Consider the following 69,703-nt stretch of genomic DNA (forward strand, 5'->3'; position numbering starts at 1 on the left):
TCCCACGCCAATGTCAATAGGAGAAATTCAAGTCTGTGGAACATTCCTGTTTAAATGAGGGTGATGTAGCAGAGCTTTTGCCAGGGGATGGTGCCTCGGGCCAGAACAGGGCTCAGCGAAGGCATCCTGAATGTTCCTCTTTAGATGCAGCTATTCACCTGTTTTACATAGCCTGTCCTACACCTCACAGCTAGCATGCTGCCCTTAATCCAGTTCCCACTGGTGAAATGAATTTAGCTGCTAGTCCAGTTTGTTTCTGTACACAGGATAGCAGGGGCAGGGAATACTCCTTGTCTGAGGCAGTAAAATGCCTTGAGCCAACCCTGGCATTGCCATAGGAGAAAACACAGGAAATAAGGACTGTGCAGAACTATACAAGATCAGACTTTTTACTGTGATTATGATGTTCATAACGTGGGAATGATTCTGTGAAGTCACAACCTGATCAAAATCACTCAGTTCTGCAAAACTGATTCCAACCCAGGACTTACTTAACATCAGGCAAAGGAATTATGGCAAGTGTGGAGGGTGAGAAATGTGTGTGTGCCATTTCCCTTTGCAATTAAACAACCCAGAATTAATCCAACAATCACCCAGGTTAATTCTGGGGTATTCAACTAACAAAATGGGTATTCCTGGAAACAGAAAGGGTTTGTGTGCTCTCCTTTCCAGTAATTACTGAGCGATACAACCTAGGAGGTGCCCACCATTAAATCCAAACCAGGTCACTCCAAGGTTATCTTATAATTGATCTGGATACCTTTTTTGCTGAGGGTGAGTAAACAGCAGCATGAACAGGAGCTCCTCTCAGAAATGTTGCCTGTAAAATATCATGCATATTCCTTTTTGTAAAGTATGTTTCCATGGTAACAGAACTATGTTCATTGAACTCCATAAAATATGGCGTTTTCAGCTATTTTCCCATGGAGGGTGTATGTGTAAGTGAAAAAGAGGTGAGGATTTTATTTAGTTCTTTCCTGACTATCTAAAATCTCTAGGAAAATAACATTTTTAGGGAAGACATGAAATGGCAAGGTGATTCTCTCTTCTGTGTTAACACTTGTACAAATCATATCCTGCTTATAACTTTGAATAATTAGGTCTGTACTTGTTTGGATACATAGCTGGCCAAAAGGGGAAAATCCATCCATAAAACACAGAGGGTCACAAAATATTTGTGTTGAAAAAGCTTCAGGGTTTGCTTTGATTTTTTGCCAGTGTGGTGTCATTCCACCCCGAAAGAAGTCATTTTCCAGTAACATAAAGTCTCTGAAAAACAGCTTTGGGGTGACTGAGTATCCCTATGTGCATTAGATCAAGCAGTGATGACTCCATAGAGGCACAGGCAGAGATACAGACATAGGCTCATACCTTGGAAAAATGGAGAGTTTAACTTGTTAAAATAACACATACACATCTCTTCAAGTCATTCTAGCTATGTTTGATCCAACTTTCTAGATACAACTGATAGCCCCCCCCCCCATTAAATTCCATGCTACCCTTCCAAAATGAAGGAATAATTTATTTATTATCTTCTTTTCTTTATTGGATTTTTAGCCCGCCCCATTAGCCACATGGCTTCCTGGGCAGGTTACAGACAATAAAGCCACATTAAAAATATACAAAACATTAAAAACACCATATTAAACACTTAATCATATAACAATAAAAACACACCCATGTCACATAATGTAACAGAACCAGCAATTACATAAAAGGCACAACCACGCTCTATATTAAAATATACCACCATTAAAACCAGACTAATAATTAAAATACTAGCAAAATGAAAAGGTCCTTTCCTGGCACCAAAAGGAATATAAAGAGGGTGCCAGGTGAACCTCTCTGGGGAACTCACTCCAAAGTCAGGGTACCACTCCTGAAAAGGCTCTTCTTCTTGTAGCCATTGTCCTCATTTCCTGAGGAGGCGAGTCCTTCAGAAGTTTCTCAGATGCTAATCTAAGGGGCTGGGTAGAGGTGGAAAGAGGTGTTCTTTTAGATACCCTGGCCCTAAGCCATTTAAGACTTTAAACACTAATGTTAACACCTTGAATTGGGCCTGGACGTCAACTGGTGGAGATGGTAGAGGACTGGCTTTATATGGTCCTATATGCCAGTTATCAGCAGCAGCCTAGCTGTCCTATTTTGGACCAACTGAAGTTTCCAAACCATCTTCAAGGGAAGCCCCACATAGAGTGTATTAAATATTCCAGGCAAGAGGTTACCAGTGCTTGAATAACTGTTGCCAAGCTGATAAGTACACACACTTATATAGTTATAATCAATTTAAGTGCATTATATGTATTTGCATACAAGCATAAACAAAATTCTAAAGAAACAAAGAGTATCCGATTCAATCTGCTCAGTGAAGGATTTCTTTTATTCATGGAAAGGGCTTGGAACCAGTGAAAATTTCAGCAAAGGCTAGCCAGCAGCTGCTACAATTGTCCCCCTATACTCTGTGGAAAGCCATAAAGGGACAAGCCGCTGAGCCAGAGCCAAGCAGCCCTTTGCCACTCGATGATTCCATGCCAGGTGCGCACTGCTGGAGCTGGGTTCAGGAAATGCAGTCTCTGATCCACTTGGTGGTCGCCACTCAGGTTCTAGGATCAGGACTCTCTGTTTCTGCAGTGGTTCTCAGGGGATTGACCTCCTAGAGTGGTACTGATTCCCCAGCTTCTGTGTCTACATTCAGGTCTCTGCTGGATTCTGGGGCCAAAATGCCTGCTGAACTTGTAGGAAAGTCCAGCACTGCAAATGATCAATAACTGAGCATTTATGGAGCGACAAAATAATCAACAAAAAGGACCCATGGCTAATGAGTCTATTTTGAAGCTGGTTGAATGTATTGCACTCATGTTGTACTTTTATTATACCATTTTAATACATTGTTAATAAAAGAACAACAGCATTCTGGCAAGAGCATATGTATAAATAAAGGAATAGCCATTAATCAAATTGCGAATGTATATCTGTCTTTATGTAGCCAAAACAGGTGCTATTGGCAGGCCTGAAGGAATCCTGAAATTTACAGAAATACACAAAAATCTTAACTGGGGTGTGGGGGGAGGCAACTCCAAAAGCAGCTTGGTGATGACTGAGCATGCCCAGTGGGCCCAATTGGCTGATTGTTAAAATCAGGAGAAATGCAGTATCCTGGCAGCAGCACTTCACACTGCAACATCTTCTTGCAGGTCCCACTTGCCTTCCTACTATTTTAATTTGCTCAGTTGTAGATTTTTATCTGTTTCAAAGTGCACTTCAACTTTATTCACTTTTAAACCAGTAACCATGCTGCCATTTCTAGCAATGACAACCAGGTAATGCCATTTGATAGAACAGACACCTTCATTAACTCCAATTTCCTGGTTTAAAGCAGACTGCAGTGTCTGAAGGTCTGGAGCTTTGCATCCTAAAGCAAACATTTCTACACTTAAGAAAATCCTTTGAAAACTATTGATGAAGGGCTATTTTCAGGACAAAAACAGACACGATCTCCTGTGTCCTGAATTATGCAGGGAAGGTTAAGATAACAGCAACAAGTGAAAACCAGCATATTATCATCTTATTGGATGGAAGGGGAGTGATGCATCTAGGAATTTTAAACTCTGAATAATCTTATAGCAATACTATCACTTCACTTACTTCAAAGTGTGTTATGCTTGGGGGATGTTCTTGTTTATTCTGGTGTATGGAGCCCTGGACTTCTGGTATCACAGTGTGGAGAAAAGATAACATGTTAATTCACACAGGAAATTATTCTAAATACCATTCTCAATTTGCTTGTACAATGATGCTTACAGTCAGATCACTTGAAACTTACTTTGGATTTCAATTCCTACCCTGTTCTACTAGAATATACACCATATTCCATGGGAAGGGGGAGATGTTTCAACTTTTTTTCACCCAGTCCTGTTTCTGTACATTTAGCAGCATCATGAGATACAGAAATTAAGCACCCCAAGTTTAGGTCTGCATGTCAGGCTGCTGTGGTAACTGTTCAGCCTAGGCGGTCCTGCTGCTCTGAACATTCTGTATTTTAAAAGTCATCACCGCAAATGCCACTAGCATACGCTCCTGCTTGACTTAAGTTTGCATACCAATAGGTCTTTGGACCTCACTACCTCATTCTCCTCCACCTGAAAAGTCTTCCGTCCCTGTACATTTGAAATGGTGGTTACACATAAAAGATGAAGAAGCAAAAGAGAACTTTCTCTGAAAATATCCAAGCCATGAGTAATCTGGACCATGAAAACATAGGTAGATTATATGTAGTCAAAGTCTTGTATCACTAGTGAGGCCTGCTCACAATCAGGAATGTTCAAATGCTACATTTCCCTTTCATATGTGCAAGTGTCTACATTTGTGATACAAACTATGCCAAAAGAAGTCAATGCCAACAGTGGCATATTGGAATACCCCTAAATTAGATGCACTAAAAAGCATGAAAAACATTACTGAAAGGAAAATAATGACCAAGAGAGAAATTAAAGGTGCTTTCATGGCAGGAGCATGCTGAGAGTTGTAGGACTTTTTTCTGCATGGGGCTGTACTCCAGGAGCACTATTATTCCCAGAATTCACTGGACTTTGCAGGGTAGCTTTGTGGAAAGACTCATACTCTAATCAACAGTCAGCTCCTGGCTCTTTTTCTTCCTACTTTGCAGCAAACAGTAATATATGAATACTTTATTTAACAGAGCAATTTAGGAACTGCATCATAGGGAGCACTTATCTGCCAAGTAATATTAAAAAACCCTACACACATTAAGGGCTTCTACAGTAGGCAAGTAACTACGTTTCTGAAGCCCTCTTGTGGCACAGTATCCTGCTATTCAGCTAACTGTAATTTTCTCCTCAATAGGAGCATCCCCAAAGAGCTGAAGGGGGCATTATGTTCTGCAGTGAAGTGGGTTTTCTTCTCCTGGGAAGCTTTTAAATTGCCACTTGAACGTCACCCTTTCTAAAAAAAACAACAACCCACCAATCCCAGTTTGATATGCAGGCACAGTGCCAGCTCACCAAAGATCAGTTCTGCATTGAACAGTTTTTTTCTGGACAACCCAGATATCAACTTGGAAGGCAATGAATCAGAGGAATATATACCAAACTACAGAAATCTGAAGATAGCAAGTAGAATTCTCACCAAGAATGAACTACTTACAAAAATATTTAGTTGCCAAAGAAAAGCCACCAAATCCAATGCTATCTACCAAAACACACACACACACACACACACACACCCAGCATATTTTTGTATACTTCAAGGAGAGTCAAGTGGGTTAAATACCCTCAAAATGCTTGGAGGCTACCCAAAATCACAGTAAGAAGCTCAAACAGAGTCCTTCAATCAAAGCTTCATGAGCAAATTTAGCAGTCATGGAAATAATGGGAAGGTCCTCTCATAGATCAGTAACTGGTTAAAGAACAGAAATCAGAGTGAAGAAGTAAATGGTAAATCCTTTCAGTAAAGGGATATACACAGTGGGGTCCCACAGGGACCTCCATTGGAAGCAAGGCTTTTCAACTTATTCAAAAATGATCTGGAAGTGGAAGTGAGGAGTGAACTGGACAAGTTTACTGATGACACTGAATGATGTAGATTGGTTGAAACAAAAAGATGGTGAGTTAGTTCCAAAAGGATCCCTCAAATGGGCATCGAAATGTCAAATGCGGCTCAGTGTAAGCAAGTGCACAGTGATACTTTCTAAAGCTCAAATGGAGCTAAAAAATCCAACATTGAGCATATGCTGATGGGGATGTGAGCTACTGGTGAGGGTCAAGGAAGAGATCTTAGAGATAGCATTATCTAGCTATGATGGACAGCTAGATAAAAATGTTGGTGTGTGACTGCTGAGAATTATGTTAGGCATAATTAGAAAAGGAATAAAAATAAAACTGCCAACATCATCATGCCTTCATACAAATCTGTCTTATAACCTACTCAGAATACTATGTGCAGTTCTAGTCACTGTACCTAAAAAGGATACCGTAGAGTCAGAAAAGGACAAGAAAAATGATCAGGGAGCTGGAGCAACTCCCCTATGAGGAAAGGTTACAAGATCTGGGATTATTTTGCTTTGAAAAAAGTCAGTAAGCAGAGAGATAATAGAGATATACAAAATTATGCATGGTGTGGAGAAAATGGAGAAGGATAATTTTTCTCAGTATACCAGAACCTGGGATCATTCCATGAAGCTCTTTGGTGGCAGATTCAGGATAGACAAAAGGAAGAACCTCTTCACACAGCCCATAGAGAAACTATGGAATTCACTTTCACAAGATGTAGTGAAGGCCACCAATTTGGCTGGTTTTAAAAGGGGACAATAGGAGGCCATCAGTGGCTTTTACTCCTGATGGCCATATGCTACCTCCGGTATAAGAGGCAGCAGGCCTGCGTATACCAGTTGCTGGGCAACAGGATGCTGCTGTACTCATGTCCTGCTGGTGGGTTTGCCATGGACAGCTGGTGGACCTAGATGGATCCAGCATGGCTCTTCTTGTATTCTTATGTTCTTAACCAGAGGGAGAAAGATTCACTGAAGATGAGACTGCTCCATAAAGCCTATGCAAGTGAGACAAATTACATGCTTCCACGCCACATGCTTCTGCTGATTTGTCTGCTTGTCTGTTTTTCAAAATGTTGGTTTCATTATTTAAATTTTGTTTTCATTACTAGCACCTTTGGGCATTTCTTTAGAAGTAGAAAGGCAAAAATCGTATTAATAAATGAATAGGACTTTTATGTACAGAAGTCTTTCATGTCAAAGTTACAGACTTGACTGTGTGGGTGGCATTTATAAAAAGTTCAGATTCACACTGAATCAACTGTGCTGATGAAAGTGGACTTCCCTGCCCCCTAATTTCCATGGCAGTCCCTCAAAAATGTTACAGAGCCAAGAGTACCTGCTGGATGGGGTGAATTGCGAGAGAAGCCAGTGTCTCTTGTGTCAATGGGACTCCCCACCCATGGCCACTTTTCTTTTCAGCTTTAAAGGAGGTATTTGCGGTGTTCCATAGTGCCTAACCTACTTTGGGGTGGAGTTCAGCATCATGGATAGTCCCTACAAAACACTTATAAAGTTGGAAAAAAAACTCTAATGGTTAAAAAGGTCCGGTGACAGAGGAATCACCAGCCTCCATTGGCAAACTGTACTGTGGGTGAGCAAAGGGAAAACCTCAAAATTGGGCAGCAGGGCCCTCCACTAGTTGACCTTTTCACAAAGGGTCCCTGATCTTGCTGACGGCAGTTCCTAGATCCAGCCTGTAGACAGAAAGTAATCAGGACAGAGCTGAAATGGACACAAACCAACTCAGGGCAAAGTTAAGACCATTGTTCCCTCTGCTCTACAGATCAACCTGTAGAAAGCAAGGGGGTCCACCAAAAGCTGCCTTCTAGTGAGCTGGACACTGGTGTACCAATAGTGTCTATACTGGGGGATGGTGGCTTGCAGAAGGGTTTCAAAGGGAAGTCTTTCCCAGCCCCAGTAAGAGATACCAGAAACTGAGCCTGGGACTGTTGGAACTGTAGGCCTGTTTGTCCCGCAAGAGAGTCTTCTAAGGACTTGGGAGCAATTTCTGACTCAATGGAAGAGGAGGGGTTCAACTGGGATGCCAAGGCCTGTGAACCCAGAGGTAAGTAGAATGGTAACTGAGAATCACAGAATCATAGAAATCATAGAATTTGGAAGGACCAAGATGGTCATTGGGACCAAACCCCTGCTCAGTACCAGACTCCAACTTAAACCATTGCACTCAGATGGCCGTCCTGTTGGATCTTGAAGTCATTCAGCTTCAGACACTTAGGGAAGGTCAAGTGAGCTTGATAATGAGGAGGAACCATCACTGATTCCAGGGTCTGGGATCAGCTAAGAGGGCAGACCAGCTGAAAAGTGCCAGCCCCTCCAAGGGATTGGCCCTGAGGCAAGAGGATCTACCTTAGAGGCATGTGTAGATAATTTGCGTTTGGAAGAAAGAAGAGGCATTTGGTGTAGCATCCATGTCTTTCCAATAAACCAAACTTCCGTAATAGCTTGTATTCCTATCCTTGTTTCTTTTGTTACTGATTTCTGCAATATTCTTAATCTGTACTTTTAAGCCAGTTTGATTGGCTGGCATTAACTAAAGTTTTTAGTTAGGAGGCCATTGTCTCCATCTGCTTGGAAGGAGGGGGAGATTTACTTGCTTGGAAAGTTTGAGCTACAGTTATTCCATTAACCCTTACTGGGGTAACTTAAGGCACGGGCATTGAACCTCTTTCAACCTGAAGGTCGAATTCCATTGTGGAGAAGCTCTTGAGGCTGCATTCCAGTGGCAAGACAGCAGAAAGGAAAGGAGACGACGACAACAATGAGGATGATGGCATACTAGCATATACCACCAGATACTTGTAATTGGGTGAAAGTGGATGGGCTGAAGGAAGGAGGTAAAGCAACCTGGGGAACCCTGGAGAGCTGGACCGAGAGCCCAAGCAAGCTGGATTTAGCTGACTTTGATCCCCAAGGAAGACTGCTTCTGTGCTCATGAGCTCCCAGCTGTCACCTACCCAGATGTCTATGTACAAAATATGAACTGAATTGAAAAGGAGACAATTAGTTGTGCAAGGCTCCATGCATACTAAGAGGTAAAAGCCAGGAAAAGAGTAAGGCTGCTAAAAGTAAGTAGAAACAGAATGAACAAACACTTTCATCTGGCAATTGCCTGGAGCTAGAACCGGGTCTTTGAACTACTTAATCTTGTGTTGGTCAGACACTACTAGTAAATGGGAACTAATTCTTTGGCTTAAAATTTGGCTCAGGAGAGCTGCACATTTCAGCATACTGTCTGGAATAGCATTCAGCTTCCTACTGAGGACAGTGTCTAGGCCAAGGCAGGGGAAACATGATCATAGAACAGTAGAATTGGAAGGGAACATCAGGTCCAACCTCAGTGCAGGACTTCAAATTAAACCATCCCTCTCAGAATGCTGACCAGTTGCATCTGGAATGCCTCTAGTGTGGGACAACAGCCCACAACCTCCCTAGGTCATTGGCTGCATGGTCATACCGCCCTAACAGTTAAGAAATTTTTCCTGGTAGCTAGCTGGAACCTGACTTCCTTAACTTGAGCCTGTTACTCCATGTCCTGCACTCTGTGACGATCAAGAAGAGATCCTGGCCTTCCTCTTTGTGACAGACTTTCAAGTTCATATCTCCCCTCCATCTTCTCTTCTCAAAGCTAAACATGCCCAGTTTTTTCAGTCTCTCATAGGGCTTTGTTTTCAATCTCCTGATCATCTTTGTTGCCCACCTATGAACCCTTTCCAGCTTTTCTGCAGCTTTCTTCAACTGTGGTGCCTAGAAAGCACTCCAGATAAGGCCCAACCAGTGATGAGTAATGGGGAACTAGTACTTCACGCAGTTTGGAAGTGATACTTCTATAAATGCAGCCTAAAATAGCATTCACCCTTTTTACAGCCATATCACATTGTTGACTCATCTTCAACAATTCTACAACAATTCCAAGATCCTTGTCACTTGTACTATTGTTGAGTCAAGTATTCCCCATTTTGTAATGATGCACTTGGCTTCTTTTTCCTAGGCACAGAACATGGGATTTGTCTTTATTGAATTTCATTTTGTTGTTTTTAGCCATGAGCTCCATCCTATCAAGATCACCTTCAATCTTCTTGTCTTCCTAGGTATTAGCTATCCCACCCAGTTTTGTGCCATCTGTAAATCTGATAATTGTTTGCTGTACTTCCTCATCCAAATCACTAATAACGATGCTGAAGAGCTCAAGACTGCATACAGGCATGGGGATTGAAAAGATGCTTCGTTACTGATGTACAAGAATTTAGTTTATGTTGGCAAATTATACAAACATGCCCCATTTGCACTCCCCAATCCAAGCAAGGGTGTGTGTTCTCCAAAAATATCCACAAATTCTTGAACTTGTTTTCATGTTAAAAGTGCATATCCTCCCCAATGCATGTTTCACATATGTGCACGTTGGTGTACTCTTTTAAAAACGTGCACTTCCTTTATTCAAAACACAGACTTTATTAGTTCAAATGCAATGAAAAAAGTGCATAATCAACCAGGGAAGACAAACTATGAAGAGTTTTGAGTGGCATTTGGGAATACCGGAGATCATAAAAAATGCTTTCCCAAGACCAAAGACATAAGGAGTGGGACCAAAATATACTAAATGTTCAGTATATTATAACTTAAGATCTACTAGAGTCTTACTTATTATTATTTCTATTTTGACTATTAGCCAAACTAGACTGCCAGTAACTAAAGCTTAAGAAAGGCAGTTCAATCTTTCAAGAAGGAACAAACCTCCACAAGAGGCCAGAAACCACCTAATGATCAATGAGATATAGCCATCTGTGGCAACTTGGAGAATAGAATCGGGGCCCTTGGAAGGCTAGATTCGGTTCCTGGGCCTGAGTTTCCCCAGGAAACTCCACATGGCTCAGACTACAACTCATCACCACTGGCCATCAGCCCTCCTGGCTAGAGCTGATGGGAATCATAGCCAAAAACACCTGGAGCACATCAGGCTGGAAAAGGCTGTTGAGGCAGCATACATAACTACTCCTCCCATATGTTACCTCCAAACCAACTCAGAGGGCACAGAGCAGGCCCAAGATTATGTAGCTATCCTTACGGCTGAGTCAGGCTCAGCATCTGGGTATTCTTGGTCCCAGTCTGCCACTTTAATTCAGGGTTGGGCGCCTTGTAGTCATCCAGATGTCTTGGTTTATAACTCATATCAGCCCCAGCCAGCACAGCCACTGTGAGGAATGATGGGAACCCTAGGCCCCAATACCTGGAGGGTCAAGTCCTCCCTGTTGCTGGCTCTGTCTGCTTGCGACTATATTGTACTCTTACAAAAGATGGTTCATGTGCAATAAAAGCCTTAAGTGGGACAGTGTGAATTGGTGTCCTACTACAGCAGGGGATTGGACTGGATGGCCTTCTTGGCCCTTTCCAACCCTACTATTTTATGATTCCATGAACCTTGTGCAAGTTTAGACAAAAAAAAAGTCTATAATTCCAAGCATGTCTCAGTATACTTGAGGCTGTAGGTCTTTTTTCTTTTTGAACTTGCACATGATTGCTCTCTTAATCACTTAGTTTTATTTTGTGTAGACAGCTCTCAGCATTTAATTCAACATTAAATGAACTGACATAAGTCTATGCATATTTTCCTGGATTTCCGTAACACCAGTTCTATGCCTGTTTTTAGTTAGTTGGCAAGTATTTTAACATTCTGAGGCAGGCCAAGTCACAGTAAAACAAAGATCTTTTCAAGGTGCATATATCTGGGATTTCAACACCTTTTGAAGGTGCATATATCTGGGATTTCTTGTGCAGTCCAGAGATAGCAGAAAAACACATTTCATAATCATTTTAAAACAAACAGTTTAACTACTCAAGTGTCTTTTAGAAAAACAGAAATCTAGACTACAGAGAGAGCTGGGTGTGATAAACCCAGCAAATATGAGAGCAGAACAATCACATTTAGGCACAATTCCTTAACCCTTGGCAAGTTTCACAGAAAAAAGTGGCACAAAATTTGAGCAAAGTCCAGGCTTGTTCATAAAATGTTCTGAATAGATTGCCAAATGTCCAAGAACATGCTCATCCAGTGAACTGGGATTTCTGCACATGGTACAGTGGCTCTATAGTCGGTGTTTATACAAATAGATGCATACTTTTAATCATAAAATTTATAAACTGGGTAAACCCAGTAGCTATTTAAAAAAAACAGCAGAAACAACTTATCTGTGATATAAAATATGAATTAAATTTTAAACCATATTTTTAAAAGTTACAATCCACCAGACTCATTAGGAAGTGATATAGCCTACCACGAGAGCCCTCAAAGCAGGAAGAACTGTATTTTTAATTACATTTATATGCTGCCTTATATGCCTTCCAATTAAGCCAGAACTTTCCCTGGAAGCAAAAGTGACAAAACTGAAGCTGTCATCCTTTGGGAACATCATGAGAAGGCAAGACTCACTGAGGATCATAAAACATACTAGGGAAAGTTGAAGGCAGAAGAGGAAGACCAAATATGGGATGCAATGAGTCAAATATGGAATGGAATAAGCAAAGACATAGCCTCGAGTTTACAAAAGGACATTCTGGAAGACAGTCATTCACAGCTCGCCCTAAGTCAGAGACAACTTAGCAGCACATAACGGGAACATATGCCCTAATTTTATCCTCATAACAATCCTGCGAGATAGGATAGTCTGAGAAAGAGAGGCTTGCTCAAGGCTACCTCATGACTTTTATAGAGGAGATCTGACATTGTAGGTACTTTTAACCATCATTTTAGACCAGGGAATGGGGGATATTCAGCCATTTACAGCCAGCATGCCAAGCACTTGTAACAGGCCTGAATCCCAAAAAGCAAGGCCTGGGTCCCTTGCTCTTTAAGCTGCTCGCCTTGCTTGGCATTGAAGTCTAGTTGCTTAGCGCAGTACAACAGACCTTCAGTTAGCATTGCTCTGACCATGACAGTCTGCTTTCATGAAAGCAGGTACCTCTCTTTCCTGATGGTGAGATGGCACGAGGACTGTACACACGTTCCTTATCACGTGTTACTTTTGTGAGTGAGAGGCAGTAATGAGTCTGTGCTCTGATGTATGAACAGAGAGGAACCATCAGCCATCCAGGCAAGATGGCCAATGTTAGCTCACTATATTTCATTATCTCTTAGCACCAGTAAAACAGTATTACTCTTATAACCATATATTTCAATTATGTAGAATGCTGCACACATGTGCTACAATGCCATAAATTTCTAATCTAAAAAAACTAGCCACTTTCTTTGTTCTCTGGTTCAGACGGTTTTCGAGGGGGATTCTGCTGTTTTTTTCTGAACCCAGCTGGTTGTAGTCCTACCTTGCAGGAGCCCTCGCTGTGCGGTGGAAGAGGCTTGCTACTAAAAGTTTTGGAAATCTAGCTAGCATGTTTGGGTATTAGTGAAATAATAAATAATCTCCTTCTTAGTAAACCTGGAATTGGCGTATCACTCTCTGGAAATCATTTAAAAAAACAAACCAAAAACCTTTTGCCTCTGGCCAGGGCAATAGTACTGTAACAGCAGATTCCTGCTATGGGTATCCTGATCCTACTGGATCAGAAACTGGCTCTCGGAGGACTTGCAGAAGATCCCACCCCTTCCCAGACCACCAACTGTTTGATGCTTTCCAATTCTTTTGTGGTTTTCCTCATTTTAAAAGGTTCAAAGCCTTCCCCTAAGCCTTATTCACTGGGAAGAAGGACTTTAAAACAAAATATGTGGGCATTTTTTGTATTTGGGTCCTAGCCCTTTGCCTGCAGTCCCACCCACTGCTGGACTATGACCTCTGACAGCTGACAGAGGTCCTCCATCTCGGAATGTCACTCATTTTCGAGGCTCCCAGTGCACGTATAAAATAGTAAACCTCCTAAATCAAAATGCTGATGTATTAAATAACTGGTGGAGACAGTCTCATTTAATATTTCTAACCTAATAATGCACATTCACACCACCACCTCAAGGCATGATTCTGCAGACACAGAAGTATCTTTAATCTGGCAGAATCTGACATTCCAATCAGATAGACCCTCACAAAACATACCCAATAGCAAAAATCACTACATGAAATCCTGTTTGTCACAACCTCTGGATATTATCCATTTGTCTACCCAATAATTACCTACTAACAAGAATATCTCCCCAAACGAATTACGGTAAGTTAAATGTGGATTTTTTAAAAATACCTAAAAATGCAGCATTCTATCAGATGGTAACTTTACTTTTCTTTACTTTTACTTTTCTTGGTGTGCTAAACCTGAGTCTGTCACAGAGGCCTTCTCATATCCTCTTTTTTAGCAGATGCCGCATAATCTTTGTAGCTTCTTGCCATTGGCACTGCATTCAAAATTTCACACTGCTCTACTCCAAATCAATTAATCCGGAATAACTCCTCTTATATTTACATAATTTACATAATAATTCAGATGGGGCAGGCTGAGGTGAAGAAGTAAAGCTGCCCCCAGGCTTATGCGAATGGGGCAGCATACAAGTTTCCCAAATAAATAAATAGTACCCACTCCATCATAGTAACTCGCTGGCCTTGTATACAGCACAAGGTCCAAAAGTTATTTCAGCATCCAGGACAGAAAATTCCATAAACACCTCTTTCTGTGAGTAAAAATACAAGGCTAATAGATGATGATGATGTGGCATTCATATCCTGCCTTTTTTCCTCTTGTGAGGATCCCAAGGCTGTTTGCATTGCTCTATAAATAGCAATTTGCTTTCCTTCCATAGGTGTAAAACCAGCTCCCGGAGGCAACTGCCTTACCCCGCCTGATGATAGGGAGGGGTGCCAAATTAATGCAGAATGCTGAGGCTGAGAGGCAAAGGGGCCTATAGTTGCTCTTGGGAGTTAAACTGCTGCAGCAAACATGGCCTCTTTCATGTAGAGATAACAGTAATGTCACAAAGGCATCTGGTGCTTCTTTTTGCCTCCTGTAGTGAGCACACATATTGAGGTTAAAGGACTCTTAAAAGATCAATCGCTCTCTATGTCTTAATTTGGAGCACTCAAGCTGCAACACCAGTGAAAAGTGACTGCGATGACCAAAGAGACAACCTCCAGTTTACATCAACAGTTTTGCTGGGCCTATGCCAGCAAGCAAGATTTAGTAGGGGAAGTGAAGCACCTGTTAATGACCCAGAGTTAGTTTGTCTTGTTATTTTCTTGGTATGAAAACAATGGGAACAGGACAATACAGACAGTATGACTGACTTGCTTTTCTTCATGGAGTACATTTGAAAACCACAACCTTATTGTAAAATAAGCAACCAACTCATTCCCTTGCTTAAAACAAAAAGGCTGTAATCTCAGCCATACTAAGGCATAAGCCCCATTGACACAAGGCAATTTATTTTTAAGGACTGTATATAAGGACTGAAATATAAGTATAATATAAGGACTGAAATATAAGTGTAATAAGTATAGTATTTCCCACTTGGGAAATACAAGTATTTTCCCAAGTGGTAGAAGACAAACACATAGATTGGTCTACTAGGGGAAAACATCATAATTCAGAGGGGTAAAAGGTGGTAAAAGAAAAAAAAGGGTTTTGCAGAGAACCAAAAAGTCATTAGGTTGGATCCAGCCTGTGTGTCAGTCAGGGGAACCAGTTATCCTGCATTCCTATTATATCCATACCAGGGAATCCATTTTACTTCTTGGGCAGTTACTCCTGAGTAGACCTGGCTAGGATTATATTGTTATTCATGATTAACTTCAAGTTTATTTTAATGGGATGAAAAGTATGACTAATTTACAGAGCAAACCTATACATATCGACACAGATTTAAGTGCCATTGGGTTTAACAGGGCTTACCCTAAAGAAAATGAGTACAGGATTGCAGCCTTGGTCTGGTTCCAACCCATTAAACTGGGTACTCAGCAAGAGAATTCCATGAATAGTGCAAAAGTGCGGTTACAGCACCTTTCCCCCTCACCACCTGCCCCACTTCATATGGTGGGGGTATCCAGTGATCCAAAGTCCCATGCTGGTGGCACCACTAGCTGTATGCAGAGTAGGGTTTCTGAATACAAACGAAACTACAAAATCAGCAGGCTAGAAGGGCCTTTTTGGTGCTGGCACCATAACTATCATGGAATCAGCTCCCCAAAGAGGCTCACTTAGCGCCCTCTTTACTCCTTTCAGTTCCAGTTGAAGACTTAATTTGCCCAATGTTTTAACAGAGTAATTTTTAGAAACCATTTTATTACTACTGTGCCTTTGACTTAATTTGAATTGTGGCTGCTGTGGGGTTTCATCATGAGATTTATTGTGTTTTACTGTTGCCATTTTATTGTTATAGCATTCATGCTAGTTTTAAGTATTGTTTTATTGTGTGAGCTGTTGTTGTATATTTTTGTAAGCTGATCAGAGAACCATTCTGGCTAGTGTGTGTGTGTGTGTGTGTGTGTGTGTGTGTGTGTGTAAACTTAATAAATAAATAAATGAACTGATTTGGAAGCACTTTTTTCACTTGCCTACATTGCAAGCCACCTAAACCACTAAAGGTAAGAACCTGCACTTTTAACAGTGGTCAGAAAAGGACCAGTGTAATTCTTAAACTGCGGGAGAGATCTGTGCCCAGTCTCCAATTAAAAGCTTAGCATTCTGTACAAACTGCAGTTTGCAATGACAGTTCCACACATGATCAAGTCGTGCATGTACTGAGATCAGCTAAAAGTCACAAAGCAGTGAGACAGTTTCCTGAGTCACCATCTTAAGATCTTCGTGCGTTCCAAACAGGGCTGCAGAACTTCAGGTTTGGGGGCCAAATTCAGTCTTCTGTGGGTTCTTCCAGCTGGTTATCCCCTCATCCCCTTTCCCCATCCATGGATCCTTTGGTGATTTCCAAGCTCTCCCCCTATTCTAAAAGTCTTACAAACTTCTCCTAAGACTTAGCCCCTGGCAGAAAGAGCCTCAAGCTGAATATGCTGACATGTTTTGACTTCACCCCTTTCCATGTGTTCTGCTTACTACTGGAATGTGGGTCAGGGAGCCCAAAACCTTCTCCACAATTAAACTCAGTCCTCAGGCTGAAAGAGGATCAATACCCTGCCTTATACCAACATCTTCACACTCAAGAGACCAAACACGTTGAACTGCAGGCGGATGAGTGGTATTCTTTGGAAACTTGGAAGATCACTGCTTCTTTAATTTTAATTAGTCCCAATATCACTATTATGACATACTCTGGTTTAGATTTGTCCTTCTGTGGGTTTGACCTTATGTAACTCTTGGTTTCCTTATAAAGAGTGCAGCATTGCATACTAGTGGTAAAGTTGAAGAGGTGTTGAAGTTCCTACAGCGTTCCTTTCCCTCAGAAGCCTGTCTGGAGGTGAGATATTTGTGTGACAGCTAATGTCCAAATGTGCATTCTGAGTCGTATGAGGATGTCTACTTTGAACATAGTATTTCAATAAGTCTTTGATCAAGCATGTAGTGAGCCACCTTGAAACAGCTGGCTTATTGCTTGATTCCCACACACAATTAACATAAATCTATTTATTTATTTATTAAAAATTTCTATGCCGACCCATTCGCCGAAACCTCGGGGCGGCTTACAAAACAACAGTTAACATTATAAAATAAGTTGCCCTGGCCGAAAAATTAAGCAAATAATATTAGCAATTAAAATGACGCTTGAATAAAAAGGTCTTCGCCTGGTGCCGAAAAACAAATAACGACAGCGCCAGGCGGACCTCTCTGGGGAGCGCATTCCATAGATTGGGCGCCAACGCTGAGAAAGCAATCCTCCGAGTACCTACCCTCCTAATTTCCTTCATGGGGGGTTCCCGGAGAAGGGCCTCTCCCGCAGATCTCAGGGGGCGGGCGGGCGTATATGGACGTAAGCGCTCCTTCAGTTAGCCAGGACCCAAGCCGTTTAGGGCTTTATAGGTCATCACCAACACCTTGAATTGGGCCCGGACTTCAATGGGAAGCCAGTGAAGCTGACGGAGGACTGGAGTCATGTGAACATAACGCCCAGTCCCCATCAGCAACCTGGCAGCTCTATTTTGAACCAATTGAAGTTTCCGGACCGTCTTCAAGGGTAGCCCCACGTAGAGCGCGTTACAGAAGTCAAGGTGGGAAGTCACCAACGCGTGTGTCACTGTCGCCAGGCAATTCTGCTGCACTTAACATAACAGGCAATTTTGTCAGATGCAACTTGTTTCTTTTTTCCTTCATGGAAAACTGCACTTAGTAAATTCCGTCTTAAAGGAGTCCTTTCCCCCTCTCTCTGGTGGCCCTTTCACAAAACATGCACTTGTTAGAATCTGTGGATTCTACCTTCCAGGATATGGGAATGATATTGTAGCTTTCAGAAGGGTAAGTCTGTGTATGTGTGTCAGATTAGAAATAGGGAACATCAGGCTCAAAACAGCATTCAACTTTAAAGCCAGCCTCTCAGCCTAACATACCTCATAGGATCGTTGCGATGACAAAATATGACACCATTTAAACCATCCTGAATTAATCATCATATTGTATTTATATTCCACTTTTTTCCTCTTTTACAAATAAATTAATATTGACATTCAGTTGAGTGGCAGTGTTGATAAAACAGTGCAGGGACTGTATGGTTAAACTTCTTTAAAATCTGTTTATTTAGGGAAAAGGGGACAAGTGCACAAATTTATTCATTTATTTAAAACATTTCTATGCCGCTCCCATCGCAACAAAGCCTCCGGGCGGCTCACAAAAAACAAACAAACAAACAAAAAAACATAAACAACAACAATATAACAATTTAAAAGAAAAAAAATTAAAACCCCCGGTGCATTCTAGACGAATTTAAAATCCTAATAAATACAAAGATTTAGCAATTAAAATAAATTGTAAATAAAAAGGTCTTAGCCTGGTGCCGAAAAACAAATAATGACGGCGCCAGGCAGACCTCTCTGGGGAGCGCATTCCATAGATGGGGCGCCACCGCAGAGAAAGCCCTCCTCCAGGTACTCACCCTCCTAATATCATTCACAGAGGATGCATCATACACTTACATAGTATTATTCCACATAGTTCAATTTTAACAATATACTGCAGTAATCATGGGTTTTGTCTTCAAGGTTGCAACAAGAGGAAGATGCAGCCCATCACAGCTCCCTGAAAAAAGAATACATGCATGGCACACATGTGCACACTCTTGTTCACACTTTATATTTAGATGCACACTTTGGTATTTTCCTTAAAAATGTATGATGTGGAGTGGTGGAAGACAGGGGAACCTCCACCATTTCTCCTACTCTACCTAGGATCTCTTAGCTTCTAAGTTTGGGGGTTTAGAGACAGTGTGACAAAATTGCACCCAAATCTAGATATATAAAAACAAGTTTGGAAACGTATTTCTTTCTCTCACCCATTTTAAAAAATTCCTGTGAACTAAGTCACTAGTCATTCCATTTTCTGTTATTCCTGTTTTACAAACAGATTTTAAGAAATGAAGTTGAGCAATCATGGCTTTTGCAAGCCAGTCCTGTTAAGTCTTCAGCTGAGCTGGGATTTAAACTCATACCTCTCCTGGGCAACACATACTCCACTGGACCAAACCATAAAAACGTGTGCTTCTATATCAAGAATAAGTTCAATATTATCACCTGGTGTCATGTGTGTTTTGGAGGAGAAACACTGTCTTGACATGCTTTTTAGCATGAGATGGTAGAAATAGATACGATAATTCTGTAGACAATGGATGAAAGTATGGACCACTGTACTTTTGCTTCTGACCTCTTTCAGGCCATTGCTCTCTCGTCTGCACTGCCCACATGGACAGGCAGCGGTTCCCCAGAGCTGCAGTCTTCCCAAGCCCTACTCGGGGATTCGGAAGATCGAACCAGAGACCTTTTGCATGCAAAGCATGTTCTCTACCGCTGAGTGACAGCCCTCCCCTGCTGTGCTGCCTCATCACTGTGACAAGGCATCAGTCTCTGGGGAGGAATTCATGGTTACATAAGCTGGCAAAACATGTGCTGACAAGCTGTTCACAAACCAGTTACATTCCATGTCCATATATAGGACTTCAGCAAGCTTCCAAAATCAAAAGAAAGTCAAGCAGGAAATGCTGATTTTGGAAGTTTAACAACAGGAACAAGCAGGAAGGTTACACATGGTTTATTTATTTATTTAGGAGGCTTCCATTTTGTAATGCAACTTATGGTTGACCTGCAATGGCCCACTTATCCAAACTATACTAATTCCATCTTGCCCAGGCACAAGAGAAAGAAAGCTCCCTTTTGCAAGCAGTTACAGGACAGGTTGTCTGGATGCTGGCATTGCCCTGGCTGAGACTATCTCAGATGCAAAGACAGAGGCTCCCAAGCAGGTTGCCTTGCTACTGGTCAAGTACTAATTCATAAACCAGGTTGCATGTAACATGCTGAACAAAACCTGTCTTCTAAGGTATGCTTCCCTAGAAACACAAGAGGACTGCAAAGAAGCCCAGTGCAAGAGACCCTGGCAGTTGTTCCCAAAGGAACCGGAGTGCTTATGGACTGAGTTTCACTCTCAGTGGTGGCAGCTGCTACCAGCTGAATCTGTTGCATCAGGCCTTACATCCCTTGCCAGAGTGCTCCTGTGAGCACGATGACAGCAAAGGAATCTGTGCTTTTCAGCTGGTTAGCAAATAACAGGGACAAGCATTGCCTTTTGCTATAATTTGCAGCACTGCACTGAAGATATGGAAAGAGTTCTAAGTGCTACTCTTCTATGAAATGAAAGCCTCTAACTCCCCTACTCCTTTCTAGAAATAAAATTCTTTCTTAATAGATTTTATTCCCCCTCCTCACAATCTCACACACTTCCTTCTTGGAAAAAGGAAGGAAAATATCATACTGGTCAACTGATCATTCTAAATCTCAATCACTGTGATGGAAGGATATTCCCACTCTTTTCTAAATATCCTAGTCATTCTGATTTTTTTAATCTTAAGATGCTTTTATCTGATCAATCTGATTTTATTTCTCTGACCACAGTAAAGTACTGTTCAATAGTATTTACAGTCTACTGTAGAATCAACTCTAAATGTTGTTAACCTTTTATTAGAATAATTGCATGTTTCCTTATCGTAATTAACTGTAATTTTAGAATTACTGTATTTTCCTTATTTTAACAAATTGTAATTTTGTATTTTATTTGCTGATCAATGACTGAATTAAGAAGTGATTGATTGCAGGATATTGTGAAGACATTGGACTAAATTAGAACACAATCTGTTTTATTCTAAGTTTTTCAGAGGTTAAGCAAGGCATGGCTTGTCTAGGGTCATTTATATTGGTAACCAAGTATTTGAATAGGGCTGCAGGCAGTCATATGCACCAGCCTTCCCCAAGCTGATGTCCACCAGATAATCAAACTGCCATCAGTATGAATACTTAGTGATGATGTAGTCGTACTCTGGAACATCTAGAAGGCAACAAGTTGAGTAAGGCTGCTATACATATTGAACACATTTATACAAAACAATATGCCAGAATTCCAGAGAATTCTGACTTAATCACAAGAAAGCATGACAGTGGTTACTGTCCCAGCTGCTCCCATCCGGCTCCTTCCTGGGAGTAGCTTTAGTAACTAAGATCTTGCCAACACACAAAAGTTGAGCACTGCATCCAAAGCCAATCTTGGAGTTGTTGCTTCCAGGAGTTGTAAGCCAACTTAAAATCCTGGCTTGTTAGTGAAACAATAAATTAGCTGCCTTTTGGATATAATTAGGATGTATGAACAATTTGTTTCTGCCAACATTGCCTCAGGTTGTAGTTCCCAGACCTGAATACAATCTGTAGTTGAAGTCGATACATTTCCAAGCTTGTGATAAGCATAACTCCAAAAAATGTGTATGAAAAATGCATTCTATACATCTGAAAAATGCAGATGAAAGACCGTGTAGTTTTGAAAGATGCACACAAACATATTGTAAACAATATGAGAAAATATTTACAATTTCAAAAACCTGTACATCTGGAAAAATACATGCCAAAACATGCATGAATTTTCATATGAGAAAACAAAAACAAGACTTGCAGTCTGATACAGCCAGGAGTCGGATTGAACTCCATGGTGGAATTTAGAGTACCTGAAAAAGCCCATGTTTGCGGATTCACACATCCCTAGACATGATGTCATGCTTTTTCCTTCTCATGGATCCTCAGTTACTAAAACCACCGAAACCAGTGGGAGGACCTAAGCAGGTGTGACTGAGTCATGTGTACCAGCACTTTTGCTCATGAAAGATGAGCCAATTTTCCAGAATTCTGCCTTATTTTTCTGAACATAGCCATTAATAGGGAGTAAGCGCCATTTAACACAGTGGGACTAACTTTGCAGTTGACATGCCTTAAATTCTGCTGCAAATGATTTGTTCAGCTGCAGAAAATAACTCAAACTGAAATTGTTGGGATTTGCCTCCATGTAAATATATTCAAAAGTAGGCTGTCCATCATCCATCAATACAGCTGTTGATCCTCCATGCAAGTCATCCAAATTCACCATTAAGCTCGTATTTTGTGTATAACTATGCAAATAAATACAACCTTGAGCATTTATGTGAACAACTGCTTCAGCTGTCTGTTTTTCTCGAAATGTGATCTTGCATTTTTTTGCTTGCTTTAGCAGTAGATAGTGTTGCCTAGTGGCCAGGCAGAGAATACTGCTAATCTTGCTCTTTAAGCAGCAGCTTGAGTGAGAATTCTGATATGCAGATTAAGATTTTATTTATTTATTTATTTATTTATTTATTTATTTATTTATTTATTTATTTAGGAGACTTCTATGCTGCCCCATTCGCCCAAGCCTCGGGGCGGCTCACATCCATAAATAAACTCCATTAAGTAATATAAATTAACGGTATAAATTAAGTCGCCCTGGCCAAAGAATAAAATGAATAAATACTATTAACAATTAAAATGATATTTGAATAAAAAGGTCTTCGCCTGGTGCCGAAAAACAAATAACGATGGCACCAAGGAGATCAACATACCTGCTATTGCAGGGGCAGCCCTGCTAAGCAGCAGTAGCATGAAAAAACCTGTACTAGGCCAACCTTGTCATGAGGCAGAGTGAGGCAGCTGCTTCAGGCAACTGGATTAGGTTGTTTGAAAGGACAGCAAGGAATAATGCACTCTTAATGTCAGGGAAGAGGAGATACTTGTGAGATTGCTTTTCTCAGGTGTCAACATAACTTGGCAGGTATTAGGCACCTTGTCCAGAGAGGGTGGGGGATGCACCACTTGTAACCAAAATTGTTCCAACTTGTGACAGGCAACACCTGCATGGGTGGGAAAGTAGCCAGGCTTCAGGCAACAAAATGTCTTTTGGCAGCATTGATATCCTGGGATCAGCTGAACAAATGAAGACAGGACTACTTAATATGACGCTGCATAACATTAAGAAGGATGTAATCCTGCGCATGTGTGGGCAGAAAAAAAAGTTCTATAACTCTGAGTGCAGGGGGTTTTTTTCTGTCTAAGCTTGCATAGGATTGCCTCTTACAAGACTTATCCCTGTTTGTCTTTAGGCTAGGTTCTCTTGCATTCCTGAGATGGAAACACTTTTATTCAACTAAGGCTGCAGTTTTATACCCACTTACTTGGGAGTAAGCCCTACTGAACTAAATGGGATTTATTTCCAAGTAGACACACATAAGACACACATGGTAAATTAAACTGGCTGGATGAAAGCATTACTCCTCAGTATTACATTCTTCGGTACTTCTGAGCCTAATTTTAATGAACTTGCTGTGTTTCACTTGCTCCCTTGAGAGACTATTACGCAGTCAAATAACTCTTACCATTTGGCAATTATTCCTGCATGTAAAAAGCTATTCTTTGTTCAACACTGCTAAGCGACATGTAACTACAGTAGCCTCCAACCTCTCAGGTCATTATAAGAATGTTCTGTGTTCTACTGCTTTATTAGTTTAATTGTAGCTTCCCTCTGTTCATTAAAATGTAAGATGAATTTATCAACTGTACTCTTCAAACACAGTGGACTACATTAAGCAATATTAGGTACTTCCCTGTGGACCACGAAGAAAAGTTAAAGTTATATGACCTTCTAGTTTCTCCAGAACTGAACAAGATTTCATTTTTTCTTATCCTTTCTGATTTCTTATTCTTTGAAAAAAAGTCACACTACCTCATCCCCTTAAAACCAATATAATACCCATCCTAGAAGTTACCTTGACTATGCCACTGGTCTGCTTTGTGTCCTCGATCAAATCATTTAACAGTCCTCTGGGTAGGCTCTCCTGATTGATTAAATGCAGAGAGTCTCATTCCCTTGGAGGATATGCATACTATGAGAGACTGCCAAGATTAACATACTGAAATGAACTACCTTTCCACTTGATGCTCCATACAAAGAGCTAGTATCCAATGCCTTGATCTGTTGCAAATTATTAACACACTGGAGAAAGGTAGAAGTTTTGTAAGTGAGCTTGCCCAGATCAAGCACACACATTTCTTTTGATCCAGTTTAAATGTGTGCACATCATGGGCAAACTTTAAGAACCACTGGCATGAGTTGGATGGATAGTTCAGCATGGATGCTAGCTATTGCATCCTGGAATCACCAGTCATGTCTAAATAACTTTTTAAAGCATCAGTTGAGCTAAACTGGGGAGCAATGAGGTGGGATAGAGCCTCCGCGGGACAAAGCCTCCTTTTGTTCCAATCGGCGTGAGCGATGTCCAAGAGACAAGTGAGTCAAATCTATCCCACCTCTTGCATCTCCTGCATCTTGTTCAGGAGACTCAGTGTCAGGAGGAAGGGGGGGCACCCTGCCCATGCTCTTCAGGGGCAGAACATGTAGTATCTTTTCCCTCGGGGCCCTCATGGTCGGGCTGAGGTGTGGCTGTTTGCCCAAGGGGTAAAGGGTCAGGATGAGGGACGGCTACTTGTTCAGCTACTCCCAAGCCAGGTTGTGGAAGGGTCGCTTAGTCACAGGGCCTCAAGTATAAGTCCTCCTGTTCTGATGGCCGATTCTCTCTTTGGGCATTTGACTCGACTCTTTCTTTCAAGTTAGGAAAATTCACACATACATTTTTATCGCAGGGTAGTTACTATCCACCAGAGTCTCATTTCTTATCAGACACTATCTTACACACAATGCTTTTCCCAGGGAGGCTACTCTGGAGCAGCTGTGGGCCACTCATGATGCCCTATCCAATCATTTTCACACATGTGTGATTCACTGTTACGTGTGATGGCAAAGCAGTAGGAAGAACTTAGCCATATCTCCAGGGAGCACCAAGTTCCTTCCCAAAGAGAGCTCTCACACTGTTTCGAAAAGTCTGCTTCTGATGTCACAGAAGACCACGACAGGAAGCCTGAGATGCTTGAACTTCTTGTTCTTTCAGACCTGAGAAGCAGAGAAGTTTCCTTCCCTGCTCCACTATACCCAAAGTTGCACATGCTTTCTCTCTCCAATTACTCACTCATTAGCTATGTAAAACAGGCCAGACTGCAGGATGACTCAATTTCTCTTCAGGATAAGTTGTGGCACACATGTCAATTGTTCATTCAATTTGTAATTATACAAATACTTTCCTGGTCCTTAGAATCCAATAAACTTTGGACTCTTTTGCTTGCAGAAAGGTATACAGTGGTCTGATCACAGGCTGTATGCTTCCAAGATTTTTAAAAGACACACTCCAGTGGTGGAGCCTGCCATCAAAGCTGTTTGAACTACGTGACCACGGATGTCTATTCCTAGCCCCAAATTCCCCATTGCCACATTCCCATTAATCATGTACTCTCTCACAGAATCTATTACAATTGATGACTGTGCATTTTTCCTTTAGGTTAAAGTTGTATTATGACTTTCCTGTAGCAACAGTGGTGGGGTCAAAAGGGAATAGGGTGAGGAGAATAAGCTGCAGCTGCTGTGCCCTGTGCAGAAGAGGAGCTGCTGAAAAGTTAAACAAGACCAGAGAGAGAAAGAAAAAGTTAAGATGAGGGCAGCACAAACAATGGGAAAGACAAGGAAGGCAGAAAAAGAAAGAACTTTATGGCAGCTGCACTGAGAAATACTCATGAATTATCTATATGTGCATTACACGCCACAGCAGTCCATTCCTGTGCTTTTTAAAACAATCTGCAAAAATCATTAGGTAAAGCTCTTCAGGGTATTGAGAACAGCAGCAGCCTGGCAAGCCCAAGGACAGTTTTAAAAGTTGGGAAGTCTAGGAAAAGCTGCGCATAACCCCAAACTCAAATTGCTTTTGTTCTAACATTCACCTCTTCATCTTCCTTCCATCAGTGGAAGTAAGTCTTGTCTTCCCACAGACTTATCTTTCATATTAGGGTCTTCAGGGTTGTACTCACAGGTCAAGATGAGCCAAGATTCAGCCCTAGAAGCTTATTTTCCAAGATGAGAATCTGGATACAGAATTTTAACTTCATTTCACATCTCACCTTGCAAAATGCTGGTGGCAAGGTGCAAACTTCATTATTCACAGCTTTATTTTGAAAATGCAAAATTCATAGAGTACAAAATAAATCTAGCAAAAATATAATGTAAATATATATTTAAAATATGAGAAAAAGGTCTTTAAGAATGGACATCTGCTCCTTATTCCTGAAGGAATTTTATCATATTACACTAGTAATATACACGTGCCCCACATGCCAGTACATGAAGCAGGGCAACCTGAACAATTCTGGTACACCCATTGTGTGTGTGCCTGCGTGCAGAAATGGCCCCAAAATAAGATAAGGCAGCTGTCTCAATCAGTAAGTTTTGGACTTTAGTATTAGTGTAAATGTAGGCAGTGCAAACCAGAAGTTCTGTTGCATAACACCCACTCAAGTGAATGGGTTTGTGCAGATGAATTTTCCATGTTTGATGAACAGGGGGTTGCATTCAAACTGAAATTTTCACTTCAGATGCTAAAATATCCACTCAAGCCAGTTTTGAGTGTACATCACAACTCTGCCCCTCAGGTTTTGGGATATAAGAAGAGGGAAAATAAGGCATGAAATTGCAAGACAGACAGGGTTTCTGGCCTCCCCTTTGTGGTTGTTGTTTTAACACTTTAATCCACATGTTTGGAAATAAGTCCCACTAATGCGATGTACTTCCAAGTAACTGTGCATGCACAGGATTGCAGCTGTCCAAAAACAATAAACCAACCACTGCCTGAAAATTGCAGTCCAGTCACAAAACTGCTTCACAGAAGTTTAGGGGCCCTCATACTTACTTATGAAGTCAACACTTTTGTGAGCCGCAGCAGAATTATCCACAAAATTATCCATTCATATCCAGGCTCATCAATGGGAAAAGTTTATTTCCCAGTTTATCCTTGTTATCCAGTTTTCAAAAACTCATTCACCAGGCTATTCAACCCTTTCTGATCTTCCCTGAAGAGTCAAGAAATTCCCGTCTGCTTGGCATGCGTTTTGCACTGGGCGATCCACAGCTTTTCCCATGCCTCTGCCTTTTCCAGACTGACGCGCCGTTGATTTTATTATAGGAGGGCTCTCCATGGAAGAATGAGCCAATCTGTGGCTGCCTGAATCGCGCAAGAGCCGCAACTTCCCCACCTCGCCGAAGATGGGGCAAGAGGAGTAACTCGGCCGCTTTTTCCCGGGGCGTGCGCTGAGGAAAAGGAGGAGCCTTACCTGCAGATCGGTAGCAGCGAAAGGAGGAGCCGGGGCAGCTTCCCTCCTGATCCCAGGCCGAGCAGGAAGAAGAGCTCTCTGCAGAGGCACGGCCCGCCAAGCCTGAGCCGCGAAGGATCGCCTTGCGCCCGGAGCTGGGGCGCCCGAGCTGCTGCCGGCGGCGCCGCTGAGGGGCGAAGACGCCCAGATGGCTGCGGGCCGGTGGGTTGCGCTACTGCTGCTGGCGGCGGGTGCTTTGGCTCTACCTGCGGCAGGTAAGACTCTCCACGACTTTCGGCAGAGCCGATCACTGGCTGGGACAGACGGCTGGCTTGCCTGCCGAAGTGGTCTAGAAGTGGAGCACGCTCTGAATTCGGGTGGATTGAACGTGGGCTGGAAAAGTTTTCTGCCCAAGCGCGCTGCGACCCGCGCTTTGCAAACTCCTAGGGAGCGCCTGTCATTTTTCTTTCCCCACCCCCGGGTCTGCAAACGGCCCAGAACCGCCTCCATTTAATCAATTCGTTAATTAAATTAATTAGTTTTATTTAATTAATTTCTGTACCGCCCAACAGCCGAAGCTCTTTGGGCGTTCACGGAAAAGTGCATCGCAGGTACGCTTCGCTTAGTGATCGTGCTCAAGAGTGTTTAAGCCAGGTTGAAAGCGGAATACTTGAATCCAGACTTGAGTGAAGCTTGGCGAGTAGACCCATTGCAATCGGCAAGTTAGTAACGACGAATAGAGGCCCTGTTGATTTCAGTGGGCTGATTCTCTCAGCGTGACTTAGCCTGGATCCAGTTTATTGCATATTATGGGGCGGACGAGGGAAAATAAGGAAGTGAATGGCACGTCGGTTGAGATAGTCTATTTATCTAAAGTAAGTCGTACAATAAATGACTTCCATGTCTCCTTGCATGTCCTGGGCCTGAAGCGAAAGGTTACTAGAATTCGTTCATAAAACTAATATTTTTCTTGGTGTTGGCATGCCTTTGCCGTTGTTTGTGATGGTTTATTACTCCTACCTGTGCTACTGCTTTGTATGTGCTCCTTGGATTTCCCTTTTTGTTTTGTTCTGTATAGGGCAGCCTTTCAGATGTTTTGGACTGCAGCTCTGGTCCTGCTTAATTATTGGCCTGTTGGCTGAACTGATGGGATTTATTGTGCAAAACATCTGAAGGGTGCCTTGTAGGGAAGGCTGGTTTGGGGTGCTTGCCTTTCAATTGCTAAGACTGCCAGGCTTTCCAAAGAGGTAAGTCCCACTAACTTGGGACCATAATCCAGAGAGTAGAATGCACGCATGTATGAAGAAGATTCTCCATTCCGTCTTTGGAATCCTCAAGTTATCCATCACCTGGGATTCTTGTTTTCATTCATACGAATAGGAAAAAGTTGTCTTGTAAAGGCTGGGTGTGACTTGGTAGAAAGTACTTCAGAGAAGGGATTAACTTCCCAGGAAGTATACTGAGGGTTGCAGTTCTGTCTGGGAAACCACTCTTCTATATACTGCAGTGTTTTCACTTTCATATTAATTAAGGGTGTAGGTTTAAATAGGAAAAGCCCTCAGGCTAGCTGGATGTAGGACTTATTTTTGTCTAAACAGTGAGAGACAGTGTTGGACTGGGACTTGGGAAGAGTCACATTCTGGTCCCCACTTAGCTATGAAGGCCACTGGATGGTTTTGGGTGAGTTACTGACTTTCAGCCTAATCTACCCTACAGGGTTTTATCAGGATAAAATGGAGAGGAGCAAAATGTAGAGCAGGCCCACATAGCTGTGCACTGAGCTTGCTTGTTGACTCACCTTAACTAAGCTGGAAAGGTGCAGGCCTGCAGCTGGATGGGTGACCATTTGTAGAAACTTATGGAGCAGGGGTTGGACTCAATGGCCTTATAGACCCCTTCCAACTCTACTACTATTTTAAGAGAAGTATATAAGCTGCCTTCAGATCCTTGACAAGAAAAAAGGCAGTGTGTGAATATAGTAAAATAAGCACGTGTAGCATTGTACCCTAAAACATCTTTGCAATGCTGCATTGGCATCTTTAACGGGTCAAGATGCTCTCCTCACCCTGCTCCCCTGCACCATCCTCTTGTGCGTTGAATTCAGATAACCACAGTAGGTTTTCTTTGCTTTTTTTGAAGCAGCCCTTGCAACCAGTGAACAGTTCTTCCCACCTCTTTTGTGTAAATAGTTACTTAAACATAGCTCAGTCATTATGATTTTTCTTTTCTAATAGCAGCAGAACAGCCACTGTTAATGGCCTGGATAATTGCTTTTGAAAAGATTTCTACTTCTGCCAAATGGAATGGATGCTGATGCTGCAACCCTAGACTTGGTTAGGGGTAAACCACACCGAACTGGATGACCCTGCTTCTGAATAAGACTGGGAGGTTGCAGTTAGTCACGCACAGACTCTAGTGTAAAATACCATGATAAACATACCCTTGGTCTGCCGTAAACATACTCCATTTCATGTGAGAGATGATGAGGCTGAGCCCCACACAACCCATTTCATGTCATTTATTTTTGAACTAGATGTGTATACTGCTGCCCTGGAGGGCAAGTCTTGATCTAGAGGGCTTAAGTTACAGGAGGCTAGATTTTGGTTGAACATCAGGAGAAGCCTCAAGGCAATGAGAGCAGTTCAGCAATGGGCGTGATTATCTAAAAGGATGGAGGGCTCCAAGAAAAGGCTGAACACTCATTTGTTGGGACATGGTTTTATTCATTCATTTAATTTGTATTCTTGCCTTTCTACCATGAAAGATGGCACTCCAGGTGAGCATGAAGTTGAACTAGATGGCCACAATCTGTGGACTTGCATTACCTGTCATTGGCCCAGAGCGGTTACCTGATGAGTTGGTATCTCAGAGCACCATGTCAGGGCGAGTCAGGAGATGATAGAAAACTACCCAAATTAGTGCCACATGTTCATTGTGAACTTACCTGTTCCCTTAGATCAGTCTTCCCCAACCTCGGAGCCACCAGATATTTCACAGTACAACACAGAAAGCTATCCCAAATTGAATCAGACCTTGGGTCCACCTGGCCCAGTACTGTTGACAGAGACTGGCAGCTGCTTCCATGTTTTTTCTAGCTTTATCTGGAGAAGCCAGGGATTGATCCTTGGACCTTCAAGATGGAAAGCAGGTGCTCTACCACTGAGCTCTGGTCCTTTGCCTTCTCATCAGTGCCATCCATTGGTCCCCATCCATTTGATAGATATCAGATTGGGGAATGTTGAGAAGTCATCAAAGGATTTGTTTGGTATCCCTTCTCTGTCTGAAGTGTGGTGGGTTGTTACAAGAGAAATACATGGAAGCATCCCATGGCTCTCCAGGAATGTGTGCATACGTCTGGTTCTTTCCACTTAATCAGCTTCATGCTTTAAATTTACATTTGGTTTGTATAATATGGCCATTCTTCTTTGTTATGGGCAATCTGCTAGTGTTTTAGATTTTTCTGTTAACTGCAGTTGCAAAATTGATTTCCTCTTATGTGTTAAGGGAACATTTACAATGTACTGAGTTACATGGCTGAATTACAAGGCTTTATCCCAAACACCTTTGTGATATTGTAGTGGTAGCATATAGCTTTGCTAAGTTTTTTTCTTTTACCACTTTTGCTTACTACCTGTGTGCCTTAACAAAACAGCCTATGAACAACCCACAGTTCTGGTTCACATCTAACAACTCATGGTTGTTACAGTGCCTCAGTTTGCACATCATAACCATGAGTGAATTACCATGGGTTAGCATTATGTGTGAATCAGACCACTTTTGTTAGGTGCCTTATTAAGCAATTGGGAGTTTGTATAAAGTTTAAAATCCACAAAGCTTGAACCATTAGCTGTTAGTGAAGGAACCCAGGTATCAAGGGAAGAGCATATTCACTTCTGTGCAGTTGTACTTCAACATCACCAGGGCTGGCCTAAGACATTTTGCTGCTGGAGGCAGTGTAGCACATACCCCAAGTAACCAAAGCCAGACAAGTTATTTTGTCACTAAGACAAAACAATCATATGTGCTGGGCAATAAAAATACTGCACAAATAACTAACCATTTGTTGCCACTTAAATGATCCGGTATCACTTAAAGAATATGAATTCTTTTTCTAGGATACTCTGAACAGAAAAGAGTGAATTTCCCTGCTAAGCTCTGTACATGCCTTAATTTTTCAGTTTCCAAAAAAAGCTGTTATCTTACAACATGCAACTGAAGTTACTCAGAGACATCCTCTGAAGTCATCACATGGAGTCAGAAGCGCAGGAAATGGCCAACATTAACTGAGGCCCTCTTAATGCTCTGTTTGCATGGCTGGCTGTTTTGCCTTGACCCATGTTTATCAAGCTATATGTTTCTGTAAGGATTTTTGAAATTGTTATCAGCTTGCTGAGGACATCTAGGTCCTGGAACTTTGAGAGAAGCTAAATCCCCAAAGCCTTTCTTACTGATTAGAAGGACCCTCAATTAGGTTTTTTTTTTTTTTTTTGAAGTTGCAGCACATCCTGTTCCTATAAACATCTTTGTCGAACTAGAAATGGGAAAATGGTATGGAGGCTGTTCTCTGAATGAAAAAGGTGTGGCCTATTGTGGTGATTTTTCTTTTAGAGTAGGGATGGGCTTTATTGTTTGCTGCTGTCTGTGGCTGATGCTGCAGCAAAAGCATAGCTAAACATTGACTAAATACCCAGACAGCATTATGATTAAGCACTTGGACTGCTCTGCCTAAAATTCCCTAAGGATGTGACTTATATCGCTGGAAGGTTTTGGCTCTTTTCCGTCAATGCTCTAAGAATGATAAGTGAAACATAAGAGCTTTAATAACTCAGCCCAAAGTTCCTATGTTCTCTTTCCTGTACTGCAATATTGAAATTTGCCTCACACCAGTGTAGATGGCAAGGGGGGAAAGCCAATGTAAGGATGCAATTCTGGGGCCTCTTACCCTTGTCTGGGTACCACAGGATAGGTTGGAATCCCAGCTCTAAGCTTGGAAAAACATTCGAAGTCTGGACCTTGGAAGGCAGTCCTTCCACCATTGTAGCCAGTGTTGTTCTGGGCTCCAAAGAAGGAAGAGCTTCTTTGGTGGAGCTGGGGGTGGCATTCCAGGGAGAAGTGAGGTTTGGACTGAGGATGGTAGGATGGTGGAATCTTGCTCCTCCCAAGAACCCCAGCAGTACTTCAGCCTCTCCACCAGGAAGGGAAAAGCATTTAGATGGCTGAATTTGGCAGGTTTGGAGGACAAGGAGAGTGCGGCACAATACTTGCCTCCTTGCTTTTCCTGAGTTCCATTGAATGCTAGTAATTATCTGAGATTGAAGCATTACAGGCAGTCACGTTAGATGGCACCCTAAGCCATATTAATTGAAACTAAAGAGTATTAGTAATAGAGTATTATTTACATTGCTTTGTTCTTGCAAGCAGGCTTTGCGTCTCTGTCTCACAGTGTACATTGCGCAACTTTCAGAATATCTTTAACATATTCCCATGTAGGGACTTGTGACCAGCACCCTTGACAGTTTGAGATTAATAGCACAATTCTAAGAATGTCTCCTTAGGAAAAAGCTCTATTGAGCTCAGTGTGGCTTACTCCCAGGTAACTAGGAGTTAGGGAAGCCTTAGTGTGGGAATATAGGAAGACAGAGGAAAGTTCTTTCCAGCTAGGAATCCCAGAGCTGGGGATTCAAACTATCCTATAACAATACTTTAGATCGATTCATTCATTTCATTTCCATACCTTCTGAAGGTATGGCAAAACCTTTTTTTTTTACCATAGTGATTATAATTTTGTTAGTCTGGCTTCTTTCTTTGTATCAGGCTGATAACTTGCTTGTCCTTGGTTGTGCAACTGTTTTTGTTGGAGTGGGGTGATAGCATAGCCCTGGACAGATTCTTTCTACCATGTGGAAATTCTAATTCATGTATTTATTATATTTCTATGCTGCCCAATAACAGAAACTGTCTGGACAGCTCACAACAATTTAAAGCCATACATTCCCACATAATAAAATGAAATATAAAATACAATGTTCAAAACTACACATAAAATAAAGATACTGTACAAACCAAGCTAAGACTCCTTTGATCTTGCCTCATTCTTCTGGCTTTGTGAGCCCTCTGACTAGTACAGCTCCTCTAGTTCTAATCTGTGAACTGTAGAAGGTGCTAACATGCAGGTTTATAAAAATGCAAATCAGGACTGCTGGGATTAGAGAAGGAATTCAACCCTTTTCTCTCCTCCTGAGGAAAATACTCATTAGGAAGATGCTATCTGCAGGGAGGCAAATTCTCTGTTGATTTCAATGGGGAATTCTCCCCCTCTGCCCAAAACTAACACCAACTTAAGAAGCCACAACAGAGAAGAATGTCCCATGTTTGCTCCTCTCCTGTTTATTATTGTTGGTCTAAGAGGCCTGGAACTCTTTGGAAGTCATGTGCAGGATCTAGTACATTTTATCATTTAATTTCATCATTCTTTCCTTGGGTATAGCTGCAAATGAACTTCTGTTCTTCCCTCCAGAATCCTATTAAATCTGTTCATCGATCCAGGAATGGACTGGGAAGCTGATTAGTCATAAGCATTCTGCCATCCTGACCTAAAAAGAAATGGAGCTGGAACATAAACGCATGTAACACTGTGTGCACTTTGGCCCTTCAAATAAGGATTTCCACAAACTTCCTGTTTGTGGCCATTTCCTTATCACACTCCTTAAAATGGAGCAATGCTAAGTCCCTTTTGTAATGGTTTAGTTCCCAGAGCCCAGTGGTCAACAATCTCTCTCCCTTCCTTCACAATTTCTCTTCAAGAACTACATAAAACTCCATATTTCCCATTTAGGAGAAGCCTTTTATCTTTATTTCTTCTGGGCTCATGATAGGAAGCTGGGGCAAAGACATCTGCATGAGAGCCAGTGTGGTGTAGTGGTTAAGAGCATGGGACTGGGACTCGGACAAGCCGGGCTCTAATCCCCACTCAGCCATGGAGCCCCCTGGGTGACTTTGGGCCAGTCACAGACTCACCTTAACCTACTTCACAGGGTTGATGTGGGGCTAAGATTGAAACCAGGAAGAGGAAAATAATGTAAGCTACTTTGAGATTAAGAACAAGCTGGTCCCTGACTGTAATAAATTGTTGTTGTTGAGTTTGATGGCTGTTAAATTCACATGCCTTTTGTTTTATTTCATTTCTGTTTTGTTTCTTGAAAGTTGATTAATCTTGCTAGCAAGTGTACGTGCACACACGAGATTTCACAATATTCTTTCACATTTGTCATTGTAGAATAAACTGTGAAAGTGATTCAAGTGTCGCAAGCATTTCCTTCGCATTTTTTAGGAGGTTTAGGCTGTTTTCAACAAGGACGTGAGTTTGTCTTGTTTCTTTCTACGGCACACTCAGCGGTGCCCAAATCTACCTTTCTGGTTTTGTTTTGTTGGTCATAATGTTACGGTGCTGCCCTGTATTTTAAGAATTCAGGTACCTGGCTTAAGATCCATGTGCACTGCTGAAAGGTCATCCAGATGTACTTCATATATTCTTTCTTGTTATTCCTATTCATGGAGTTTTATTAAAACTAGCTTTATTTATATGAATTACCTTGAGTGTACAATGCAGAGGTGAATAAAGTAATTCAATGCATGTTTCATGGGGGGGCGGGGGAGAATCCTACAACTCCCAGCATTCTCTAGACAGAATGACTACATAGGGCATGCTGGGAATTTGACTTTTTTCTTGCTTAGACATGCATAGGATTGCGCCTTATGGGGGAAGGAGACTCTCAAAATCAAGGAAAAATTCTGCTTACAGAAGATGTTTCTTCCCACATACACCACTTTGGACAATTCCCCACTGATCCCACAACTTAGCCCATTCAGCTGGGTATCCCAACTCTTTGGAGAGGGTTTTTATGGACTGTCGTTGGAAGAAGGCAGGAAGTTCTCCTTTTCCCAACCCACACTTACCAGTGCTTCTCGGGATCCAAGCCAATAAACAGAAGCATTTGCACCACTTAACTGCTTCCTAGCTGCAAGCCAGTTCAGTGTAGAATTACAAAGGGAGAGCAACTATTATGAAGGGTTGTGGCACCTTCCACATGTTCTAGGGAAGACTGAAATATTGGAGATACGGTTGCAAAACTGCAAGTTAGAAGTTTTATTAAATATTGATTTATGATATTAAAATGTTATTTTCTGGATAGTTTTTAATAACTTTGCTATTGTACAGAACTGCTTTATTGTTGAGATATAGCTTTTATTCTTTTTATACGAATTCATAATAAGGATATTTTTGTAGTAACTATTGTGGAAAGGCTTGGGAATAATCCATTGTTTCTGGCTGTGTTTCCGAGTGAAATCTAACCTTCATTCCACACCTTCTTTCCTGTCATATATCAAGCATTGCTCCATTATGCATGATGGAATCCCCCCTTTTGATGTGTTCCAGCTAGTAAATAGGACATTCTTCTTACTTCCTTTTGTCTGGGTTGTTAGGAAGTGTTAATAGAGTGTTTTCACAGGAACTCTTCACAGAGTTCAAAGACAAGAGAAGGTTGTTCCTTTACTTGCTTAAATATAGAGCTTTTAAGTGTGTTTGGGAATAGTTACCATTTACGTGACCTGTTGGTGGTCTTTGTTGGCAGGGGTGGCTCCAAATTTGAAAAGGCCAGCAGGGGGTTAAAGGATGTTGCACCAATGTTTTGCAGCCGAATTTAGCTATTCTTTTAATTTCTCACAGTGCTCCAGAGCAGCTCTAGGTCAGGAAATTAAAAGGGCAGCTAGCTTTGGTGCAGAAAGAACATTAAGGAAAGCCTAGGGTAGACCTCTACATTGAGGCTTTGCCAGGACACTGGCAGCTGCCCAAATGTGCCAATTTCTGGCACTGACCCTGATGGTTGAAAAATGGGTTCTAGTCTATTTCAACAAAGCCCTTGTTTGTTCATATGCAGCATCGCATTACATTTTTTTGATAGTCAGGCTTCTGAAAAGCTCCTTAAAAGTTCCTCTTTAATATACACTAATCCAGTGGGGACTCTACCACTTCATATACTTTGTTCATTTAGCAAATCAAGGATTTGTTGGTCAGTCCTGTGCATGTGTAGACAAAAACAAGTTCTACCACTCCTAGCATTTCCCAACAGTATGGCTGACTGGGGAAAGTGAGAAGTTGCAGGACTTTTAAAATATCTAAACATGAATATGATTGCACACCACCTGTTCCTAGCCAAAAAATCTGTTTCAGTGTAAGTATTCACTTATGGAGGCAGCTAATTTTGCTTCTGATGCTAACCAATTTCTTTCTTGATTAAACTTGCATTTGAAGTGATCATCTTCTCCCTTCATCTTGGAAGGGTAACTACAGTATTTACATAAATTGCTCCTTGAAGCACCCAGCCAGGCAGGTTTCTATTCCATCCATTTTACAGAGGGAGAGCTCAAGAGAAGATAATTGCTTGCCTGAAGTGAACTTACCTTGACTGTGTAAGCTACCTGAGTTTGTGTTGGGGACTCCCAGCTGTTCGGTGCAGAAGTGTTGAGGTACTGCTTGAGACTTTTAGGGGAGGGCAAAACTCTCTCCCTCTCCGCTTCCTTCCCATCCCGCTCCTCAAATCCGTGCCTTGCTGAGTACCCAAACTTCAGTGTTGGTTATGTATCAGGAAAGGGGTGGGTTTTCTTCGTACCTTGAACTAAAATGTCACTAAGTAATTTTAGAGTCTACATTTAAGACCTACCCTGATGGTGTCATTGTGTAGAAAAGGGAGCTAGTGACCTTTCCCTTTCTCTTCTTCCTGAAGGTCTCGCTAAAGAGTAGGGAAAGGTGAATTTTACCCTCATGACCCACCTCTTCCTTGCCATCATCACTACTACCACCCTAATTCTGATCCTCATCTAAAGGTTACTACAACTGTTAGGATCTCTGTCCCAGGGAGTTTCTGATCCAAAAGATACACAGGGCGAGACAAGAAGGAGAGTACAGAGCAATTCTTAAACTGCTAACTTTGGGCCATATTATTTATTACATAGGAGACTGTTTGCTTTCTTTTTCAATAAGAAGCATGATTGGGGGGGGGGCGTCCAGGTAGAGACTGTTCTATCTTTTCTTGTCCACCTTTCTTTCTACTCAGTTATTCCCTCCAGCATTTTTTCCTCACCAATGAGGAAAAGACAAATTAATGGGGAATAGGGCTATCTATGGCTCCTAGTCTCCATGGCTTCCAATATGGTAGTAGGCCTCTTAGTATGTTACTGGGCAGCACAAAAGAGACAGTCCTCTTGCACTTGATGGTGTTTGTGAGCCTCTCATAAGCATCTGGTGGTCACCATAGAACAGAATGCTTGAGAGTTGGGTGGCCATAAGCCCTTCTCTGGTCTGTCTTACTCTCAGTTTTCATGTGTGTGCCTCGACTAAGGAAGGAATCATTGTGCCTTGCCAAAGTTGAGCTGTGTGCACCTTTACATCGTCATTCAGTGTGTCGTTGTGGTAATACTGGTTCATGATCCAAAGAAATCCCCTCCTTTGGAGCATGATGTGTGTATTTTTAAAATTCCAACAGGGATACATGTAGACGGGAGCATAGACTTAAAATCATTGTTGTACTTAATTCAACAGTAATGCTTCCTTATCTATACGGTTGCTAAGTTTTTTGATTATAGGTGTTGAGTACAGATAGGTCTTAGTTTATGTTCTTGTCCTTTTTGTTTACGGAATAGAGATCTTTGCTTACTCTTTCAACTGTGTTAATCTGAGTTTTTGCAGATCTTTAGCCTTTTAAAAGAGGTTTAGCTCTTGGTATTACTCTTGTCTACTCTTCTGTCTCCAGGGGATAAGTTGTTTACTGTGTGATTTCCTGGAAAAATAGTTGCACTTCATGTATTTTTCCTTGCTCTTGATTGCATGAAAGCTGCTTGGTACTGGATTCATTTCAGACCCAGGCCACTTGCAAACTCAGTATGTCAATGTGCACATCATTCCTAATTTTCCCTTAAAGCAGGCTTAAAATTAGCTGTGCATAATGTGGCAAGAGAATTATATTTTTTATTTTCTATACTTCCCATAAGTCCCAAGTGGCTCTCTGGCAGCTCACAGACAAAATAACCAACAACAGAGAATAAAATACTAAGTAACAAAACGAGTCACGTTAAAATAGAATATACATAACATAAAAATAACAGCAGGTCTATAGCAACTGCATTCAAGTTAGTCCAAAGATACAGCAGAAGAACAATAAATGCAGCATAAGCACAGAGTAAAAATGGTTTTAAAAGCTGTCCCCCTAGCTGTCACCCTCTGTATCTCCTTAAGAGGGGACTCTCTGCGAATGACCTCAGATGATGACCTCAGGGTCTGGCAGGCACATACGCGAGGAGGCATTCCTTTAAATATCCTGGTCCCAAGCCATTTAGGGCTTTAAATATTAGTTGGGCCTTGCCTTCAATTGGTAGCCAGTGGAGTTTAGCAAAGGACCGGCATTATATGCTCATATCTGCCAGTCCCTGAAAGCATCCTCACTGGCATGTTTTGAACCAGCTGAAGTTTCCGGAAGGCAGCCCTACATAGAGTGCATTATAGAAAGAGGGGTTACCAGAGCATGTAGCACTGTTGCTAGGTTCTGCCTGTTCAGATAGGGTCACAGTTGGTAAAGGTCAGCCTGAGCTGACCTGAGACTCTAGCAGCTGTTCAGGATTTAGTAGCATCCCCTGATGGTGAGCCCTGTCCTTTACTGGGAGTGTGACCCCATCCAGGAGAAATTGAATGTCATCCCACTGGACATTCATACACGTATAGATTGGGCAGTTGGGAGGTTAATGTAAGCCAGTCTGGAAAAGAAATGTTGATGCTCCAAAACAGTGCCCAGATTGGAATGATACTATACAAAGCAAGTGGAAATTCCCAAGAATGAAAGTGCACAGACTTTGTGCATCTTATATGCTTTGAAAGTTGTTGTGAAGTGCTTTCTTTCTCTGTCTGTCAAAAATCAAGCATTGGATCTTGGTTGTGCCACCATGCCAACTAGTTAGTGACACTCAAAATTCACTTCCTAATGGACACTGATACTTAAACATGTTGCCCATTGTCCAGATATGGTTGTAGGAGAGAATGAGCAGGACCTCAGTGGCAAGACAGACCTGCTCCCTGGCCATCTCCATAAGTCCAAATTAAGCAAATATGTGAATTCTTTCTTAAATTGCTTAATCTGTACATCTCAGAAAATTCAGCTGTTCTTGGCACAGAATTTACAAATGCTGTCTGTCTAAAGCTTTAATTACGCTACCAATTAGAGCTTGCAGAACCCAGTTCTACACAAACTCTTCCACATGGGGTTTTTGCTGCAGAGAAGCTTTCTGTAAAGCTGAGGTCCCACTGATGGTCCATTGGCTCCATGCCAATAGTTTCTACAGAGCCACTAGGAGTTTCTATATGTGGTTGTGCAGTATTTTTTCTGACAAGGGAGACTGAGAACTTCTTGACCAGGGCTGGATTATTAAACAAGGCAAATTTCCTAATATGGTGCTGGTACAGTCCACTAATTTTTCTTTTTGAAACTACTATCCTAAGAAGGCACTCTCATTGGGCTGATTGTGATTTTCATAATATGGGGCTGCTTCAGGCAATGATTATGGCATTGAGGGGGGAAAATGAAAATATGCAGTCTTTTTTGTCACCATGATGATAGCTGCACAAGGTTACTTTACCTACTTACTTTTCTCATGAACGTATCAAATTATTCTAGGGTTTTTCTTTTTTTTCAAATGCCTGCAGGTGTGAAACAGATTCTTTTCTGCTTAGTTATCCTAAGGGAGATGTGCCAGTTTCAAAGAAGACCAAAACCACATTGTGTCTTTAACAACTGTAATTGTATGATGAGTTGCAGTTTGACCCTCTGTGGACACCTGGGAGCTGCAGCTGGAATTCCTTCAAAAGATATATTTGTTTTTGGGGCCTCCAATTGCAGACACTTAGTATTTTCTGAATGTGTTAAAACAAGCCAAAATATATTTGCATTAGGAACAGTTATTTGATATGTACTAAGCCCACTTTTCCCAACCTGGGGCTCTCCAGATGTGTTTGACTACAAAGCTCCCAGCCAGCATGATCCTTCCTGGAAGTCTGTACTAAGCCAAAGTGCACTATTTTTTAGATTTTTCAAGTGGAAATGATCTCAACTACATCTGCCTTGTGAACATCACAGTAACGCTAGGAGGTTTCTTCCCCCACCTACTCAGCTGCCGTTGTAAACTCAAATTGTCCTAGTTCCTTAGCTCTCCCAATGTCTGGAGATACAAAGTGAATTCTTTCCTTCCTGGCAATCCTGACAGAGAATTGCCAGTTAGTCATTCCAGACAGTAAAACCAGAACTGTGTTGTGTGTTTAACAACTGCTCCGAGATTGCAACCAAAAATAAATGTTCGTGTAAGTGTCATTGAGGTTGTATTTTTTAAGGTTGCTGGGAAGCTCAGAAGGGACTTAGCTGAGGCTGTTGTGTTTCCATGTTTCAGTGTTTTTGTGGTAGCTGTCACAGCAATGTTTGGCCTCCCTGCTTGAGTGTAAGCACTTCTGCGCATGCAAGGGGGAAGCTCATTCCTGTTTTCTGCTGCTGTTCCCTGGAAAAGGTTCGCAGGGAGCAGATTATGATACAGTAAAGGGACAGGTAGCTGAAAGCTGTGAGCAGATTGCTCTTTTTCACATGCAGCTTCATCAGATACAGTGGGCAGAAGTCCACAAAAGGTGGTCCTGTTGTACAAGGTGCCACAGACACAGATGGAAGGCTCTCCCCCAGGAAGCGCACCCAGGTACTGACACCATCACCTTTTGAGCCTCCAAAGAAGGTGAACTTATTTTCCCAGGTATTTGGACACTGCTCACGCAGCTGTTGTGTGATGCCTCTGTGGTGTTCATTCTAGGCTATGGGAAGGTGGGTGTCAGGGAAGAGCTTTTGTGTATTGTGATTACTTGTGTGTGTTGTGTATTGGGCTGTTGTGATTACTTTCTTATTGTACTGTATGAAGATGGTTCTGTAAGGGGTTGTTTTTATTATTGTGCTGATTTATGATTTCAGTTGATTTTGATTTTTTTCTGTTATAGATGCCTTGTGTGTTTCTGCAAATCACTCTGAGATTGATTTCTGTGACATATATTTAATTGTTGATGATGATGGAAGAGGAGGAAGGAATCAGTGTGGTGTGGTGATTAGATTGTTGTACTGGAGGCCAGAGAAATCTGGGTTCCAATCCCCACTCATCTGGGAAGCTCACTGGATGACATTGAGTCTGTCACTCACTCAGTCTAACCTACCTTACAAGGTTGTTGTAAGGCTAAAATGGAGTTATCTTGGGTTCCTTACAAGAGGAAAAAAGGCAGGATATAAATGTAAGATGATGATGACAACATGGCTTCTGCTCTAGAAGCAAACACATGACATATATATTTTTCCTTTCCTTATTAATTTCCTCAGATGCCTTTGTAATCAACCTTCGGACTGTCGAAAACATTACAGTGAAGATAAAACCTGGACCTGCAGATCCAAAGTTTTGTCAACTATTTGTGGGAGGAAAGCCACATGTTACTGAACAAAAGATAACACCTGGACAGCTGCTTGATTTTACTTTTGGTTGCCAGACACCAGAGAAATACTGGGTCTTGGTGGTTGAGAGAGACATAGGTAAGCTGTCCTATTGGGATCTACTCTTGGGGAGGGGGGCTTTTAAAACTAATTTAGATATTTGACAGCATGGGCAACTTGCCATGAGCCTCAATGAAGCTGCAGGGGTGGGAGATTGTCCTTGTGGGAAAAATTCTTTCCTCTTTTTAAGTTCCAAATTTCAAAGGGAGGATGGGTTGCTTGGTGGTCTGGCAGGGCAGCATTCAAATAGGCTATCTGTCTCTGTCTCAAAAGACCCCACATATCAAACTTGATCATGGACAGAACATTAAAATGCAGGGGCTCAGAGTACCATTTAAGACAGTTCTATGCTAATTTTTGCAGTAGTATGAAGGAGTAGAGGGTTAGGTGGCAATCCTAAATAAAACCACTAGGAAGTTAAACTCACTGAAGTCAGTGAGATTACTTAGATATGGATATGCATATCCATGTTGTACAGGTGTTAATAGTAAGAATACCTGCATTGGAGGGTATTCTCTTTTAGCCAAGAAAGGAAGGATTTACCTTCCATTCAACTCTAGAGCTTTTTCTCTCTTATTCTGCGCCCCCCCCCCCCCGAAATGTCTTTGTGTTCATCTGCCCCAGTGGTGGAAAACCAAGCAGTCTTTAAATCTCCATTCTGCCTAAGCTCAGCTGAACTCACTAATTTATGTTCCTGCTTGACATCTATCATGGAACTGGCTCACAGTGGAATGCTTTTATTAGAAAAGCGATGGGGAATTGCTAGTCCATGGGCCTAATCTGGTTTGAAGAAGCTTGGCCTCCTTCCATGGGCCCTGCCCCCTGGAGGTTATGGGGCTTGGAATCTGTAATGATATCCTCTGATTGGAAATGATAACAGGATTTCTCTTGCATGCCTTTCCCCTTCCTAATTGTGTGCCATTCATCCTGACGCATTAGAAAGATAGCATCTACTTCCCCAACCAGAATAGAGACTCTCAGACGAGTAATTAACCACTTGCTTGATTATAATTTGACTACTCTGCTAGAATAATTTTTCATCACATCTTCTTTTCTCAGGTTATAATGCCTTAAATTTTAAGACGAGAAACCATGATTATGACTTTATCAGTTGGTTCTTCATCCTTGCCCAATATGTGCGTGTGTGCATATGTGTGTGCACACAGTATGGTAGTGCTTCATTAGAATGGGCGTAGACTGAGATTTCAGGTGGTTGTATAAAAGCATGAAATCTAATTTGCATGGACATCTGTAAGGATGCTTCTATCACATGTGATGCCTGTATGTTTCTAGATTGTTCGATAGGACCATGCCCTTTGGAAGAGGTTCTGCTTCAGCCTTCTGGATTACCACGCCTCAACAGGACTTTTGCTTGGGAGGTTAAAGCTGACAGACTTGTTGGACTTGAACTGAAGTTCTCTACATGGTTAAGGCAACTCCTACCTGGACACACTTGCTCTGATCAAGTTCTTTATAACATCGGCAGCCGACTGAACGCAAACAGAGTCAACATTGGAAACTTCTGCAGAAATGGTCCGGTGTCTCGGGTGAAGGTTCAAGGTGGACTCAGTTTGACACTTCATCTTCCTTGGGACTCAAAGCTCAATTCCTCTGGCTTTATACTAGACAGTAGATCTTCCATACGAAGTAAGTTCAGGAAGTGGCTAACCTACTTTCATTGTCATTTATCCAAATTGTAATTTGCAGTATTGAAATGGAATACATTAGGGTTTGCTTGCTAATGTGTACATGTGCCTGTGGATTGGAGGAACTATATTTACTAAAATTGAAGGAATCAACAATATCTGGGGATCACTAGGACTCGATAAACTCCACCCAAAAGAGCAGATTGCTTTCTTCCCATTTCTTGCCGCTAATTATTGTATTTTCATTTGACTGGGAAAAGGTCACATTTGAGTATTCAGTATTCTAAAAAGCACCCCTAAATGCATGCTGCACCCTTAAATTGTGAAAATGTATTTTTAAATGCCTTTAAATATGTGTTGTTTTTACTGTAAACACAACAAGAACATAAGCACTTTCATACCTTTGCACCAACCAAATATGCTCACGTTCATATCTGGAGGAGTGAATGCGGCATATTCCACTCAATAATATGTCAAAATGAAATTCTTGTACATGCCTAAAATTGGCTAGAGTACATGTTTCTAAACGACATTCCTGACTTCGTATTAGCAAAAGAGCTCAGAGAGGGTTCAGAAGGAAAAAGGGAGAATATAATGAGGAAGAGGAAATGTAGATGTCTGGCCTTTGTTTAGTCTTCCAAGCCTAGCTAAAAGTAATATGGAAAGATTCAGTCATCACTGTGGGCTGTGTTTGATGTAGATGTGTGAATGCATACGTATGTTAAGAAATGTGCACCTACAAGTCAGGAAGGGCATTCATCTAGGGAAGATTAGCTTTCTCAGACCCTGAAGGCCTGTCCACAGACTGCAGGATCAATCAATGTTTGTCTTACTCTGCCTCCATGCCCAGGTATGAGGAACATCTGGATTACCAGATGTTAGATAACAACTCCCATCAGCCCTAAGCTAGTGTAGCCAATAGTGAAGGAAGAAGGGAGTTGCGGTTTGACATCTGGAAGGCTAGACATTTGCCTAATGTAAGAGATGGCTATGATTTGCCTATCTCCAAAATTTGGTATAAGAGATAAATTTCTTCTTGATTTATGTTGTGATGAAAAATACTGGACTCTTTAAAAAGGATGTTAGAATAGTAATTTGACACTACTTTAAAAGTTCTGTTCCAGACATGGTACAGCTTGGCCATTCAAGATGTTACTTTGAAAGTATGCTCATGACAGATGCTCTTTCCCTCAAAACTTCACATATGCAGTCTGATTTTCGTGTGGGTGTACTTTCAAAGAGACAAAAAACTAAAGGAAAGGCGCTGAAGGCAGTAAGTGAGTACAGGAAAGTGTTCTCAAAAGAAGTACTTTTTTTTCCAAGTCTGACACATTTTGGAAAACAAAATTTCCTTTCAGGTACAATAGAAAAATGCATAAAGATATGCATAAATGTGTATGTGTGTTTTTACCAAACAGATTTCTTCATTTTACTTTATTTTTGAGGTTATAAACAAAACTAAAGCTTAGTTAAGAAAACAGTTTGGTTTAAAAACAATCTCTGAAATATCTTTAAATGGGCTAACATTTCCTGGAAGAAAATTTTGTGTTCCAAAATGTGTTGGGTTAGAAGTTTTCACACACAAATGCACTTGTTCACTTATGCTTGAACTCATGTAAAAGGTCTGTATCACATTAAGAACCAAGTGAATATTAATACTTGCAATCAAATTAACCCAAGAGCTAGCATTTCCCCTTTCCTTACTATTTCTGCAGATAGTCTTCTGGTATCTTTATCTGTGCTGACTGTTGTGAGTATTGGTTGGATGTAGATCAGTAACTGGTTTGGTTCCTCACTTTCAGTGATTACGTCTGTTCTCTAGTCCATTTTGCTGGGCCACACCCTCTAGATAATGTTGCCTTCCAACTTTCATCAGTCCTAGTCAGCATAGTCAAAGATGAGACATGATGAGAGTTGTACTCCAGCATCATCCGGAGGGCCTCAAGTTGCCCATCCTTGCCATAGGAATGAGTTGCATTTCCAGCTGCTTACACAGAGTAAAAGTGGTCTGATCTGGAGGAAGTAGTTCTGTTGTACAGGCGAGCACCTGTACATCTACATAGAGAGGCCAGCCATAAGCTGCACCACACACACATTCTTTTAATGCATATTCTCTAAGCTAAACCCATAAGTTCTCTCTAGTGCCCAAAATGCTGTGAGATCTTTCTGGTTGCAGAAGTGCCTTCTATTACCAACAGAGGTTGAAAAACTGTGATATATTGGTGCATGTGCATGGGGATTCCCCCCTCTCAAATGCTATATCTTCTTCTTAAATTAGGATTGTTCATTATTGAAGCTACATTTCTTACTGAATCATCAGCAACCTTGATGTCAGCTAACTACCCGTTGGCATCACCAGAAGATGAACTCATGACGTGGATTTTTGTTGTGCCATCCAACTTAAGAGCACATGTCCGATTCCTCAACTATACCAAACCAAATTGCGAACGGAAATACGAGAGAGTGGAGTACGGCTTACCTCCACCCTACTCCCCGCATGAGGTTAAAGTGTTGCAACTGAATGAGGTGCAACCCGTCAATATTGCGGGGAATTTCAACCTTTCCCTGCATGGTTGTGACCAGGATAACCGGAATCCTGGGTCCCTCAGTCTGCTCTTTCAAGTTGATGTTCGGTATCCTATAAACATAGCGAGTAAGTAGCTACTGTCTTCTCTTCTCTGTCACTTTTCCTTCAATAACACTTTAAATCTTTGAATGATTTGCGTGCAGACCAGCTAAATGCAGATAAGTTCCTTCCACAGAATATCCCTCCCTAACCCAGGGCCTTCCAGAAGTACATGATGGCAACCTAGTCAGCATGACCTGGGGATGATGGGAGAGGTAGTCAGCCATATCTGGAGGGCACTAGGTTGGAGAATGCTGTTCTAGTGTATATGCGCAAGTTCTAGTGTGTGTGTACATGTGGTAAGCCTTAACATTGCTGAACATTCAGTGTATCAGATTAAGAACACTCTTTTCATGTGGCTCTCAGAATGTTGCCAAATGTAGATCTAGACTATGGCTGTCACAGAGTGTCCTGATTGTGGACACCATATTTTAAGGCAGGATCTTGCCAAACTGAAGCAAGTCATGCATGGCTCAACAGCCAGAGGCCACTAAGACAAATCCAGTCCCCTAAGATGTGACCTCACCTCTTTTCTCCAACCCCGGGCCACCCTCGTCAGCCTAGGGATAAAAGAGATGTGTGGACAGAATGGAATACGTTCTGACAAGTTATTTATTTATTTAGAAGGCTTCTATGCCGCCCCATTCGCTGAAGCCTCAGGGCGGCTCACAATAGTAAATAAATAAGAACAGTATAAAACAATATAATATGAGTCGACCTGGCCCGAAAAGTAAAATAAATAAATAATATTAACAATTAAAATAGTGTTTGAATAAAAAGGTCTTCGCCTGGCGCCGGAAAACAAATAACGACGGCGCCAGGCAGACCTCTCTGGGGAGCGCATTCCATAGATTGGGCGCCACCATAGAGAAAGCCCTCCTCTGAGTACTTACCCTCCTAATATCCTTCACGGAGTTATCCTCTTTTTTGTATGTCTTCCTCCCTGGCTCTCTTCAGACAGATCATAGTCCTGGGAGAGAAATAGAGCTAGGATGTAACTGGTCCTGCTTCACAACTTTTGCTGCTTCAAATTCTTTCATGACGGACCAGGGATGCAGAACTAGTGGTCTGCGTATGGCCCCCAAGGCAATAGTTGTGCCCCCATGCCCTCCCCAGTTAAAATTGCAGTGGCAGCAGCAAATTAGGTGGCAAAGACATTTTAGGAGTCAGCACAGAGGGCCAGAAGATACTTTAGGAATCAGAAGTGGGCCTGCTTCGGTACTTCAAAAGAAAGTGCATTGTGTGTGCTTAGAACCGAGCATTCAGGGAGATATGCATCCCCATCCCCTCATCAAACCCACAGGTGGTCCTCAGGGCCAAAAAGGTTATGTACCCTTGCAACACCCCTTGCCCTGAATGATAGTTTGTTGCATAATAATCACAGGAACATATGGGATCTTTTGCACAATCTTCTCTTTTTCCTCCTTTTCAGATGTAACCCACATAATTGACTTGAGGGGCAGTAAGAACATGAATATTACAATTTATTCAAAGCCAATCAAACCTGGGTCTGAGGTGGGAAACCAACCTGAATGCTTGGTCTGTGTTGGTCATAGTCGAAACTGTAAACCTAATGCGACTTTGTTCTCTGAGGAGAGATACTCAGTCACGTTTCTGTGCCGAAATCTGGAGAATGTAAGAATTGCGGCTGAGCAATCTATAGGTATGTACAAAACTTCCAGAATGTTCTGCCTTGACAGTAAGAGAAGACATTTTGGTTATGTTCCATTGAGTTTTTAATACAGAATGTTTTTGTTCTATCATGGTACTGTATTAAATAATGTTGTGAATCACCTTATTATAGTTGAAGGGCAGAGCAGGAATATGTAAAATCATTCAAATGAGAGTCACAAGTTCTTCTTAGCATTCTTAGCGTATCATCCCATTTTGTAGTATGTTTGTAACTGAAGCCCCAAAATTGTGCTGGTGATATGGGGCCTGCACTTCCTTACACACTTTAATGAAGTCCCATTGTGTTTCCATAGATTATTGTATGGCTTTTAGACCTCAGAATTGGGAAGCTAAGCTTGAAACAAGGTGGCAATGCAACCTAATCCCAAACCCATGGATTCTTCTCATTGTCTTTAAACACATTTCATGTACTGTGGGATCAATGGAACATTTTCTCATTGTCTTACAAACTACCCCTCAGTGATACGTTAGTAGTATAGTTAGTATTATTTCATGGAAGTACAGTTAGTCTTCCATGAAATAATAGCATCCCTAGTATAGAACAGCAGGGCAGGGAGGAGATGGACTTACCTTGTACTCCGTAAAGCCTCTTTGAGTATGAACTTGGAACAAAATTGTCCTCTAAGCATAGCTGGGGAAATGGCTGGATGTCTGCTTCACTGTGGTTTTGTCATTAAGTTGCTCAAATCCCCTCCACAAACCATGGCATCCATGTGACTTGGGAAAAGCCTGTCTGCTGTGGAATTTGCCGCTCAGATTCATAGAAATCTGAACTTGCTTGAACCTGTTCTGGATTCTCCCAATATCCCTGGTAACTGTTTATTTGGTTCTAGGGTGTTAAGTCTGCAGCTGTAATTTTTTTCTTTCCAATTGCAGTCTGTTGGAATTCCAGGCTTTGCCAAGACAGGCTCTTTCCTCTGATGGTCCCACGGTCTCTTACCGAGCTGCCAATCCTAATGGACACATTTACATGGAAACTCCATGCTCCAGATGACGTCAGCATAGAAATCAAGTCTCCAACCTTGAAACTGAAGCAACATATCCCAAACCAGAATCAAATGTGCACCGGGAGTTACAGTTATTCCATTAATAGCACTACCCCAGGAAAGGCGCTAAGCCTTGGCTTACTCTGCCCTGGGGGAGCCATTGAAAAAATTAAGATGCGAGACAATGTCACCATAACCCTTAGGACATACGGAAAGAGGTGGTTCAGTGAATCTCAGACACAGAATCTGCAGTTGTTCTTCAGGCCAGAGGCGCAAGGTGAGCACATTCCCTTACATGGGGTCTCAGCGTTCATATCAGAGAATAAGTTCTAATGTTTATATCGCCTCAGCACATTCCTACTTGCAAAAAGGTTCTTTTCCAAAATTGATCCTAAATATTATGAAGGCAAAACTCATTCTCCTTTCTTTTAAGTGTGGAAGCATTTCATTGCAGTAGGATCTGGACTCCTTTAGCTAGAGCCTGAATCTTGGGTGATAAGGAAGCCTGGAAGAGATGTCTGCTAATGTCAGTGCTACTGTTAAACAGCCAAGTACAACACAAATTTACACACTTGAGAGCACAATCATGTGCATGTTTAGACAGGAAAAAAGGACCACAGCTCCTGGCATGCTGGCTGGGAGTTGAGGGACTTTTTCTTGTCTAAACATGCATTGAATTGTCTTTTAAATTATAGGTGGATGAAATGAAGGAATCTTGGGGTGACAAGGAGTGGACAATTGTGTGAAAGGACTGTGGCCTCAGTGCAGTCTTGGAACTAAAAACAAATTCTGAAGCTGAAATGTGCTCAGGGGCACCCTGGTCTTTCATTCGAAGGATATTTCTTTTGCACCTGGTTCTGGCTGGTGGATTCTGGAATTGATTGCCAAAAAAACCCAAAAAAACTATTATAACTACTATAGGACTAAGGGGAGCTGGCCAAGGTGGGGAGTTTTCACTGGTTCAAATACATTTATTCAAAAGCTTAAAGCCTTCGTAAAATCCATTCTGGCTCTAGATTACAGCATATTTTACCTGCTCGTTTGTCGAAGAATTCTCTGTAGCGATGATGCCAAGATATTTTTAGACTCCCATGAAGCAATATGAAGCATCTAAGTTCCATCGCATTTGATGTGCACCATTTACACAGTCCTAGTTAAAGTCAAGCGAGTAGACTATAGTGTTGGAAGAAAGGATGAATACCAAGGAGGGAGTAAATTAACCTTATAAGCCACCCAGAAAGCCTATAGCTAATGGGGTGGCATATACATCGAATAAATAAATAAATAACCAGTTACTTGACTTCTTCCCAAATTGGTTTATTTAGAAAAAGTTTGCACTTCTGAGGACAGCTGTGTTCACAGTGGAAGCTTCACTTTCCCAAGTGGCGTTTCTGCAACTTCACAATGATGGCATGAAATTTGTAAACTGTCCAGAGACTTTTAGTATTGGGTGGCATATAAAAACTTTAAATAATAAATATATTGAGGTATGGAGTAGCATGTCCCTGAATAGTTAGGGCCCTGCAATTATCATTATTATTATTCCTCTTCCTCTAGGGTAGGCTCAGGAGGTACAATCCAGATCTTAAAAGCTCCCTGCTTGGGTTCTGTTCCAGATTGGGCCTCCTGTGCCTACTTTGTAGTAATGATGAAAAAAAGATGCACCTGCCAGGTATGGATTTAAAGTCTGTTTTGCAGAATCTGCAGGTGTACATCACTAGTTACCAAAACCCATTAGCAAGGTGTTCATTTTGACTTGTCCTGTGGCAATAAAGAGTGGGAATGATGTTGTGTATGTGTCATTTTGTCTCTGCAGAAGACTGTATTTTCACCCTTACACCAGATCCCAATGCCAAAATTTACCTCCAGACCCCCAATTGGTTGGAAGGCTTGCCTCCTTTCATATCTTCTTATTGGAACATCAGTGTGCAACCAAAGCAAGTTGCACGGCTCTCCTTCCTAAGCGAACGGATGGGTGTGACTTGTGAAAAAAGCAGAGCGTTCACCAATGTAAAGGAACAGAGACCAAATGCAGAGGAAACAGTGTGTCGTGATGATGAAAAGCTGCCAAGAGCTCTAGATCTGCGCCACCATTTCTGGGTAAACATCACTAACTGCAAACCATCTGCCAAGCGTATCCTGAGCATGCAATTTGTGGTGACACTTAATACAAACAAATCAGGTAAGGCATCAATCAAACATGGGCCCTTTTTTCATGCAACCATGGTACTTCTGAGTCCACACAAAAGAAAAAAAAAGGTCTTCCAAGGGCTGGCTTTCAGGTTCACTTTCCCCGCGTTATTTAATCCTAGTCGATTTTTTAAAAGATGCAACCCATAAGTTGCCCACCTAGATCAAGCCGTTCAAAACGGTGCTTGTTTTGCTAAAGATCTGACCAAAGCATTTGATCATTTCAACCACACAACTAAAATGATCCATGGCTTGAGTCTGCTGGGCATTCTGTTGTTCCCCTTGCTATGCATTGATTCACAAGCCCTGTTACAGCAACAAGACACAACTCCTGGAAATGGTTGTGATTTCATGCCATCTAGGTGAACACAGAGTCAGCAGTTGTTGTTGTTATATTAATTTTTGTCCCACCTTTCTTCCTCTTGCAAGCAACCCAAGGTGGCTTGCAAGGTTCTCTTCCTCACTGCTCCATCCTCACAACAGCCCTGTGAGGTAGGTAGGCTGCAAGTCTGTGACTGACCCATAGTCACCAAGTGAGCATCATGACAGAGTGGGGACTAGGAAATGGATTTCCTGTGTCCCAGGCCAACACTCTTAACCGCAACACAACCCTGACTGGCTTGGAACTAGTTTGTTAAAGGCTCAATAATGCTTATCTACAGTTTTATATTCCCTCTTTCCACTTAATAATCCTTTATGGTAGCTTAGATACCTTGAACACCAGAACTAAAAAACATTCAAAAGTTTGGAAGTAAAATAGGCGAAGAACAAAAAGGAGTTTTAAAAAAGCAAACACACCCAAAGTACATCATCAGAGAATACAATTGTTTTGAGTTAGTACCAAGGTGCTGGTTTTCATCTGCAAGGCCTTTTATAGCTCAGTATTGCAGTCTCTCCTTGTATGAATTTACCCATTCGCTGGGATGCTCACTTGAGGTCCTTCTCAGGAACCCTCCTACAACGGAGGCTGAGATAAGGGCAGTAAAGAAGAGGGTCTTTTTGGTGGTAGTCCACTGATTGTGGAATAATCTCCCCAGTGTGGTCCACCTAGTCTTTGCAACATCAAGTCAGGTCTGTGCTATTCCAAGGCATTTAATGGCATAGGATGGGATTTTAATAATAGGGGTTTTTATCAAAACCCTATAACAGTTTTTTTGCTGGTTTAATTTGTTTTAAATTTTTGTGAAGCACCCAGAGAATGTTGGCCACTGAGCGGTACAGAAATGAAATGAAATGTCAATTCACATTTTCATTGCACAAATGCTACAGAATGTCCACTGTGATTGAAACTCTTCTTCTTTTATTAAACATGCAAGATACCCATGGGAAAAACTCACATATAGGGCATTTTGTATCAATATTCATTTGTGTTTTTTGGTTTCTAAACCTCTGTGGTATATGCTTAGTAGACAACATGGGATATGTTCCCTGTTGCAGCTAACCTTTACATGTTAAATTGTATACTACTGTTCAGGACTATTTGCTTTCACCTCTTTTTCTGTAATACTTTTGGATGTTTTATGCAATGCCCATTGGATTGGATCCAGCTTTAGTTATATTTAGAATAGCACATTGCAATCACTGCCGTTCATAGAATAGTAAAGTCGAAAGGGGCTATGAAGGCCATTGGGTCCAACCCCCTGCTGTTGCAAGGCACCAGTTTACAGAATTTCTGTCTATTTTCTTTGAAATCACTGAGACTTACTATGTAGGACTGTATCTGCTTCTAACCCACTGTGCCTTGAAAAGAGAGAACATCATGTACGTGATCATTCTTCAGTTGTGCAACCTGTGACTTTTTCTTGCCATTTTCATTTTCATCTTTCTCCCCCTGCCTTCCTGTCCTGCCATCCATGCGCTATAAACCACTGGAAGGACAGTTCTGGCTTTACAGAAAAGGTCATGAGTTCCAGACTGTTTTGTATTCTGCCCCTTCTATGAGTATGTTTGCACATGTACAATAAGCAGTGGTGGAATGGTAGATCCCGAAGGCAGGAGCTCTCTGCCACAGTCCTTCCAGGAAGAATCCAACATTGCTGGCAGCTTGCCATATCGACAAGTCACTGTATCTCTACCAGGAGCAGTTCTTAGCTGCCCATTGATGCCCAAATATTTTATATTGCAACAAAGAAACAAAGACCCAGTGCGCATGATCCAGACAAGAGAAAATAAGCCGTGATAGTTTATTTTCTCTGCTCGCTCGCTCGCTCGCTCGCTCGCTCTCTCTCTCTCTCTCTCTCTCACACACACACACACACACACACACACACAGAGAGACAGAGACAGAGACAGAGATTACATTTGCTAGTGTGGCTTGAAGTAGCACCAGAATCTGACAAAGTTGTTAGATTGTTGCTTCAGTTAACAGGCCACCCAGAACCCAAAAATGGCCCATGATTTCTGGATGGCTTTTTAGCCATACCAGCAAGCCCATCTCTCCAGTTTTGTACCAAACAGTAACAAACCAGTGAAGGAAATGACAATGTGCCAGTCTCCCTGGTACACGCTGAAGGAGAAATAAGCCACCATCACATCTCCCTTGCTATGATTGTGCAAACTAGGCCAATATATTGTTACAGAGAAAATTCCCTTCTTCTCGTGCCAGCTCCTATTGTGGCAGGACTGTGGGTAAGCTCAGAGGGAATAAGGACTCCTGTGTGGGGAGCAAGAGGGAACATTGGTGTCCCTGCTAATCAAAAAGTGTTGCATGCTACACCCCTGCGAAACATGGCTCTGTGACACGGCTGGTAATAAGTGTGCAGTATATAAAATCCAATCTCTTTCAAGTGTCAAACACATAGCATGAAAATTTTAAACCAGAGAGTGTCTTTCATGCTTAACTGCTTCCCTGCCAGATCTTTCTAATGTGCTCGCTCTCGCTCTCGCTCTCGCTCTCTCTCTCTCTCTCTCTCTCTCATATGAGACTTTGATTCGGGGGGGGGGGGGCTGATGCATGTGCTCAGAAAAAGACTCCCAGTGTATTTCTGAAGCAGAGAAGCGCATGAACTACAGCAGCTGTGCATCAGCAAAGGACGGGCCATCTCTTGGGTTGCATCGCATTGAACGTCTCTCTCCCCCTCTTATTTTCACAGGAGTGGGAGTTGTCGTTGGTGCAGTAGTTGGCACAATAGTGGTGCTAGCAGCTGTCGGGCTTGTTGTCTGCTGCGTTATAAAGAAGAAGAAGAATAAAAAGTAGGTTTGCTTTATTCTCCAGGCCTTTTCAAGTGGAGTAAAATGTGCCAGAGTTTTGCTAGAGGCAGATAGTTAAATCTCAGTCTGTCCCTCCCTCCCTCTCTCTCTCTGCTGTACGGAACCCAAGTTGGTTTACGTGATCCTTTGATCCTCAAAACATTCCTGTATGGGTGGATTTCACTGAGAGCCAGTGAGTGGCCCAAAGTCACCTAGTGAGCTTCTTGGCCAAGTGGGTACTAAAACCTGGATCTCCTGAGTCCTACTGCAAGAGCAGTTTGTCTGCTTTCTGTGTCTAACTGGTCCCAACGAGGCGAATTATGAGGAAGGCTCCTCATACTGGTTGGACACCTGCGATTCTTTCTCCTCTACCACCATCTTTAGTAGGTGGAGATGACCATGGAAGCCTGCTTTCCCCAACTTGCTGCCTTCTAGTTGCTTTGGACCATAGCTCCCCAGCATTCCCTCCCATACTGGGAGGGGCTGATAGGTGCTGAAGTCCAAAACATCTGGAAGACAGTAGACTGGGAAGGTCAGATGTAGGTAGCCTCGAGAGGAGGACATGAAGGAGAAAAGGTCGAAGATGGATCCTGCTGCTTAATGTCTGTGTTCCTGTATTAGCCCAGGATGGGAGAAGTAGAGGGTTAATTTTTGTGGGATTTGTAGCTAACTTTAATTTGGCCAGAGAAGGCTCCAGGGAGGTTCCATAATTGCCCATATTTACCCTCCCGCACCTTGAGTTCGGCAGCAGAGACCCTTCTTCGGGAACCTTCCGTGAAAGATATTAGGAGGGTGAGTACCCGGAGGAGGGCTTTCTCTGCAGTGGCGCCCCACTTATGGAATGCACTCCCCAGAGAGGTCCGCCTGGCACTATCATTATTTGTTTTTCGGCACCAGGCAAGACCTTTTTATTTAAACGATATTTTAATAATGGTTAATATTATTTATTGGTTTTAAATTTTTAGCTAGGATGAATCCAGATTTTATATGTACTTATCTGATTGTTTTATTTATGATGTTGGAAGCCATCCCAAGGCTTATGCGAATGGGACAGCATACAAAAAATCCAAATAAGTAAATCAATAAGAACAAGCAGACCCAGTCAAAACCAGATCCCCAGCTAGCATCCTCTTCTTTGATATTTTGTTATGGTGCTACCAGCCATGGTTTGCTCTGTCCTCTCTAGTCTGGAAAGGCTTCAGCCCTGCTCAGAGTTACATGCTCCTAAAATGAGTGGTGTTGAATGGTGTGTTTGGCTGCTGGGTTGTAGGCAGTCATAGCATGGGGCAGAGAAAGCCTGCTTCTGTTTGAGGCAGAGCATCAGTCCATCTGGCCCAATAGTCTTGACAGTGATTGTCAATGGTCTCCAGGGTTTCAGGCAGCAATTTTTCTTGTCATCCCTGGAGGTGCTGGAGATAGAACTGAGGGCCTTCCGAAAGCACAGCAGATGCTCGGCCACTGCACCATTGGCAACATTTGTGTGAAGTATGCAACGAGCCATGATTTGTACAGAACTGCACACTTACAATAACAGCTTTCCTTTCTATTCCCCCTTCCTGGTCCTCTCTAAGGGCAGGTTCTCTATGAATCTTCTGGGGTTTTTTGTACTCATAATATGCAATATATCCATATTCTAAGTTCCTTTTTTTGCAGGGTGGAGGTACTTCCTTTTCTCATAACCTACATAAGGCAGATAGACTTCTGTACAGTTAAAACTCTATAAAGGTTGCTAGTTGAACTAGGGGCTTTCCCATGGCTGGCCAGCCACAGACTTGTTGACCTTTGTTTGGGCAAGTTTTCCTTCCCCTTTATTGACATCTCCATTGGCAAGCGGGCCCAGTGCATCACTGTCTCAGTGTACAAGCCCAGTTACCCAATTTCTCCCCCGTTAACGGAAGTGACCTTGTGACAAGCAGTTATGACTGCGTGCTTTGTGTCTGCAAGGTAGTCACGCTTCAGAAACGTCATTAAGATTGAGCCAATGCCGATACACACTCCTAGAATTGGTTTTTGAGGACTGAGGATCTTAAGCTCCTCATAGGAACTAGGCCCACACCCAGTGCAAAGTTACATCAGAGGAAATTCTTAAACGAATGTATTAGGAATTTCTTTTTTCTCCATGAGGTGGCTATTTTGCCTCATTCCCATGTGAAAATAAGGATTGAAATTGATTGCTGCGTGTGAGAGGGAGGGAGATCAGCCTTCCTCAGAGTTGGTGTTGTCTGAATTACAACTTCCATCATGAGAATTCGTGTTTGACGCATCTGCAGGGCGGACACATGTTAGGCAAGGCCATACAGACAAGACTTTTCACTTGCTCCCAAGAGGGGACTATCAGATTCAGTTTCTTGCAGCTTTGATGGACAAACTGAGCTTACTCCATTAAGCCTCTGAGTTACTGAGCACTGATGTACTGACTGTTTTATGCTTGCTGCTCTTTTTATTGATATGGACTGTACAGTATGTAACTCGCTAAGCAAGACTCTGTCTGCTGGCCAAACACAGTGGCTCACTGGAGCTTAATTGAAACCTCTAATTTTTGTTGACTTCCTAGGTCTTAGCAGGCCCCTGGCAGATTACCACACACTGTCCCTGAAAAGTAAAATAAAATAGCAGTGATGTTTAAGCCAGCATGTACTTTATAGGGAAGGAAGGGTATTCTTTTTCTATAACCCTGGTGATATGGGTGAATCACCAGCATACAGCAGTTTGCAAATCCAGCTTTTCCCACACACTCTGATGAGGAAGAATTGATGACCCTAAGAAATGTCTGTGTATTGGTCCTAACCAAGCTGAAGGTGTTATATTAAATCTTATTGGTCAAACAAGATTTGTAAGCTTCTGCATTGTATGTGCTGCAAAGAGAAATCCTGGAAGGAAAAATTGTGTGTGTGTGTGTGTGTGTGTGTGAGAGAGAGAGAGAGAGAGAGCTTGTGTATCCACATACAGAAGAGCACATTCTTAATTAGTTTGCTTTGTATCTTTAATCAGGAAAAAAGAAAGCCAGGTCCCAATGGTGGGAGTGTATAATACCAACATCAACACCCAAATACCTGGACGGCAGGGCATATTCAAAAAGGAAAGGAAGAAAAATGAGTCTCATGTCTATGCAGTGATCGATGAGGCCATGGTTTATGGACACTTGCTGGATAACTCTGTGAGACCAGAAAATGCAGAGGTGGGAGTTTACCGGCCTTTTTCTGGGCCCATGATTACCACACCACCTTCCCCTCCTCCAATTCGGAAAGCATCCAAAGCACCCGAGACCGAGGAGTCGTTGCCCATGCTCATGACAGACAATGAGAACTATACCTTTACATGCCGTCCAGCTGAGGAACCCCAGAGCAACGGTGATGTGAATGTGAGTGGCAATGGAACTGTGGACAGCAAGTCATTGCTTGAACAGAACAAAGAGGAAACTGTAGCAGAATAATCTTGGTGGCAAATGCATGACTTCTGTGGTTCAGAAACAAAATGAAGTCTTAACACTTGAAGAGCTTGCTAGTGTTTTAAAAGGAGAATACCTGTTGACATCAGCTTTTCTGTGGTCTCTTTGAAAAAACGGATTGGATGCAGCTCTGCTTAGTTTTTGGAATGGATTTTCAAACAGTGACTTGCAATAGAATGTTGTGTAGGAATGCAAACAACTTTGGACGTGGAAAGGGACAGCAACGGTGTGTTTTCAGATTGTTATGACGAATGGACTTAAATGCCAGAAAGGAAAAGCAAGCGACCCAAGTTTTGGATGTTAGTTGTAACTGGAGAATGACATGGCTGAAAAGATGCATTGCATCTTCTATCCTCTAAGAAGAGGGTGTCACAAGGAACTGACTGCAAGTTGGTCATGCTGTAAAATGAATGTTTAACACAAAATAGGCATTTCCAACTGGACTTTTGCCAGTTGTTATTCCTGTGGGTTGACTTCCTAATATGTATCCAAGGATTGCACCACATCCTGAACAGAACAAATATACAACTAAACAGCAAAACTGGCTGTGCCATTTGTAAAGGGGAATTCCATTTATTCCCACTTTCAATCAGTTGTGTAATATTTATACAATTAAGGACAATTTATTTTTATTTTTCCTCAATGTTTATATGGAAATATTATTGTGAATGCTTAACAATAATCTTCAGTGTTGTTTTTTAAAGGTTGGGTCTTGTCAAGGATCTTCTAATGCAGACAAATTTATTTTTACAGCCTTAAACATTGCCAAGGCATTATGTTGATTATCAGCCTATAATTCCAAAGACTGTAGACAGAAACATAAAAATATCAGTGTGTATGCTAGTGGGAAACAAATTCACAGTGACTTGTGATCTTGAACATCACTGTTTCTGAGACAGCCTTATGCTCTGAGGTTCCCTAGAAATGGCACTGTAAAAATATACAATTTTGCACACAAGCAGCTAAATATTTGCTTTCAACTACAAAAGCACAGAACTAAAGAAAGCATTTGTTGAACTTGTATGAGTAATGCAAACAGGCAGTCATCAGATCTTTGTACTGTAATTTCATAGCCCAAATGTCTACCTGCCTCAAGTGCCTCATTTGGAATATGGGAAGTATTTTTGTGGAACATACACGGTTTTGCACAAGGAAAGGCTTTGCACTTGACAGGCTCATTGTGAATTTCCTCTTACATGGTTATTAATTAAATGGAATGTTAGGAAAGAAGTGGAAAGAGCATTTTCCTTTCCTTTAATTCCATCATCATGCTTTATTTTTTTTTTGAAGAAATATAATCACCACCCAGAGATTTCGCTTTAAAATATTCAATAAGATGATGTAGACATTTTCTCTAGTCTTTGTGAACCCTTCTTGAAACTGGCATATTGCACAAGATGTATTGCATAATCTTCATTTAACTTGAGCAAGGGATAGTTCCACTGACTCAGGGATAAGGAGAGGGGTGTTTATAAGCAGAGTTTTAACTAATATCACAATCCAAAGTTAATAGTTAGGATTTGGTAGGTTTTGTTTTGTGGTGATGCTCTTATACACTGGAGCTTTTGAACTACCGTCTTTCCAGAAGCAACTCTCTCCACAGAATTGGAAGGGACTTTGGAGACCATACATCCCCACTTCCCATACAGTGCATCCGTGACAGATGCCTGCCTAGTGCTGCTTAAACACTTAAACTAATCTGCTTCCCTTCTAATGTTTAGCTGAAATCTGTTCCGCTGCGCTTTCCTCCCACTGATTCACATTGCCCAACAATTTGGTCCTGTTTCAGAAACATCAGGGTGGTTCTCCACTGGGATGGACTGACACAATGAAAAAGGCAACGTGAAGGTACCTGTGGAATCACTTGCGCTTAGCAGCTTTTAGACTTCTTTCCCCTGTTCAGTTCAGCATATTTTCTACATCCTCATATACCTTTACTTCGTCTTTTAAACCATGTATTATGTTGACGCCATCAACCAGTTTACATTTTTCACATTCCATTGTTGCACTATTTTTTTACTTCTAATTGTTGGTATTCACTCTCTTTACTGAAATTGCACACTCTAGTTTGGGTTGGACCTAGTTGGGTGCCCTCTTAAAGTGCTTGCTGCGGTTTGCTTGCATTGCATAATCTGCCCAGAGTTTCTTAAGGCTCACATTTTATGTAGAAACCAGTAAACACTAGGCCATTGCACAACTGTGAGAGAGATGGAGCTGGAGTCTTTGCCCACTGAAAGAAAATAGCGCCCTTGTTCGTGCAGAGATTCATTCACACTACATAGTTGTATGTGTCTGGTGAAAATTGTCCTGGATGCTTGCCTTTATTTTATAAATATGAAAAGACGCTTCCAGAGTTGCAAAAAACACCATTTCCTGGCAGCATAGCTATTTCCAAAATGAATTTTCTTTCACAGGAGAATGCTATTGCAACAGCATCTTCATAAGAACACAGGATCAAATTGATGTGGAAATAGGCCCACCCAGCCTTTCTTGGCTATTATTTCTCTGTTGCTATTTCCATAGAAGAGGGCTGGGGAAACTTAGGCCTGGCGACTGAAACTAGCTTTCCTGGCATCCCAAACTGCCCTTTGGGGGAACCTAAATGGTACCTCCCCTGACCACCAATGGCTTGTTTCTGGGCTTCTGTGCCATTTTCCTCCTTTCTCCTAAAGGAGGAAATGCCTCTCCTAAACTTGTACTTAGTTTAAGTACAATATACTGGCAGCTTTCCCCCCCCCTTTTTTGGTAGTTTTAGGCCCCCTTTGCCTTTGATCCTGTCCATCGATGGATTACAGTCCCCAAAAATCTTCTCCAAAATGGAATTTGGAACTTAGACTAAAATAAGTTCCCCATCCATGCTATAAAGCTTAATCCAATGATCATTTATCACCTGTGGATGCTTCTGTTGCACTCTGTTTTAAAATAGGTTTATATTGACCTGGTCTTTGTAAAAAATTTGTGACACTTTTGAGTACGACTGATTTTTTTGAGGGGGGGTATTCTTGTAAAATAGTTTTTCCTCTGACACAGCTTTTTTATCTAACTTGCCCTTTCTGGTTGCAATAAAATGGTAAAATTTGTTTGAAAACACTTTGTATATGTGTTCTTCAAAATGAAGTGTGTGTTTCCAATGGCTACTGCGTCCCGGGCTAGAAAGTGATGTGTGCTTAAAAGTGAGAGCCTTGCTTTGAAGTCCATTTTTTGGGTTGATTGCTACAAATTGGCAGCACTTCTGCTTGTAATAGGTTCTTCTGGAAATGACTTTGGACTATTTGTTATGATTATCATGGCTTGTGAATTTGGTGACAAGTGGGCTTTGCAACAAAAAGTTGCGGCATGTGGGAATGCGCATAGGCAAGGTTCCAGTTGTTCTAATTTTCTTTTCAAAACTGTTGACTCACATTTATATTCTGTCTGGGTTTTGAAAAGCAATTAAAATGGTTTTCCTGACAAAACCCCAACCATTTTAGCTTTGTACCTTGATTGCAAATTATTTTTCACAGTGTTGCCTAAAGTATATTCTTAAGCTCTGAAAACTGTCCCGGTTTCCAGGCTGTGTGGAAACCTATTTAAACGCTTAGTTCTGCTGGTATGTTTCTCAACTCACCTAATTAGGATTTTTACAAAACCTAAATGCACTTGATGAATTTGGATTTCTGCTGTAAATTTAAGGAAGGCAATTTAGTGTCAGTCTTGTGAAATCAGACCTGTTTAGATAGTGGATAATTAGTGTGTGTTTGCATATCATGGGGGAGAGGTTAGGATAAAGCACAGCTATCCAGCAGCTTGAAAATACTCTTTTTATCTCTCCCATTGGCTTTTTTTTAAGCTAATGAGAACTTAAATTTGCCTTTAAGAGGCTCAAAATATTCAGAAACACGTCATTTCTTTAATGGGACTGGACCATTAATGAAACTTGTATCTAAGCTGTCTCCGCATACCCCTTCCATATTATGAGAAGGCAATCCAAAACAGTCAATTCTCTGCTTCCACAGTGTTGAATTTAATTTCAGAGAAATTCTTAGGAACTGCATTCCCCTTAAGGGGAAGAATGGAGGGGTGGAGGGGAAGAAAGAAGACACTGAGGTGGGAGGGGCAGAGGGACACCCAAAATCACTGCATATTTTAACCTGAAGCACTTAACTGTTGGTGTCAGTAAGTTGGTGCTCCATTTCAACACATTAGAGTGGGGAAATAGAATGCAATCCAGAAAACCTCAAAACAATGAGCAATCGGGGTGGCCATGTGAGACCCCCAAGGACCAGGTTAGAGCCCAGGAGAACTGGATCTGCCCCCAGGCCAGTTTCTATGCCCCGGCTCTGCTTTATGTTGCTTTGGGCACACAGGTACGTGTCTCTATTTCTCTGCTCTGAGAAAAGTGCTTTCCTTCCAGTTGGCATCTGATGGATTAAAAAACTACTCTGAGCGACTGACAAAAAGATCCTATGCTCTGTTAGTCCTGGAAAGGGCACCCATGGAATCACTGCCTTTGTGATATTTTCTGGTTTGTTTTGGCCAGCTCACCTGAGACCATTTGTGCCAGTTGGAGTGCCATGTTTTGGTAGAAAAGCAAATTGATGTGACTTAACGTGCTGCAGTGGACTTCATGCATGCAGCTGCCAGCCTGACGCAAGAATCGCATGCAAACACAGAGCAACTGGTTGTTTCTTGTGCCTTCCTCTCTCTGCATGGGGATGCCTGCTTCCTGCAAGACACGCCCTCCCTTGTGTGGAGGCCACAGCCAGTTAATACAACTGTGGAATTTAAAAACACGATACCATCCCTATTCATAGGCGCAAACCACTGGTATAGGAAGGGTGGATGTCTGGGGTAGGTGTGCTTGGGCATCTGCCAAGGGACAACACCCCAGCAGGGGCCCACAGCCATGAGCCACCTGGAGCTGCGCCTCCCACTCACTGCTGCCATTTGCTTGTTCACTTGCCTCTCGCTCTGGCTTGGACAAGTGGGGTGGTGAGGAGGAAGAGCAGGAGATGCAACAGCCTTTTCCTGCCTGCCGGTCAAGCAGGCAAGTGGTAGCAATGAAAAGAAAGAGGCAGAGAACAAGTTGCAGCAGCAGCAGCCCATGACCTTTATGACAGCCATTCTGGTGAGAAGGCAGACTCTGAGCAAAGGCCCATGGAGGGTGTCCAGCCCAAAGGCCTTCCAAAACCCAGAGCCGGACCTACCGGGAGTGCAGCAATGGCCCTTCCCCACAGGCTGATTGCTCCCTGAGCAGTAGGGAAAGGGTTTTGGCCAGGAAGATGCATGTTCCAGGCCTTTCAAGACCTCTTGCAATGAAGCTATTGCAATCCATCTGAAAGCACCAAAAACTCTTCCGCTGTCATCTCCACTGCTGCAGAGGCATGTAAGCCTCCAAACCCAGAGCTTACAAGCACCTGGTGGCAGGAGCAAGGCATGGCAGTGACCATCCCCACAGCTGCCATGTCTCACACTGTGAAGTTTCTTCAGGCAGTCTTAGCCAGGGGTCCCAAACTCAACTTACCTGGGGGCCGCAGGAAGTAGAGTCTGGGTGAGGCTGGGCCGCATCAAGTATTCCACCACCGCGGTGGTGGTGGGCCGCTCCTCCCGCCGCTGGCCCGGGCACCACCAGCGCTTTGAAGGCCACAGGGCCCCACCCGTCCCGGCAACTGGCCCACGGGCCGCGAGTTTGAGACCTCTGGTCTTAGCTGTCTAAATGTAATGCCAGGGAGGGACAGAGAAGGAGCCTGGGGTGTTGATTGACATCAGCACAAGTTGTGGCCCCTGTCCTAGCCGTGTGGCTCTTTCTGCAGTTGCTGGTTGCAAGAGGACAGGACAGGACTGGGCCTTTGGAGTCCCAGTTCTAGGACTGCAGGATCTTGGAGCTCAGATCCTGCAGGATTCCATTGCCTCCCTGGGATTGCATCTTGTTAATTAACCAGGAATATTCCTGGCATTTTTAGTCAGATATTAGTCATTTCACTCCTCCTTTTGGAAATGGGAAATCGGAAGAAATGCACTGTGCTCACTTAGGTTGATGCAGAAATTTGGGAAGTTAGACAGGTCCAGTGTGTTCTTTGCTTTAAAAATGCAAGTTCACTCCTTTGATTTCTGACTGATACACCGCACCTCAAACAGATACGTCTGTACCTGCTTGCTTGTGATTTAAATAGCCTTGCTGAATCAGACCATATTCAACCTCAGAGATTATTAGAAGGGAGGTGGAGAATTTCTCTTATTACTAGCTCTTTGATGCATGCTTGTTAGGGCAAACTGTGTAGACTGCAGTAGCACTCCTAAAGGAATAATAACTGAGAATGGTTTTTAACTGACTGGAGAATTGTTTGAAAGATACCCGTTCTATTTTTGGTCATTCTTGACTCCTTCCGGCTGGTGACTCTCAGTTGCCAGTGACATGATTAATTCCCAATCAAGGACTCAAGACTAATCACGGTTATTTAGTATACCTTGTCTTCATTAATGAGGATGTGAATCATGCCATTACTCATAGCTTGTCTATACCAATGGAAAAATGAGTGTGTCTCACATATATATGCTTATACTTGCAATGAGTCCTCTGAGAGCCACTATAACTGGGGTGGCCAGACAGAGGCTCGCAAGCCACGTGTGACTCTTTGAGGTTATTCTGTGGCTTGTGGAGGGCTCGGAGCTGCCCTGTTCAACCCCCAGTCCAGATACCAGTGATGGCACAGGCATGGTTTTGGTGGCTGCTGGGCTGCCCGGCTCTCTTCCTGAGGCTTAGGAAGGCAAGAGGGGCCAAACGTAACAACCTCCCATGTGCCATCTGCTCCATCTTGGGCTTTGTCCCTGGGGGTAGGGTTGGAGCAGGGATGGCAGCAGCTGCTGAAGATGCCAAGGAAATGCTGCCACCACCAGAACAGTTGCTGCCACCTCCAATAGCACCACCAGATTTGCCGCTTGGAGGAGTGGTGGAGGTCAAACCACCAATGTGCCTTCGCGCTTGTCAGCAAGAGTGGATGGGGCATGCTGTGGTGTGTTCTCATGAGGTCACTGGCCTGACCCGCTCTTGGGCCTCAGGAAGAGAGCGGGTTGGGCCAGCTGCCTCAGGAGGACTCACCCCAGGATGCCCCAAGCCGCTCTTGCTGGCTTTAAAAAGCCAACTTCAAAAGAGGAATCTCAACCCCCTTCCTGAAGGTGGAGTGAGTGAGGACCTGGCGCACCACCAAAGAGAATTGGTGGTGTTCCTGTGACAGTCCCTGAGGATGGCTATCCCATGGCCGCTTGTCCCTTCTGCAGCTCCTTCAAAGGTCCCTGCTGGGATGTGGTCTTCAAGTTAGAGTTCTAACAAAGAATTTTCAGCACTTTGCACTAAACTATAATTGTTGGGATTCTGTCTGTGACAACAGTTTAAAAAAATCTTACTCTTTTTGATTAATATGACATTTGCTTTGAGTAGTTCTTGCCACGAGAAGGAAGCTTCTATTGCGCAGTTTCCCTCCAGCAGCGCACAGCAGCTTCAGAGGCATTTTTGACAACCCTGTGGAAGGAAGAGGTTTACACACACACACAAATAGCATCCAGTTCCTGATTGGCAGGCTTGCAGCTATCCCTTCCTTTCTTTTAACAAGACATATTGCATGTGGCCACGCATCTAATGTGTCCTTTGCCTCTTTCTATCTTGGCACCTGGCACTCACCCAAAAGCAGATGGTTCGAAATGGGGAAGGCACCCTCCGAAAAGTTAAGGAGGGCTGGAAGCAAAGCCAGTCATGGGCAGAAGGAGGCAGCTACCTCAGGCAGCAAAGTCAGGTATCTTGACAAGGCAACACATTTCCAGCTAATTTGTTGTTATGACATTTTTATTTCCAGGGATAGGGTGGGATGCTTGGAAGAGTTTCTCCCTCAGAGGTCAAAATCACATGAATGGACTTGGCTACTCTGTACCTTGACTTAATGAGAGGGGAAAACTTTAGCTGCTCTGCTCCAGAGAGAGTTTGGGCCAGACTTGGTCTGAAAAGAATTTGCCTTGAATTTATACAGATAAGAAAGGTGCTGCTGTTGGTGGCTTTTCTCCCTTCCCTCCCCTCCCCTCCCTGTGCAAATTAATTTGAATCAACAGTAACAGAAAGCATGTTGGACACCAGCATCAATGTAATAAATGGATCTTCCACCTTCTTCCTAGAATAGTCAACGCTTTTTGGCTTTCCTTTCCCTCCAGGAAGCATCCTTCAGATTTCTGGATGGTCAGTCCTGACTCCTTTTCATGAAGGTAGAGTAGCATGTGAGAACCCCAGACCAGATGTTGACAGTTTTCACATGCTGGTGGAGTATGTCCTCCATATATGCCACTAAACTCAAGGTGTGAGTGTTCCATGTGGAGGCTGGTACAAGTAACCGAAGCAATTGTGATCATCTTTCCTCAAAAAAGGCAGTATAAGTAACAGTTCTCTACTGGAATGGGTCTTTGCACAAATGTCTAACTTGGACTTGCAGCTTGACTCCCAAAGTTTCCCATGGAGACAGGCAATGTCACTACATGTGTTTGCACCGAAATATAATCCAGTCTGTTTGGATAATTATTTTAAAGATCCCTCTAATGCTCATTTTAATAGCATCCCCCTGCATCAGATGCTTCTGCTGATCCAAACATGGGGTACAGTAAAGAAAATGAGTCTAGTACACACCAGGCCAAAGGAAAAGACTCAGCAATGTGTACTAGTGTCAGGAACACACAAGCACAGAACAGGCGTCTGTTTTCGTCTTTGGTTTCGAGTTCGGCCCTGCCATGAGGCAGAGTGAGGCAGTTAGCTCAGGTGGCACATGCTGGGAGGTGCCAGCAAGGTATGGGAGGAGAGGACTCTGTGCCACGTGGCCTGGCTTTCATCCCATGAGCTCACTTGCCGTCTTCTGATTTAGCGGCAGATGCTGCCCGATCCCCATGTGAAAGAAAGATGAAACTGCCAGTCTAATTGGCCTTTGTAAAGCAGATGGGAGGGTTTTATCTTCTTCGCTTCAAACAGAAAAATGTCTTGGGACAGCTCTGTCTGGTTGGAAGACACATTGGAAGATTGCAGACTTGATATGATACACACTGTCTAGCCCAGGGGTGCAAAACATTTCAATCTGAGAACTGATGTTGATGGGATGTTTGGGAAATCCCTAAATAACCAAACAAGCAGATAAATAGGATTGTGCATGTTGGCTAACAAATACAGGCAGTCCCCCCACCCCTTCTCTGGACAGAGCTATGAATCCAAGCTAATATAGTCTCGCTGAAGGAGTGTGCTAGCTTACATCAGAGGGCTCTCGGCCTAACTGGCTTTTTTCAGGCTCTTTCATACAGCTGTGCATAACTTTTGATTTCTTTCCCTGTCCCCATGGAAATCAATCCGGGCAGGCTGGGACTGGAAAGAGAAGAACGAACGGGCAAGTGTGTGTGCACTGTGCCATTTCCCACTGGCCGTTATCCTGTTCAAACTGAACCTCCCCCTGCATTTACGAGTATCTGTTCTCACCTGCATCTTCTCATAACTTTTCTTCATCAGGTAGAAAATGAAGAAGGGCTTTTAAAAAGGGGCTGTGAAACATCTCTATGCGGACGCAGTGTTGTGCTAGCCACACAGAGTCTGAGTACTGTACACAGGGGCTTCTGAAGCCTGCCTGGCACACACATCTGAAAGTCAGCAATGCTAGAAGCTGCTAGAGATGTTTGCTATCTTTGAATGAAACATGCGAAACAGACATGATTGGAGAGGCTGAAAAACCTAAGCACAACCTTCACCTCATCTGGAGCAACAGTGACTCCCTGTGGCAAGGCACAGTGGGTGACTAGGCCTGGCAGTCAAATGCAAATTGCAAACTATATTAATGGGAACTGAAGTAAAACAAATGAACAAGCAAACTAAACCAGTAAATACTCCATGCATTCAGGGACATTTCTGCACATCAGATGAACTGGTGCAGAAGGGAATCTGCCCTGAATACTAATCAATTATCTCACAGTCTGTCCTTCACAGTAAAGGGACTCTGCACTTTACTGAAGAGTGGGGCAGAAGGCAACATGCCTATTATTTTCACATCGAAGATGAAACCGTCCATTAGTCTGCCTGAGGAAATGGCTGTGTTATCCATTCCACTGTAATACTGACTGTATTAAATTCAACGCCTGCTGCTCTCTGCAGAAAAATAGGAATCAGGTGAGACTGCATAATTTTTAGCCAATATGTACAACCCAGTTTGCTTGCTTGTTTAAATAGGGAAATCCCTCTATATCCCATCAATATCACTTGTTAGTTTGATGCACAAATACAAGTGTAAGATGAAAATCCATATTTGTTGTTGTTAGTTGTGAAGTCATGTCCAACTCATCGCGACCCCATGGATAACATTCCTCCAGGCCTTCCTGTCCTCCACCATCCCCCAGAGTCCACTTAAGCTCACGCCGACTGCTTCAGTGACCCCATCTAGCCACCTCATCTTCTGCCGTTCCCTTCTTCTTTTGCCATCTATTGTTCCCAGCATTAGGCTCTTCTCCAGGGAGTCCTTCCTTCTCATCAGGTGGCCAAAGTATTTGAGTTTCATCTTCAGTATCTGACCATCTAAAGAGCAGTCAGGGTTGATCTCCTCTAGGACTGACTGGTTTGATCTCCTTGCAGTCCAAGGGACTCTCAGGAGTCTTCTCCAGCATCACAATTCAAAGGCCTCAATCCTTTGGTGCTCAGCCTTCCTTATGGTCCAACTTTCACAGCCATACATTGCAACTGAGAAAACCATAATCTTGACTATATGCACTTTTGTTGGCAGGGAGATGTCTCTGCTTTTTAGTATGCTGTCTAGATTTGCCATAGCTTTCCTCCCCAGGAGCAAGCATCTTTTAATTTCTTGGCTGCAGACCCCATCTGCGGTGATCTTGGAGCCCAGGAAAATAAAATCTGTCACTACCTCCATTTCTTCCCCAACTATTTGCCAGGAAGTGAGAGGGCCGGATGCCATGATCTTAGTTTTCTTAATGTTGAGTTTCAAGCCAACTTTTGTACTCTCCTCCTTCACCTGCCTCAAGAGCCTCTTTAGTTCCACTTCACTTTCTGCCATGAGAGTGGTATCATCTGCATATCTGAGGTTGTTGATATTTCTCCCAGCAATCTTAATTCCAACTGGTGATTCATCTAGCTCCACCTTTCTCATGATGTGTTCTGCATATAAACTAAATAGGCAGGGCGACAGTATAATTTCTTTCTCAATTATGAACCAATCAGTGGTTCCGTGTCCAGTTCTCACTGTTGCTTCTTGACCTGCATATAGGTTTCTCAAGAGACAAATAAGTTGGTCTGGCACTCCCATCTCTTTAAGAACTTGCCACAATTTGTTGTGATCCACACAATCAAAGGCTTTAGCATAGTAAATGAAGCAGATGTTTTTCTGGAACTCCCTAGCTTTTTCCATGATCCAGCGTATGTTGGCAATTTGATCTCTAGTTCCTCTGTCTCTTCAAAATCCTGCCTGCACTTCTGGTAGTTCTCGGTCCACATACTGCTGGAGCCTAGCTTGTAGGACTTTGAGCATCACTTTGCTAGCATGTGAAATGAGTGCAATGGTGCGGTAGTTTGAACATTCTTTGGCATTGCCCTTCTTTGGGATTGGAATGTAAACTGACCTTTTCCAATCCTGTGGCCACTGTTGAGTTTTCCAAATTTGCTGGCATATTGAGTGGAGCACTTTTACTGCATCGTCTTTTATGATTTTGCATAGCTCAGCTGGAATACTGTTGCCTCCACTAGCTTTGTTGTTGCTCAGATTTCCTAAGGCCCATTTGACTTCACATTCCAGGATGTCTTGCTCGAGGTCAGTGACCACCCCATCGTGGTTATCAGGGACGTTAAGCTCTTTCTTGTATAGTTCCTCTGCGTAATCTTGCCGCCTGTTCTTAATCTCTTCCGCCTCTGTTAGGTCCCTGCCATTTTGGTCCTTTATCATGCCCATCTTTGCATGAAACATTCCCTTCATATCTCCAATTTTCTTGAAGAGATCTCTGGTCCTCTCTATTCTATTGTTTTCTTCTATTTCTTTGCACTGTTCATTGAAGAAGGCATTCTTATCTCTTCTAGCTGTTCTCTGGAATTCTGCATTCAATTGGGTATATCTTTCTCTTTCTCCCTTGCTTTTCACTTCCCTTCT

The 69,703-nt window shown here is 42.4% G+C and overlaps 1 protein-coding gene across 2 annotated transcripts; it reads left to right on the forward strand.

Annotated features, from left to right (window-relative positions):
* The first annotated feature begins 27,158 nt into the window (after positions 1-27,158).
* On the forward strand, positions 27,159-60,657 carry CDCP1 (CUB domain containing protein 1). Of its 2 annotated transcripts, none has more exons than XM_044456228.1 (9): positions 27,159-27,455; positions 41,625-41,831; positions 43,086-43,439; positions 45,717-46,091; positions 47,497-47,727; positions 48,633-49,019; positions 50,559-50,924; positions 54,025-54,124; positions 57,113-60,657. In XM_044456228.1, the coding sequence occupies exons 1-9, from the start codon at positions 27,389-27,391 to the stop codon at positions 57,552-57,554; spliced, it is 2,529 nt and encodes an 842-aa protein (XP_044312163.1). In that variant the 5' UTR covers positions 27,159-27,388; the 3' UTR covers positions 57,555-60,657. The 2 variants fall into 2 exon arrangements, with proteins under 2 accessions (XP_044312163.1, XP_044312171.1); XM_044456236.1 differs by having other exon boundaries at positions 45,759-46,091.
* The last annotated feature ends 9,046 nt before the right edge of the window (positions 60,658-69,703 follow it).

This window comes from Varanus komodoensis, unplaced genomic scaffold (assembly GCF_004798865.1).
Source record: "Varanus komodoensis strain SLA01 unplaced genomic scaffold, ASM479886v1 scaffold10, whole genome shotgun sequence".
Taxonomy (NCBI): Eukaryota; Metazoa; Chordata; class Lepidosauria; order Squamata; family Varanidae; genus Varanus; species Varanus komodoensis.

Bases quoted from the DNA above. Each gene is read 5' to 3' on its own strand.
- CDCP1 (XM_044456228.1), top strand. From the start codon at position 27,389: ATGGCTGCGGGCCGGTGGGTTGCGCTACTGCTGCTGGCGGCGGGTGCT. The intron at 41,832-43,085 runs GTAAGCTGTCCT...GTATGTTTCTAG, and splicing joins GGTGGTTGAGAGAGACATAG to ATTGTTCGATAGGACCATGC. The intron at 49,020-50,558 runs GTGAGCACATTC...TTGTCTCTGCAG, and splicing joins CTTCAGGCCAGAGGCGCAAG to AAGACTGTATTTTCACCCTT.